At 30.4% G+C, this 72,089-nt stretch overlaps 3 protein-coding genes across 4 annotated transcripts; 1 reads left to right on the forward strand and 2 right to left on the reverse strand.

The window, feature by feature from the left end:
- Window positions 1-3,669: 3,669 nt before the first annotated feature.
- On the reverse strand, window positions 3,670-20,157 carry LOC135125356 (uncharacterized). The gene is made up of 6 exons (XM_064050878.1): window positions 17,941-20,157; window positions 17,765-17,896; window positions 11,782-11,977; window positions 4,427-4,871; window positions 4,068-4,366; window positions 3,670-4,014 (listed from the first exon to the last, which is right to left on the reverse strand). The coding sequence occupies exons 1-6, from the start codon at window positions 20,075-20,077 to the stop codon at window positions 3,819-3,821; spliced, it is 3,405 nt and encodes a 1,134-aa protein (XP_063906948.1). The 5' UTR covers window positions 20,078-20,157; the 3' UTR covers window positions 3,670-3,818.
- Window positions 20,158-20,199: 42 nt separating this feature from the next.
- LOC135125357 (serine/threonine-protein kinase 11-interacting protein) lies at window positions 20,200-31,052 on the forward strand. Its single transcript, XM_064050879.1, has 3 exons — window positions 20,200-20,303; window positions 20,352-21,019; window positions 29,798-31,052. Exons 2-3 carry the CDS (start codon window positions 20,357-20,359, stop codon window positions 30,944-30,946), a joined length of 1,812 nt encoding a protein of 603 aa, XP_063906949.1. The 5' UTR covers window positions 20,200-20,303; window positions 20,352-20,356; the 3' UTR covers window positions 30,947-31,052.
- An 83-nt stretch (window positions 31,053-31,135) lies between these two features.
- LOC135125360 (uncharacterized) lies at window positions 31,136-39,530 on the reverse strand. 2 transcript variants are annotated; one of them, XM_064050884.1, is made up of 5 exons: window positions 39,229-39,530; window positions 39,025-39,169; window positions 38,253-38,973; window positions 31,594-31,867; window positions 31,136-31,547 (listed from the first exon to the last, which is right to left on the reverse strand). In XM_064050884.1, the coding sequence occupies exons 2-5, from the start codon at window positions 39,108-39,110 to the stop codon at window positions 31,297-31,299; spliced, it is 1,332 nt and encodes a 443-aa protein (XP_063906954.1). In that variant the 5' UTR covers window positions 39,111-39,169; window positions 39,229-39,530; the 3' UTR covers window positions 31,136-31,296. The 2 variants fall into 2 exon arrangements, with proteins under 2 accessions (XP_063906954.1, XP_063906953.1); XM_064050883.1 differs by having other exon boundaries at window positions 39,025-39,529.
- Between the last annotated feature and the right edge of the window lie 32,559 nt (window positions 39,531-72,089).

The raw sequence follows: 72,089 nt of genomic DNA on the forward strand, positions 1-72,089 counted from the left end.
TTCAAAGTTGGATTGAAGTCGAGTCTATACCTAAATCTTGAAATTAATAAAACATTGCAAATTGTTTTGACAAAAGAAAAACATTATTAGTTTTTTAATCTTGTAATTTAAAAATTTCCGAGTTTTGGAAAAATTTAAAACCTGATATTTCTACTAACGGACCTTTAAAAAAATATTGCTGATATGGAAGGTTTTTATGTTTGTAATTTTCGCTTTTCAAAGAACTTTTGGTAAAATTCTGACTTTAATTTTACATTGATATTCTACAAGTTTACAAATTCGTTTCTTTTTTGATCTTTCAGGTTTTATATTTTTCAGTTTTTGGAATTTTACTGGTTCAATATTGCGATTTTACAATTTCTGCCTTTTATCAATTTTTCAATTTCACAACTTTTTGATGGTAATATTGAAGATTTTTTCAACTTCTCCATTTTTCAATTTTACAATTTGTTGATTTTGTAATGTAACCACTTCAATGTTTCAATTTTATATTTTCCGCACGTTATCAATTTTTTATTTTGTGATGTTTTATTTTTTGAATTTAATTTTTCAGTTTTTTGATTTTTTAATTTCTCAGTGTTTCGAAGACGCAACACTTTCTATTCTTTGGTTTTCAAAGATTTTTTGCCGCTCTTCATTTTTTTTTAATTTTTAATTTGTTAAATTTAAAATATTGGTGGGAATTTCTACTGAATCATTTTAAAGAAATCTAATAAGTCGTTTATATTCGAATTTTCAAAAAACTCTTTCCGATATTTCAAAGGTGGATTGAAGTCGAGTCTATACCTAAATCTTGAAATTAATAAAACATTGCAAATTGTTTTGACAAAAAAAAAACATTATTAGTTTTTTAATCTAGTAATTTAAAACTTTCCGATATTTCAAAGTTGGATTGAAGTCGAATCTATACCTAAATCTTGAATAATTTCAAGATTTAGGTATAGATTCGACTTCAATCCAACTTTTTTTATTAATATAAAACATTGCAAATTTTGACAAAAAAAAACATTATTGGTTTTTTAATCTTGTAATTTAAAAATTTCCGAGTTTTGGAAAAATTTAAAACCTGATATTTCTACTAACGGACCTTTAAAAAAATATTGCTGATATTGAAGGTTTTTATGTTTGTAATTTTCGATTTTCAAAGAACCTTTGGTAAAATTCGACTTTAATTTTACATTGATATTCTACAAGTTTACAAATTCGTTTCTTTTTTGATCTTTCAGGTTTTATATTTTTCAGTTTTTGGAATTTTACTGTTTCAAAATTGCGATTTTACAATTTCTGCCTTTTATCAATTTTTCAATTTCACAACTTTTTGATAGTAAAATTGAAGATTTTTTCAACTTCTCCATTTTTCGATTTTACAATTTTTTGATTTTGCAATGTAACCACTTCAATGTTTCAATTTTATATTTTCCGTACGTTATCAATTTTTTATTTTGTGATGTTTTATTTTTTGAATTTAATTTTTCAGTTTTTTGATTTTTTAATTTCTCAATGTTTCGAAGACGCAACAAGATTTTTAGCCGTTCTTCATTTTTTTTTATTTTTAATTTGTTAAATTTAAAATTTTGGTGGATATTTCTACTGAATCCTTTTAAAGAAATCTAATAAGTCGTTTATATTCGAATTTTCAAAAAACTCTTTCCGATATTTCAAAGTTGGATTGAAGTCGAGTCTAACCCTAAATCTTGAAATTAATAAAACATTGCAAATTGTTTTGACAAAAGAAAAACATTATTAGTTTTTTAATCTAGTAATTTAAAAATTTCCGAGTTTTGGAAAAATTTAAAACCTGATATTTCTACTAACGGACCTTTAAAAAAATATTGCTGATGTTGAAGGTTTTTATGTTTGTAATTTTCGCTTTTCAAAGAACCTTTGGTAAAATTCTGACTTTAATTTAACATTGACATTCTACAAGTTTACAAATTCGTTTCTTCTTTGATCTTTCAGGTTTTATATTTTTCAGTTTCTGGAATTTTACTGTTTCAATATTGCGATTTTACAATTTCTGCCTTTTATCAATTTTTCAATTTCACAACTTTTTATAGTAAAATTGAAAATTTTTTCAACTTCTCCATTTTTCGATTTTGCAATGTAACCACTTCAATGTTTCAATTTTATATTTTCCGCACGTTATCAATTTTTTATTTTGTGATGTTTTATTTTTTGAATTTAATTTTTCAGTTTTTTGATTTTTTAATTTCTCAATGTTTCGAAGACGCAACACTTTCTATTCATTGGTTTTCAAAGATTTTTAGCCGCTCTTCATTTTTTTTAATTTTTTAATTTGTTAAATTTAAAATTTTGGTGGGAATTGCTGCTGAATCCTTTTAAAGAAATCTAATAAGTCGTTTGTATTCGAATTTTCAAAAAACTCTTTCCGATATTTCAAAGTTGGATTGAAGTCGAGTCTAACCCTAAATCTTGAAATTAATAAAACATTGCAAATTGTTTTGACAAAAAAAAACATTATTAGTTTTTTAATCTTGTAATTTAAAAATTTCCGAGTTTTGGAAAAATTTAAAACCTGATATTTCTACTAACGGACCTTTAAAAAAAATATTGCTGATATTGAAGGTTTTTATATTTATAATTTTCGCTTTTCAAAGAACCTTTGGTAAAATTCTGGCTTTAATTTTAGATTGATATTCTACAAGTTTACAAATTCGTTTCTTTTTTGATCTTTCAGGTTTTATATTTTTCAGTTTTTGGAATTTTACTGTTTCAATATTGCGATTTTACAATTTCTGCCTTTTATCAATTTTTCAATTTCACAACTTTTTGATAGTAAAATTGAAGATTTTTTCAACTTCTCCATTTTTCAATTTTACAATTTGTTGATTTTGCAATGTAACCACTTCAATGTTTCAATTTTATATTTTCCGCACGTTATCAATGTTTTATTTTGTGATGTTTTATTTTTTGAATTTAATTTTTCAGTTTTTTGATTTTTTAATTTCTCAATGTTTCGAATCTCAATGTCCATTTTTCAATTTAACAAATTTTAGATTTAGTTTAGACTGAATTTATTGCCCAATAGTACAAAAAGTTGGCTGACAGAGTATATGACTTTTAGTTCATCAAACATGAAAGTTTTTCTCGAGGGTTTTAAAACTAGACTATTTTGGGCCAAGTTTTTCGACATAACCTCTAATATGTAACAGTTTAGCTACAGAAATGGAATTTTCATACAAGTATGAAAATGGGGGCTAATTCGCGCATACTAAAGAGAGGCAAATGCGTCTCTTCCTAGTCAAATCTGGCGAGTAATGTGTGAATATCACAAAATGGTGCTTTTTGATCCATTTTGTGAACATAACCTCACATTTAGGGGGGGTTATTTTTTTACAAGCTTTGATGGAAATTCACCAATAAGCCGTCCGAAAAAAGTATGAAGGGTGCCTCATAGTGACAAATTTAACAAATTCGGGCCAAATATTTCGACATAACCTCAACGTTTAGCTACAGAAATGGAATTTTCAAAGGGGGCTAATTCGGGCATAAAAAAGATGAAATTACGTCTCTTCCTAGTCAAATCTGGCGACTAATGTGTGAATATCACAAAATGGGGCTTTTTGATCCATTTTGTGGACATAACCTCACATTTAAGGGGGGTAGTGACGAAAAACCATTTGGTTAGAAGTGTTGACAGTCAAACAATTCGACGTTATATTTTTTATTAAAAATCAAGTGTATATTACAGTCGGGGAGTTTAAAATACTAACACAAAAACAACTAAAATATGACAGTTTGGGTTTTTCTTTAAATATTTATGTACATTACCAGTTGAAAATTTACTTACTTACACTCTAAAAAAATTTCTCCTTCACAAAGTCGGTAACGCAATTGTATGAAAGAACTTCTTCTTTCATTTGTCTCAAATGCGTGAGGTAAGTTTTGTGGACTTTACTTTTGGTGTTTTTGTAACGGAATGCTGGTATTTTATCCAAAATATAGTGCAACCAGAGGACGTTGGTGTATGGTTCAAAATGTTGCCACTCGTTTCTGTCAAAACCAAAAATCAGCAAATGCTTGTAAACTAGTCGTAAGACACTTACCCGTTACTTTTCTGCATCAACCTGTATATTTCAAACTGGTAGTCCCCTTTAGCTACAAAGAGGTCACTATCCAAACTTAAGTCATTAAAAATAACCACCTCATCAAATTCGATTCTTGAAAGGGTGAAATCAATGATCGCAATCTCCACCCCCGCCGTCTCCACTTCGATTTCGCACCCATCTAAGCGAAACCTCAACGTTTTGCTTTTATCGACGGTCGTTAGCAAAACGTTCCCCCAGTGGAGATCGCGATGTTCGAAGTGAAGCTCACTTTCGGCGACAGCCAAGGCACATGCAGTCTACAACGAAAATACAAAAATAAAATTGGTGTCACTTCCTACCAAACCAAGCCAACTCACTTGTTTGAACATGGCGTAAGCTTGCAACGCGTTGTTGAAAACGAAGCTCTCCAAATCACGGCCTCCGTTCGCCAGTTCGAGAACTATATACAGCTGGTCTGAAGAGAACATCTGGGGGCTGTCGTTCTCTGACCCTTTCGTTTCGTCGTAGAGCTGCCACAGGTCCACCAACCTGTCCGGGTAATTTCCCTGTGTGCACCGGACCTTCTGGACCTCGGAGAAACACGTTGTTGAGTTTTTCTTGTTACTCCTCAGGTTGCTCAGTTCCATTGCAATGACGATTTCTGAAAGTATTTCCTCGAATTTTTTCTGCCGTTCTCCGTTAACGATCAGGTCGCCCTCGATCGGGATGATTTTCATAACGGACGTGCCGCCGTCGGCGTTGCGGTAGAGGAAGACCTCCCCGTAGACGCCCTCGCCGATCTTGTGGCAGTTCTGAAGGGCGCTGAAAAATCGAAGAAAAAATGTTGCATGAATGTGCGGCTGCATTGTGACGCGTGGCCCCATCTACACGACAATAGCGCAAAATTGGCAAACATCCTGGTGTTTTCGCTTGTACAAATAAATATCCGACGAACGTGGAAAAATATTTGCATAAAACCTCGCTAGCAAACAAAGACGCTAATAACAAATCTAATAATAAACAAAATAAACACACCGATAACAGAGCTCAAGTGGATCAAAGTAAAAATTTTCAACCTCGGTGTGATAACCTCAGTTTCGCCATTAAAAAGATTTGCAATTAAGCACATTACAAAGGTGTTTGTTGATTTAAACGACGATAATTCGTGACACGTATGACCTTGTAAAATAACCACGATCGAACGCAATGAATCACCTCAATATAGAAAAAAAAATGCGCATTTTATTGTTTCATTGTTAACGAACCAAGAGTGCAAAGTTCGCATTTTTTTGTCAAGTGATAAAAGTACGACAATAAATGTTATTGTCGATTGTGGTCGTAAAAATAACGAATGTGGTACGTTCCGATGCTAAATTTAACCGGAAGTAGGTTCTTTATATAAACGCGGAACCGAGAAATCCTTGGCACGGAATTTTTATTTAATTTTGTACGTTACAAATATTTTAAATTTGAAGCGGATGCGATAGAGCTGATTTAATTTGTTTTTATTTTCACTTTTTCGTTAAACAGAAATTAGTTTACAAGGCAACACAGTTGTGAGCGTTAAAATGCCAAAGTTGTTTTATAGGCAAATTTCGTGTTACTGTATTTAAAGATTTATTCCTAGAAAGTGGTACTTTTCCACAAATCTTACGATAAAATATATCGAATGTGTACTAATTCGGAGTGACGTAATAACCACAAGTTTGACGTAAAATGGTTAAATTGTACCAAGTTTCTTTTCACTTTTAAATCTAGATTACGGTTTTTTGTTCTCAGCAAGGCTTTCAGAATCGAAACAATCACTGCAAGGTAAGAATTTTAAAATTTGCAAAGCTGAAGAATTTCGAAAATCGGAATTTTGCGAGATTGAGAAAAAAAAAGGTGAGTACTTCTAGTAAATGTTCTTAAAATTAGTTTTTCAAAGACGCAACACTTTCTATTCTTTGGTTTTTCAAAGATTTTTAGCCGCTCTGTTAATTTTTCAATTTTACATTTGTCAACTTTTCGGTTTTTAAATTTTATGTTTTCTGCACGTTATCAATTTTTTATTTTGTGATGTTTTATTTTTTGAATTTAATCTTTCAGTTTTTTGATTTCTTAATTCTCGAATTTTGAGTTTGCCAAAGTTTAGATTTGTTTATTTTTCAATTTTTTCATTTCGCAATTTTTGTAATTTTCAATTTTACAAATTTTAGATTTAGTTTAGATTGAATTTATTGCACAATAGTGCAAATGGTTAGCTGACAGTGTATGCTGATGACCATTTTTTTTCAGTATTACAACTTTTACATTTTTGTTATTTTTTCAATTTAACATTTTTTTTATTTTTCCCTTAATTTCATTAAATTCCCTAATTTTTTTATTTCTCAATTATTCGAATTTTCAATTTGACAATTTTAGACCTGATAATTTTTCAATTTTACAAGTTTTTGACTGTAAAATTGAAGATTTTTGACAAAAATTCAAGTATTTCAACGCTTTGAATTTTAAATTTGACAAATTTTAGAATTAGGTTTTTGGATTTAGATAGAATTTATGGCATAATTTTCTGATTTCTCAATTTTTTGAATTTTCCATTGGACAAATTTTAGATTTAGATAGAATTTATTGCCCAATAGTACAAAAGGTTTTTCGATTTTACAGTTTTTTGATTTTCAATGTTTCGAATCTCAATTAGACAAATTTTCGATTTAGGTTAATTTAATGCACAATAATACACACTCGACTAACCTGAAATTTTTCAAATTTTTGGCTTTTCAGTTTTACAATTTTTTAAATTTCACCACTTACTACATTGATTGTTCAGTTAGAATTTAAAATTTTTCAATTGTAGGAAGTCATTTCAATATTTCGATTTTTCAATTTTCAACTCCTCATTTTTCAATTTCGTTTTAACAATGTCGGCATTTTTACCAATTTTTGGACTTCTCAATTATCCGATTTTTCTTTTTTCAATTTTTTGACTTCTCAATTTTTGAATTTTCAATTTGATAAATTTTAGATTTAGATAGAATTTATTGCACAATAGTATAAAAGGTTAGCCTGACGGCGTTTAATGATAAAAACTCGACTAACCTGATTTGTAAATTTTCAAACTTTTTGGTTTTTTACAATATTTACATTTTTGTTCATTTTTCAATTTCACCATTTCTACAATTTTGAATTTTTCGAGTTGTAATTTTTGAATTTTACAATTTTTTCCCTTATTTTAAAATTTTCAATTTCTTTATTTTTCAATGTAACGATTTCAATATTTCGATTTTACAATTTCTGCATTTTTTTGATTTTTCAATTTTTCTTTTCCTCAGTTTTTCAATTTTACAACTTTACACTTTCTGATTTGTCAGTTAGAATTTAAAATTTATCAATTCAACAGTTCAATTTCTGCATTTTTTTCAACTTTTCGATTTTTCAATGTAACAACTTCGATGTTTAGATTTTATAATTTCTGTACATAAATTTTTTATTTCTCAATTTTTGAGGTTTTCAAGTTTACAACTTTACATTTTTCAAAATTTTCAATTTTTCGGTTTTTCGATTTTTCAATTTTACGATTTTTGCATTTTTCAATATTTCGATTTTATAATTTTTCTATTTCTCAATTATGGGATATTTCAAATTTTCCAGTTTCACGATTTTTGTCTTTTTTTAAATATCGATTTTTCAATTTTCAGACACTTCGATTTTTTTTTAGTTTTCTAGTTGTTGGATTTTTAATTTTTCTATTGGATTTTACAATTTTTCAACTTCTCAATTATCCATTTTTTCGATTTTCGGTAGGATTTAAAAATTTATTATTTTTCAATGTTTTGATTTTTCATTTTTCTTATTCAGTTTACATTTTTCCAAATTTTGAAAATCTGAATATACAAAAATTAAAAAGTCAATATTCTGATTTTTTCAATTTTTCGATTTTTTTCAATTTTAGATTTTTCAGTGATCCGATTTTATAATTTTTTGTTTAAATTTTTGACAGAAACTAAAAAATGAAAAAAAAAAACACAAGTTGAAAAATGTAAAAATTTTAAATTGGAGTTTGAACAATCCAACAAAAAAAAACTGAAATATCCAAATATTGAAAAATTCAAAAGTCAAAAAAATTAAAACTTTATATCTGAAAACTGGAAAAATTGAAAGATTGAGACGCTGAAATAGAAATTGAAAATGAAAAAAAAAAAACCGAAAATTTTTTTAAACTGAAGAAAGGAAAAATTCAGGAAAATCTAAGACCTGAACAAACAAAAATTAAAAAATCAAAAAAGTCACAAGTTGAAAAATGCAAAAATTGAAATTGAAGATTCGTAAGACTGTAAATCGAAACATTAAAAAACCCTTAAAATTTAAAGATTCAAAAATTGAAAAATGTAAAAATAGCAAAAAAAATTGAAAAATCGGAATAAATGAAAATTAAAAAACCAAAAAAGTCAAAAGTTGAAATAAATGAAGAAGTTTAAAGAACCTTAAATTCGAACAAGTGAAAAACCTAAAATTGAAGAAATGAAAAATTAAAAAATCGAATAATTCAAAACTTGAAAAATCAAAAAATTGAAACTTCGAAAATTGAAGAAATAAAAAATTAGAACATCAAAAATTCAAAAAAATTCTAAAATCCGAATAAACGAAAATTAAAAAATCAAATAAGTCAAAAGTTGAGAAGTGGAAAGGTCAAAAAATTGAAAAAATGAAAAATTAGCACATCTAAAATTCAAAGGTTGAAAAATGAAAAAACTGAGGAAAATCTAAAACCTGAATAAACAGAAATTAAAAAATCAAGAGTCAAAAGTTAAAAATGAAAAAATTGAGAAATTTTAACCTGAAATCTCTGAAAATGGAAGAAATGAAAAATTAATAAATCGAAAAATTCCAAACTTGAAAAATTCAAACTTGAAACTTCGAAATTTAAAGATTTTCAAAAAAAAACTGGAAAAAATGAAACTGAGAATCCGAAAAATTGTAAACGCAATAAGTAAAGAAATAAAAAGCCTACAATCGAAAAAAATATAAATTTAAATCCTAAAACTCGGAAAATAGAAGAAACAAGAAAAATCTGAACATTGAAGACATGAAAAAGTACAAAAAGAAAAAACTGATAACTTAAAAACTCGAAAACTTGAAAAATTGAAGAAACAAAAATTAGAACAAAGTCAAAATAAAATTTAAATTGAAGATTTGAAAGATTGTAAATCGAAAAATTAAAGCACCAAAAAATTTAAAGATTGAAAAATGTATAAATACAAAAAAAAAAAAACAAAAATATTAAGAATTTATATCTGAAAGTTCGAAAAATTGAATAAATGAAAAATTCAACATTAATTCAAAGGGCGAAAAATCGGAAAATCGAGAAATTTTAACCCGAAATCTCTAAAAATTGAAAATCCTCATTATTATTATTATTATCTAACAATAGAAAAAAAAAAAAAAACTCGGAAAATTGAAGAAACAAAAAATTGAAAGTTCGAAAAATGAAAAATTTGAAGATTAAAGAAATAAAAATGTCAAAAGTTGAAAAATGAAAACATTGAAATTGAAGATTCTTAAGATCGTTAATCGAAAAATTAAAGAACCAAAAAATAAAAAAAATGACAAATTTAATTTCAAATCTGAAAACTCGAAAAATCGAAGAAACGCAACAAGGGAAGTTCGAAAAATTGAAGAAATGAAAAATTAAAAAATTCAAAGCATGAAAAATCGAAAAATTAAAAAACCAAAAAATTTAAAGATTCAAAAATTGAAATATGTAATACAAAAAAAATGTTAAAATACAATAAATGAAATATTTAAATCTGAAAATTTGAAAAATCGAAGAAACGAAAAATGGGAAGTATCGAAAAATTGAAGAAATGAAAAATTCAATAATTCAAATAATGAAAAATCGGAAAATCGAGAAATTTTAACCCCAAATCTCTAAAAATTGAAGAAATGAAAAAGTAAAAAATATAAATCTGAACTCTTGAAAAATTGAAGAAACAAAAAACTGAAAGATCGAAAAAATGAGAAATTTGGAGATTGAGGAAATCAAAAATTAGAACATCGAAAAAGTCAAAAGAAAATTTAAATTGAAGATTCGAAAGATTGTAAATCGAAAAATTAAAGCACCAAAAAATTTAAAGATTGAAAAATGTATAAATTCAAAAAAAAACAAGAATATTAAGAATTTATATCTGAAAGTTCGAAAAATTGAATAAATGAAAAATTCAACATTAATTCAAAGGGCGAAAAATCGGAAAATCGAGAAATTTTAACCCGAAATCTCTAAAAATTGAAGAGATGAAAATTGAAAATCCTCATTATTAGTATTATTATTATTATTGTTATCTAACAATAGAAAAAACTAAAACTCGGAAAATTGAAGAAACAAAAAATTGAAAGATCGAAAAAATGAAAAATTTGAAGATTCGTAAGATCGTTAATCGAAAAATTAAAGAACCAAAAAATAGAAAAAAAATGACAAATTTAATTTTAAATCTGAAAACGCGAAAAATCGAAGAAACGAAAAAAGGGAAGTTCGAGAAATTGAAGAAATGAAAAATTAAAAGATTCAAAAATTGAAAAATGTAATACAAAAAAAATGTTAAAATACAAAAAAATTAAATATTTAAATCTGCAAATTCGAAAAATTGAAGAAACGGAAAAGTAAAAAATCATAAAATTCAAAACTTAAAAAACCGAAAAATTGAAACTTGAATATACTCATTATTATTTTTACTATTATTATTATCTAACAATAGAAAAATAAAAATTTTAAACTGAAAACTCGGAAAATTGAAGAAACCACAGAAAGAACTGATAAGCTGAAAAATCGAAAAATTTAAATCTGAAATCTTGAAAAATTGAAACAAAAAACTGAAAGATCGACGAAATGAAAAATTTGAAGATTGAAGAAATAAAAAAATTCAAAACATTCAAAAGAAATTCTAAAATCTGAAAATGTTCAATTTTTTCTTTCTTAAATTTTTTTTTGCAATTTTTCTAGTTTTTAAATATCAATCATTTCAAGTATGTAGTAATGATTGTTAAAATTTTTCACTTTTTCAATTTTACGATTTTAGAATTTTTTCAACTTCTCGTTTTTACAACTTTCCAATTTTTTAATTTTCCAATTTTTCATTTCTTTTGTTTCTTGAATTTTTATGACCTGCAATTTTTCGAGTTTTTATTTTATTTTTTCAATTTATAGATTTTGCAATTTCTCTATTGAAATTGAATACATATTAAAAATTTAAAAAATCGGAAAATCGGATAATTGGAAATTCAAAAATCGCAAAATTGAAGAATTTAATTCGGTCTTTTCAAGGACCTTTAGTTAAATTTCTAGTATAAAAAAAATCTGTAGCCCCAAATATACGACCAGTTCTTGGAAAGTTCCAGCACAACATCTTCGACATTTGATAGTTGGCCACGACACGTACGTCAAAACAGCTGACATAAACGTCATGACCAACCAAAGCAGAAATAAAAAAAAACACCCGATATAAATCCCCAAAATTCTTAATTTCCTCAAGGTGTTGGCTAGTTTTAAGAAATCCCAAACTTTCGTCGAGCTCCAACGCTAAATCCGTTCACACTAACCGTTATCCTTACGTTAGATTCCTCGTAAACGTCATAAAATTTCCCACGTTTTTTATAACTATGATGTTTACCTCCCGGAAACCCCGTCACCCACTTACGTCACTCCCCTAACCTCAAACCCCAATTGCGCAACTTCTCCCAACCCACCCCCAACACTCACCTCGTAGGATAGCATTCCTCGAACCCCAAAATCTCCCGTTGTCCGCATCTCCGTAGCACCAGTTCCTTCGCAGTAACCTCGAAATGATCTCCTTCGACAATCGCCTTCCTCGCATTCAACGAAAGCTTCCGCAGGCTCTGAACGCTCCCAGCCAAGTCTTCGACGAAGTCACCTTCTTCTTGTTGTTGCACATAACCTACGGTTTCGAACTTCGTAATGCACATGCAATCGCTTTCGATTCGACGCAACGTATTCGCAACGTAAAACATACAAAGACTAGTGTCCACGGTGATGTTACACGCACAATTGAACCAAAACAAAACGCGGAAAACAATAAAAATACGAGCTCGTCGCGTAGGAGGACGCCGTCGATTTCGCCGCGTACTTTTTCCACAAAATGGAGAAAGCTGGTGACGACGTTGGTTACGAGGGGTCACGTGCGGGAGAGGCGAGCGGCGATTGGACGGAGTGGGGAGGACGGGTCATAGAGCTAGAAACGCGGATGACGGGTGATGAGTCAGGGGGAAACGGATAAGAGATAAGGCGATAGGGTGAAGGTTGATGGGTGACTCAGTGGTTGCAACATGGTTTAAAATAGGATTTGGATTTAGAATGTGGGCGGAGACGACGGAAGAACGGCTGTGGAAAGGGTGCTTTGGGTGGTGGTTAACGTTTGTTATGTCTGTGGTGACAATGAGGTTAGGGTTTTAGTCGGAAGAAAAATGGTTGAAGGTTATCACAAAAACCCGACGTTTCGATTTTACAAGTTCAGCATTTTTTAAATTTTTTCATTTTTCAAAATATGAGTTTCTTAATTCCCTAATTTTTGGAATTTTTAATTTGGCAATTTTCAGATTGTTGATTTTTCAGTTAGAAATTTAAAATTTTTCATTTCTTAATTCAACGATTTTAATTTTTCGTTTTTTTGACTTTTAGGTTTTTCAATTTTTGATGTTTCAATTTGTCCATTCTTCAAAGTTTTCGTTTCGGGTTTTTATTTTCTTCATTTTTACAATCTTTCGGTTTTTTAATGTTCTGATTTTGTTTTTTTTCTAAAAATTGAAATATAGAAAAATAGAAAAATTTGAAAACTGAAGAAATGAAAAATTACATCAAAAATTCAAAAGTTCAAAAATCAAAATTAGAAGAAAATATAAAATCTGAATAAACAAAAATTAAAAAAGTCAAAAGTCAAAAGTTGTAAAAAAGTCAATATTCTGATTTTTTCAATTTTTCGATTTTTTTCAATTTTAGATTTTTCAGTGATCCGATTTTATAATTTTTTGTTTTAATTTTTGACAGAAACTAAAAAATGCAAAAATTAACAAGTTGAAAAATGTAAAAATTTTGAATTGGAAGTTCGAATAATCCAACACAAAAAACTGAAATATCCAAATATTGAAAAATTCAAAAGTTGAAAAAAATTAAAACTTTACATCTGAAAACTGGAAAAATTGAAATGAAAAAATTCAGAACTTGAGAATTAAAAAAAAACCGAAAAATTGTTTAAACTGAAGAAAGGAAAAATTGAGGAAGATCTAAAACCTGAACAAACAAAAATTAAAAAATCAAAAGTCAAAAGTTGAAAAATGCAAAAATTGAAATTGAAGATTCGTAAGGCTGTAAATCGAAAAATTAAAAAACCCTTAAAATTTAAAGATTCAAAAATTGAAAAATCGGAATAAATGAAGATTAAAAAATCAAAAAAGCCAAAAGTTGAAATAAATGAAGAAATTTAAAGAACCTTAAATTCGAAAAAGTGAAAAATCTAGAAATTGAAGAATTGAAAAATTAAAAAATCGAATAACTCAAAACTTGAAAAATCGAAAAATTGAAACTTCGAAAATTGAAGAAACAAAGAACTCAAAGATCGAAAAATATGAAAAATTTGAAGATTGAAGAAATAAAAAATTAGAACATCAAAAATTCAAAAAACTTCTAAAATCTGAATAAACGAAAATTAAAAAATTAAATAAGTTGAGAAGTGGATAGGTCAAAAAATTGAAAAAATGAAAAATTAGAACATCAAAAATTCAAAGGGTGAAAAATAAAAAAATTGAGGAAAATTTAAACCTGAATAAACAGAAATTAAAAAATCAAAAAAGTCAAAAGTTAAAAAATGAAAAAATTGAGAAATTTTAACCTGAAATCTCTGAAAATGGAAGAAACAAAAAACTAAAATATCGAAAAAGTGAAAAATCTAAAAACTGTAGAAATGAAAAATTAATAAATCGAAAAATTCAAACTTGAAACTTCGAAATTTAAAGATTCTCAAAAAAAAACTGGAAAAAATTAAATTGAGAATCCGAAAAATTGTAAACGCAATAATTAAAGAAGTAAAAAGCTTACAATTATTGAAAAAAATAAAAATTTTAATCCGAAAACTCGGAAAATGGAAGAAACAAGAAAAATCTGAAGATTGAAGAAATGAAAAACTACAAAATCAAAAAACTGATAACTTAAAAAATCGAAAATTTGAAAAATATAAATCTGAACTCTTGAAAAATTGAAGAAACAAAAAACTGAAAGATCGAAAAAATGAGAAATTTGGAGGTTGAAGAAATCAAAAATTAGAACATCGAAAAAGTCAAAAGAAAATTTGAATTGAAGATTCGAAAGATTGTAAATCGAAAAATTAAAGCACCAAAAAATTTAAAGATTTAAAAATGTATAAATACAAAAAAAAAAAAATATTAAGAATTTATATCTGAAAGTTCGAAAAATTGAATAAATGAAAAATTCAACATTAATTCAAAGGACGAAAAATCGGAAAATCGAGAAATTTTAAAAATCGAAGAAATGAAAATTGAAACTCCTCATTATTATTATTATTATTATCTAACAATAGAAAAAAATAAAACTCGGAAAATTGAAGAAACAAAAAATTGAAAGTTCGAAAAAATGAAAAAATTGAAATTGAAGATTCGTAAGATCGTTAATCGAAAAATTAAAGAACCAAAAAATAGAAAAAATGACAAATTTAATTTTAAATCTGAAAACTCGAAAAATCGAAGAAACGCAAAAAGGGAAGTTCGAGAAATTGAAGAAATGAAAAATTAAAAAATTCAAAGCATGAAAAATCGAAAAATAAAAAAATTTAAAGATTCAAAAATTGAAAAATGTAATACAAAAAAAAAAATGTTAAAATACAAAAAAATGAAATATTTAAATCTGAAAATTCGAAAAATTGAAGAAATGAAAAATGGAAAGATCGAAAAATTGAAGAATTGAAATATTCAATTCAAAAGATGAAAAATTGAACAATTGAGAAATTTTAACCTGAAATCTCTATAAATTTAAGAATCAAAAAACTCAAAAATTAAAAAAGTGAAAAATCTAAAAATTGAAGAAATTAAAAATAAAAAAAATCCAAATATTCAAAACTTGAAAAATCGAGAAATGGTAAATTGAATGTATAAACGGAAATTTAAATCTGAAAACTTGGAAAATTGAAGAAACAAGAGAAATGAAAAACTACAAAATCGAAAAAGTGAAAAATTTAAACCCGAAATCTTGAAAAATCTGAAAATTTTCAATTTTTCTTTATTTAAATTTTTGATTTGTAAGTTTTCTGGTTTTCATTTCAAATATGTAATAATTGTTAAATTTTTCACTTTTTCAATTTTACGATTTTAGAATTTTTCTATTCTTCATTTACTGGACTTTTTTAATTTTACGACTTTTTGATTTTTTATTATTTTCAATTTTTCATTTCTTTAAATTGGCGATTTGCAATTTTTCATTTCGGTTTTTATATTCTTTATTTTTGCAATTAAAATTGTTTCAATTTTTCGTTTCAGTTTTCGATTTTACAACTCTTGAAAAATAGAAAAAAAAAAAAACGACAAATTTAAATCTGAAAACTCGAAAAATTGAAGAAACGAAAAATGGAAAGTTCGAAAAATTGAAGAAATGAAAAATTAAAAAATTCAAAAGATGAAAAATCGAACAATTGGGACATTTTAACCTGAAATCTCTATAAATTTAAGAATCAAAAAACTCAAATATTAAAAAAGTGAAAAATCTAAAATCGAAGAAATTAAAAATAAAAAAAATCCAAATATTCAAAACTTGAAAAATCGAGAACTTGTAAATTAAAGATCCTCAAAAATCTGAAGAAACTAAAATTAAAAAATCAACCAGTTTTAAAGTTGAAAATTGGAAAAAATGAAATTGAAAATCCGAAAAATTGTAAACGGAAATTTAAATCTGAAAACTTGGAAAATTGAAGAAACAATAGAAATGAAAAACTACAAAATCGAAAAAATGAAAAATTTAAACCCGAAATCTTGAAAAATCTGAAAATTTTCAATTTTTCTGTTCTTAAATTTTTGATTTACAAGTTTTCTGGTTTTCATTTCAAATATGTAATAATTGTTAAATTTTTCACTTTTTCAATTTTTTTTACGATTTTAGAATTTTTCCATTCTTCAATTACTGGATTTTTTAATTTTACGACTTTTCGATTTTTCATTATTTAAAATTTTTTGATTCTTCAATTTTTCATTTCTTTGAATTGGCGATTTGCAATTTTTTCATTTCGATTTTTATATTCTTTATTTTTGCAATTAAAATTTTTTTATTTTCTTTAATTTTACAATTTTTCATATTTCAATTTTTATTTTTTTTCAGTTTTTCGATTTTCCAACTCTTGAAAAATAGAAAAAAAAACACAAATTTAAATCTGAAAAGTCGAAAAATTGAAGAAACGAAAAATGGAAGAAATGAAAAATTAAAAAATTCAAAAGATTAGAAATCGAACAATTGGGACATTTTAACCTGAAATGTCTATAAATTTAAGAATAAAAAACTCAAATATTAAAAAAGTTAAAAATCTAAAAATTGAAGAAATTAAAAATAAAAAAAATCCAAATATTCAAAACTTGAAAAATCGAGAAATTGTAAATTGAAGATCCTCAAAAATCTGAAGAAACTAAAATTAAAAAATCAGACAGTTTTAAAGTTGAAAATTGGAAAAAATGAAACTGAAAATCCGAAAAATTATAAACGGAAATTTAATCTCGGAAAATTGAAGAAACAAGAGAAATGAAAAACTACAAAATCGAAAAACTGAAAATTTTAAACTTGAAATCTTGAAAAACCTGAAAATTTTCAATTTTTCTTTTCTTAAATTTTTGATTTGGAATTTTAGAATTTTTCCATTCTTCAATTACTGGATTTTTTTTAATTTTACGACTTTTCGATTTATTATTTTAAATTTTTTGGTTCTTCAATTTTCAATTCTTTAAATTTGTGATTTGCAATTTTTCATTTCGGTTTTTATATTCTTTATTTTTACAATTAAAATTGTTTCAATCTTTCGTTTCAGTTTTTTATTTTCTTTAATTTTACAATTTTTCATTTTTCAAATTTTCGATTTTTCAATGTTCTAATTTTATAATTTGCCTTTTTTTCAATGCGACATTTTTCAATTTTTGGGTTTTCCAATGTTTCGATTCGATTCGTTTTTTCTTCTTTCCAATTTTTTTATTCATTAGTTATAAGTTTCTCGATTTTTAGTTTTAATATTTTTATAAAATAGAAAAATTGAGAAACTTCAAAATCGAAAAATGAAATATGTATTGTAAAATCGAAAAATGAAAATTGCAAAATTGGAAGTCTAGAAATTGAAATATTGAGAAAATTAAAATTGAAAGAACGAAAACTTATGAACCCGAAAACATTGAAACATTGCAACATTGTAAAACCGAAAATTCAAAAATCAAATACGAAAAAATATAAAAATGAAGAATTAAAATCAAGAACTTGAAAAATTGAGGGAACAAAAAATGAAAAAATTAAAAATTATAAAATTTGGAAATCGAGAAATTTAAAAAACTAAAGACTGAAAACTCAGCACGGATTCATAGACCACAAGTACAGGAGTATCTTATTTCATTGAATTAAAAAAAAAATATTAAACCTACTAAAACCGCGCCAAATTCAAATTCCCTTGCGAATACGTCACCTAAACCCTACTCACTCAAATGGCTCCTGGCGTAGCTCTCCAACAGCGACCTCCCAATCGACTTCCTTCCCACGGGAACAATCTGCGACTTCCGCGAACTATCCAAATTCAATTTCTCTTTAAACATACACTTGAAGCAGACACAATCTGAAACCCAAGTTGATTAAAGAACAACCCACAAAAACCCATACCTTCAGGGCACCCCACATTGACGTCAACCAACACCGAACTCCTGCGAAGCAACGAAAGCGACCTCCGATAGGACTTCCCCGGCTTCAATTTCAACGACTTCGTCGGTTTTTTAAACTGCGTTGGTTTGATTGGGTCTTCCGAAGATTCAATAATATCTGACAGATCTAAATGGGGCTCGAGAATAGAACACTGGGGTGGTTTGGTGGATGGGGGCGTATTTGTGTAAGAGTGGTCGTGATGTACAACCTCGACTGACTTATTTAAATCCGTTAGCGGTTTTTTATTGAAACCTAAAGTAATGTCGCTAAGGATGACGATTTTAGAGTCACTTTTGCTTGAAAGGGTCGAGGTTGAAGGCCTCGGGGGCGAAATTAAAAAGTCCAGACTTCGATTGTTGTGAGAATTCGAGTTCGTTTCCGGTTTAATTTCACCCTTATTGTCGTCAGTTTGGTCTTTTAGGTAGTAACTCTGCATGAACTTGTCAAAGTCGTCCAGATCTACCGTTATCACACTATTTTTCTTTGGGAGACAGATTTCCTTGTCTTTCAGTTCTTCTATTTGTACTCTACTACTCGACGAGCTAAAGTCGAACGACTCCGAGTGACTATACGACATTTCTTTTTCCGACAAAATGTCGTCCGTGACGTCAACACACTTTTTCATCTTCGACTTTCTACTATTGGCAGCCTGCGTTTTCTTTGCGGCGACGGAAGCCGTAGGTCGCCGACTCGTCACGAACGACTGACGTTTCTCCCTCGTTCTCAGTCCTTTTCTCCTCACACTTTTTCTCTTAAAGTCGACTTTAGTAAACCGGGTTGATCGACGTCTGGTGCGACTTTTCGCTTCTTTGGGTGAATTTATCGAGGGTTTAGGCAACCGTTGTCTTCGTTTAGTGTAATCATGGTTGTAACTAACGAACGAGTTGTGGCACTCCTGGGAGTACTCACCGGAGTTTGACTGTTCCTCTGGGGTGAACCCCCTCAAGACATTGTCCCGACTATAATCTAAAACGGTCTGCGAAAATTCGTCTGAAAGCTCCTTACCAGTCCTCTGTTCGTCACAAGTGAAGCCCTGAAAGTCCGCTGGACCCTCTTTTTCCGGAATACAATTCTCCACACAAACTTTTACTTCGCACTTTAGTTTCCAATCTTTGTCTTTCGGACTGTCCAATGGTAGTTTGCGGGGACGCCCTCGGGGTCGTTTAACTTTAACCCCTTGCCCCTCCAACGGAAAATTCTTGTCCCATTTCCGGATTTGGTCGAACGATTTTTCAATTAATTCGGACGAACTGGATGAGTCCGATTTGGCTACGGGTGACACCGGGTTGGATACGCTTTTTGGGTTGCTCACGATCGGCGAAATGCAGTCTTCCACGATTTTCGACCGCCGGGTGTTCACGTAAGGGGTGCTGGAGTGCACGAACGCCCGCTCCCTAAACGTGTCACTAAAAATGGGGTCCTGGTTGTTGTTCATGACTTGGTCTTCGGTGATCCTCGGGAGCTTAATGTAACTGAGAGTGGAGAAGTTGTGTTTGCTTTCTTTCTCGATTGACAGACTCTTGGTGACAGGTTTATCCAAAGTTGAGCTTTTTTCACTATTTTCGTTACTATTAGCCTCCTCGGTGCTCTTTTTGCGCCTGCGCGTCATTATAGAGCTCCGGTAACTCCTACTGGTGCTTTTCGATAAGTTGGATTTAAGACTACTACACACTAAAACATTCTTCCTGACTGGTTTATCCACAGTTGAGCTTTCTTCACTATCCACTTCGGTGACCAAAGCGGTGGTTTTTTTGCGCCTGCGGGTCATTATAGGGCTCCGGTACGTCACTGAGGTGTCGCTATTCGACGAATTGAATTTGAGAATATTACACACTATTTTTACTTCATTGTAAACTTTTCCTTTGACAAGTCTATCAAACGTGTCGTTCGTTTCCACCTTGAGCGAGTCGTCGGTGAGCTGAGTGGGGCCCTGTGGAGGCAACTCCTTCAGTTCGATTTTGGCTTTCTTCCGACTCTTGAATCTCTTGGTCAAATTTTCCACGAACAAAGCGTTGACTGCGTCGACGGAGTTCACACTCGTGTTCATTCGGACTCGGGTCTTTTTCATGTACGTTTTCATCGGTTGATGTGATGGCATTTTGAAGATTTTACAATTTTACCTAAAAACAAATTCTTGAATTATTTTTTTTTGACAGCCACGCTCACCAATGCTGCCAATCGTGTCTAGGGACTTTGGTTATGCGCACAGTGCGAAATGTCACCTTGGTGACTTTCGCGTCGTCAAGTTTATATGTCAACATTGTCAACAATAATATAGGTTATTAGTGATAAGAATGCCCTCAGGAGTGGCGAAACGACTGACGGTGAGCCCCTTTAACCCTATTGTTCGAATTTCACGTGCCCCCTTTCAGCCACCATGGAGACCACCCACATCTGTCAACTAGCCTCACAGCTTCGGATCTCTCAGCACAAACCCAGCGTTCTCACACTGTCCACGGACACCCTGTCCTCTCTCCTCTCCTCCTTCACCCTAATCGAAGAACAATCGACGTCGTTCCAAGTCAAGCAGCCCCACAACTTCAAAGCCGAACTCCTAAGAGACTTACAGTACCTCAGCAACTACATCCAGCAAGCTAAAACGTTCAAACTTTACTGGAGCCCGTGCGAAGACCCCTATCTCGATCTGACGAAGTTCAAAAATGTGCTCTCGATTGAGTTTTGTAAGGTTGATGTGAATTGTGTAAGGGGGTTGCAGGCGCTGCGGCCCCAATTGAGAAAAATCGTGTGCCAAAAAACCTGCAACTGTTTAGCGGACGTGTTGAGTAATTGTGGGGGCGACCAGAGTCACGCGTATTGTTGGAATGAGCTCAAGGAGGCTAGTTTTATTAACAATGGGATTGTGGAGGTGGATCAAAGTCTGGAATGCGCCCCCTGGCTGCACACGTTGGACTTGAGTCATAACGAGATTACAAACATCGAAGCTTTGAGTTGTTTACACAACTTGAAATATCTTAATTTGTCGTATAATAAGTTGGAGGGGGTGCCGCCTTTGAAGGGACAGATTTGTAGCCGTTTGCAGGTGAGAAATATGTTTATTTTTGGTTTCTTGCGTTTTATCATTAAAATTAATTTGTTTATCTCTTCCCAAAAAATGAGATGAAGTAATTTCAAAATTTTGCCCAAGAAATCCTCTCTGAATTTTTCGAAAAATCTGGAACTTTCTAGCAGAATTTTTCGTTTTTCCATTTTCTTTGATTTCCCAATTTTTCAATTTCTCCATTTTTTATTTTTTCGTTTCCTAAATTTTTCAAGTTCGTCATTTTTATTTTTCATTTTCCAGTTTTCTAATTTTCATTTTCTCGATTTTATAATTTTTCGTTTCTTCAGTTCTTCCAGTTCTTGATTTTCAGTTTTTAGATTTTTCAGTTTTCATTTTATACTTTTTCGATTTTTCATTTTTGATTTTTCAATTTTACAATTTTGAAGTTGAGAAATCGAAAAACTAAAAAAAGAAACACAAAAATTTATGAATTGTAACATTGAAAAATTGTAAAAATAAGGAAAATAAAAAACCGAAACGAAAAATTGAAAAATTATGAACTGAAAATTCTAAAATTGGAAAAACGAACAACTAAAACCGAGAGTTTGAAAATCGAAATCTTCCGGGAAGTCAAAAAATCGAAAATTGAAAAATAGAAAATTCGATAAATGAAAAATCCAAAATTTGGAAATTGAGATTTCGAGAATATCGAAAAATTCAAGAATCGAAATAGAGAAAAAGCGAAATCTAAAGTCAAAAATTGAAAAGTTGAAAAATCTAAAATCTAAATATTGAAAATTGAAAAAAATGATAATTCAAAATGAAAAAATTTTGAATATCGAAAATCCAAAAAATGGAAAAATCAAAAATTTTCCAAATGTCGAATTTTTGATTTTTCCATTTTTTTGATCAACCAAAAAGTAGACAAATCGGAAAACCGAGAAATCGAAACATCAAACGATCGGGACATCGAAAAGTCAAAAAATTGACGTGTTGAAAAATCGAAAACTGAACTAAAATTGAGAGTTTGAAAATCGAAAAAATTGAATAACATCTTCCGGGAAGTCAATAAATCAAAAATTGAAATAAATGAAAAAGAACAATTGAAATGTAAAAAAAATGAAAAACCGAAAAACTGAGGAATGGAAAAATTGAAAATTCGAATACCGAAAAAACCAAAAGAAAAAAAATTGGATAGCTCTAAAAACTGAAGAATGAAAAAAGTGAAAAATTGGAAATTTTGAGAAATCGAAAAATCCAAAATTCGAAAAAACGAAAATCCGAGAAATCGCAAAAAGATTTCGAGAATATCTAAAAATTCAAGAATCGAAATAGCGAAAAAGCGAAATATAAAGTCGAAAAATCTAAAATCTAAATATTGGAAATTGAAAAAAATTATAATTCAAAATAACAAAATTTTGAATATCAAAAAATGGAAAAATCAAAAATTTTCCAAATGTCGAATTTTTGGTTTTTCCATATTTTGTAAAATCGAAAAACTAAAACCAAAAACTAGAATTAAAATATCAAAAAATTCCAAAAATTGAGAATTGAAAAATTGAGAAATCGATAGGGAAACAAATTGAAAATTCGAATATCGAAAAATCGAAAATTCACTGAATTAAATATTCGAAAAAACGAAAATCCGAGAAATCGAAAAATCAAAAATTTGAAAATGGAAATTTTGAAAAATCCAAGAATCCAAATAAGAAAAAAACGAAATATAAAGGCCAGAAATGGAAAAATCCAAACATCGAAATATAAAAAAATATATCGACAGTCGAAAAATCGAAAATCCTAACATCGAAACTTTGAAAAATGGAGAAATTGAAAAATGCATAATTCAAAATAAAAACTTTTGAGAATCGAGAAACCAAAAACTGAAATGTTGAAAAATTGAAAAATCCAAAATTCGAAAAATTGACAATTGAAAAATCGAAAAGCAAATAAATTGAAAATTCGAATTTCGAAAAATCGAAAATTTGATGAATCAAATATTCGAAAAAACGAAAATCCGAGAAATCGAAAACCGAAAAATTCCAAAATTTGAAAAATTGAGAAATCGAAAAATTAAAAATTTGAAAATCGAGATTTCGAAAAACATCTAAATATAAAAAAATATATCGAAAGTCGAAAAATCGAAAATCCTAACATCGAAACGTTGAAAAATGGAGAAATTGACAAATGCATAATTCAAAATAAAAAACTTTTGAGGATCGAAAAAGTGTAAAATTCAAAAAATGAAAAAATCAAAAATTTTCGAAATTCCAAATTCTTGACTTTTCAATTTTTTTTTTTAAATCGTAAAACCAAAAAGTCAAAATAAAAATATCCAAACATTGGAAAATTCAAAGAATTCCAAAAACTGAAGTGTTGAAAAATTGAAAAATCCAAAATTCGAAGAATTGAATCAAATATTCGAACAAACGAAAATCCGAGAAATCGAAAACCGAAGTTCCAAAAATTGAAAAATTGAGAAATCGAAAAGGAGACAAATTGGAAATTCGAAAATACGAACATCCGAGAAATCGAAAAATTAAAAATTTGAAACTCGAGAATCAAAATTCTAAAATTGAAATGTTGAAAAATGGTGAAATTGAATGATTTATAATTTAAATTAAAAAAAAAAATGTATTTCGACAAATAGAAAAGTCAAACAATGGAAAAATAAAAAATCTTCGAAATTTCGAACTTTTGATTTTCCCATTTTTTTGAAAAATCAAAAAACTAAAACGTGGAACAAGAATTGTCATTTGATAATTCCAAATAAAAAAAGTTTGATTATCGAAAATCCAAAAATGTAAAAATAAAATTTTTCGAAATTTCAAACTTTTGATTTTTCCATTTTTTTGACCAACCAAAAAGTAGACAAATCGGAAAACCGAGAAATCGAAACATCAAACGATCGGGACATTGAAAAGTCAAAAAATCGACAGACCAAAAAATTTTAAATTAAAACATCGAAAAATTGAAAAATCCAAAAATTGAAGTGTTGAAAAATCGAAAACTGAACTAAAACCGAGAGTTTGAAAATCGAAAAAATTTAATAACATCTTCCGGGAAGTCAAAAAATCGAAAATTGAAAAATAGAAAATTCGATAAATGAAAAAGAACAATTGAAATGTAAAAAAATGAAAAACCGAAAAACTGAGGAATGGCAAAATTGAAAATTCGAATACCGAAAAAACCAAAATTAAAAAAATCGGAAAGCTCTAAAAATTGAAGAATGAAAAAAGTAAAAAATTGGAAATTTTGAGAAATCGAAAAATCCAAAATTCGAAAAAACGAAAATCCGAGAAACCGCAAAAAGATTTCGAGAATATCTAAAAATTCAAGAATCGAAATAGAGAAAAAGCGAAATATAAAGTCGAAAAATCTAAAATCTAAATATTGGAAATTGAAAAAAATTATAATTCAAAATAACAAAATTTTGAATATCAAAAAATGGAAAAATCAAAAATTTTCCAAATGTCGAATTTTTGGTTTCTCCATATTTTGTAAAATCGAAAAACTAAAACCAAAAACCAGAATTAAAATATCAAAAAATTCCAAAAATTGAGAATTGAAAAATTGAGAAATCGATAGGGAAACAAATTGAAAATTCGAATATCGAAAAATCAAAAATTTGAAAATGGAAATTTCGAAAAATCCAAGAATCCAAATAAGAAAAAAACGAAATATAAAGGCCAGAAATGGAAAAATCCTAACATCGAAACGTTGAAAAATGGAGAAATTGAAAAATGCATAATTCAAAATAAAAACTTTTGAGAATCGAAAAACCAAAAAGTCAAAATAAAACTATCCAACATTGGAAAATTCAAAGAATTCCAAAAACTGAAGTGTTGAAAAATTGAAAAATCCAAAATTCGAATTTCGAAAAATCGAAAATTTGATGAATCAAATGTTCGAAAAAACGAAAATCCGAGAAATCGATAACCGAAAAATTCCAAAATTTGAAAAATTGAGAAATCGAAAAATTAAAAATTTGAAAATCGAGATTTCGAAAAATCCAAAAATCGAGACTTCGATAAATCCAAAAATCGAAATATAAAAAACCAAATATAAAGTGGGAAGAAAATCCAAGAATTGAAAAATAAAAAATCAAAATTCTAAAATTGAAATGTTGAAAAATGGTGAAATTGAATGATTTATAATCTAAAATAAAAAAAAAATGTATTTCGACAAATAGAAAAGTTAAACAATGGAAAAATAAAAAATCTTTGAAATTTCGAACTTTTGATTCTCCCATTTTTTTGAAAAATCAAAAAACTAAAACGTGGAACAAGAATTGTTATTTGATAATTCCAAATAAAAAAATTTTGATTATCGAAAATCCAAAAATTAAAAATAAAATTTTTCGAAATTTCAAACTTTTGATTTTTCGATTTTTTTGACCAACCAAAAAATCTAAAATTAAAACATCGAAAAATTGAAAAATCGAAAACTGAACTAAAACCGAGAGTTTGAAAATCGAAAAAATTGAATAACATCTTCCGGGAAGTCAAAAAATCGAAAATTGAAAAATAGAAAATTCGATAAATGAAAAAGAACAATTGAAATGTAAAAAAATGAAAAACCGAAAAACTGAGGAATGGAAAAATTGAAAATTCGAATACCGAAAAAACCAAAAGTAAAAAAATTGGAAAGCTCTAAAAACTGAAGAATGAAAAAAGTGAAAAATTGGAAATTTTGAGAAATCGAAAAATCCAAAATTCGAAAAAACGAAAATCCGCGAAATCGCAAAAAGATTTCGAGAATATCTAAAAATTCAAGAATCGAAATAGAGAAAAAGCGAAATATAAAGTCGAAAAATCTAAAATCTAAATATTGGAAATTGAAAAAAATAATTCAAAATAACAAAATTTTGAATATCAAAAAATAGAAAAATCAAAAATTTTCCAAATGTCGAATTTTTGGTTTTTCCATATTTTGTAAAATCGAAAAACTAAAACCAAAAACTAGAATTAAAATATCAAAAAATTGAAAAATTCCAAAAATTGAGAATAAAAAAATTGAGAAATCGATAGGGAAACAAATTGAAAATTCGAAAATCGAAAAATCAAAAATTTGAAAATGGAAATTTCGAAAAATCCAAACATCGAAATATAATAAAATATATCGAAAGTCGAAAAATCCAAACACCTTACATCGAAACGTTGAAAAATGGAGAAATTGAAAAATGCATAATTCAAAATAAAAACTTTTGAGGATTGAAAAAGTGAAAATTCAAAAAATGAAAAAATGAAAAATTTTCGAAATTCCAAATTCTTGACTTTGCAATTTTTTTTGAAAAATCGAAAAACCAAAAAGTCAAAATAAAAATATCCAAACATTGGAAAATTCAAAGAATTCCAAAAACTGAAGTGTTGAAAAATTGAAAAATCCAAAATTCGAAAAATTGACAATTGAAAAATCGAAAAGCAAATAAATTGAAAAATCGAAAATTTGATGAATCAAATATACGAAAATCCGAGAAATCGAAAACCGAAAAATTCCAAAAATTGAAAAATTGAGAAATCGAAAGGGAGACAAATTGGAAATTTGAAAATCGAGATTTCGAAAAATCCAAAAATGGAGACTTCGAAAAATCCAAAAATCGAAATATAAAAAACCAAATATAAAGTCGGAAGATAAAAAATTCTAAAATTGAAAAGTCGGAAAATGGAAAAATCCAAGAATTAAAAAATAAAAAAATCAAAATTCTAAAACTGAAATGTTGAAAAATGGTGAAATTGAATGATTTATAATTTAAAATAAAAAAATTGTATTTCGACAAATAGAAAAGTCAAACTTAAATAAATAATTTCGAATTTTTGATTTTCCCATTTTTTTGAAAAATCAAAAAACTAAAAAGTGGAACAAGAATTATTATTTGATAATTCCAAATAAAAAAATTTTGTTTATCGAAAATCCAAAAATGTAAAAATAAAAATTTTTCGAAATTTCAAACTTGATTTTTCAATATTTTGACCAACCAAAAAGTAGACAAATCGGAAAACCGAGAAATCGAAACATCAAACGATCGGGACATTGAAAAGTAAAAAAATCGACAGACCGAAAAATCTAAAATTAAAACATCCGAAAATCAAAAAATTGAAGTGTTGAGAAGTTGAAAAATCGAAAATTTGAGAAATGGAAAATTCAGAAAATCAAAAAATGTCAAATTTAAAGAAACGAAAAATTGGAAAAAACAGGAAATCGAAAAGCATGGAAATAGCTCAAATTTGAAAAATTTAAAAACCGAAAAGATGAATTAAAAAAATGTAAAATTTAAAAAACGAAAATTTGTAGAAATGAAAAATTAAAGAATCGCAAAATTGAAGAAATAAATAATAATAATCATCTTTATTTTCGGAGGGTTCCTTTTACAATATTATTTTCATAACAGGATGAGCAATAAGAAGGCTGAAACAGTCATAAATTTGAAAAAATAAAGAAAATAAAAAACTGAAATGGAAAATGGAGGCACGAAAAATTGCAAACTCGTGAAATTTCAAACCGAAAAATTAAACGAAAAAATATAAAAATTAAAATATCCCAAATTTAGAGATCGAAAAACGGAAAAAACAAAAGATTATAAAATCGAAACAATAAAAAAAATCGAAAAATTGTAAAAATAAAGAAAATAAAAAACCGAAACGAAAAATTGAAAAATTATGAAACTGAAAATTCTAAAATTGAAAAAACGAACAACTAAAACCGAGAGTTTGAAAATCGAAAAAATTGAATAACATCTTCCGGTAAGTCAAAAAATCGAAAATTGAAAAATAGAAAATTCGATAAATAAAAAATCCAAAATTCGAAAAAACGAAAATCCGAGAAATCGCAAAACCGAAAAATCCAAAATTTGAAAATTGAGATTGGAGAATATCGAAAAAATCAAGAATCTAAATAGAGAAAAAGCGAAATATTTGACTTAATTGAAAAGTCGAAAAATCTAAATATTGAAAATTGAAAAAAAATGACCATTCAAAATAAAAAAATTTTGAATGTCGAAAATCCAAAAAAATGGAAAAATCCAAAATTTTCCAAATGTCGAATTTAAATTTTCCAAATGTCGAATTTTTGGTTTTTCCATTTTTTTGTAAAATCGAAAAACTAAAACCAAAAACTAGAATTAAAATATCAAAAAATTGAAAAATTCAAAAAATTCCAAAAATTGAGAATTTAAAAATTGAGAAATCGATAAGGAAACAAATTGAAAATTCACTGAATCAAATCGAAAAAACGAAAATTCGAGAAATCGAAAAATCAAAAACTTGAAAATGGAAATTTCGAAATATCCAAGAATCGGAATAAGAAAAAAACGAAACACAAAGGCGAGAAATGGAAAAATCCAAACATCGAAACGTTGAAAAATGGAGAAATTGAAAAATGTATAATTCAAAATAAAAACTTTTGAGCATCGAAAAAATGAAAATTCAAAAAATGGAAAAATAAAAAATTTTCAAAATTCCAAATTTTTGACTTTTCAATTTTTTTTTTTAAATCGAAAAACCAAAAAGTAAAAATAAAAATATCCAAACATTGGAAAATTCAAAGAATTCCAAAAACTGAAGTGTTGAAAAATTGAAAAATCCAAAATTCGAAAAATTGAATCAAATATTCGAAAAAACGAAAATCCGAGAAATCGAAAACCGAAAAATTCCAAAAATTGAAAAATGGAGAAATCGAAAAGGAGACAAATTGGAAACTCGAAAACACGAACATCCGAGAAATCGAAAAATTAAAAATTTTAAAATCGAGACTTCGAAAAATCCAAAAATCGAAATATAAAAAACCAAATATAAAGTCGGAAAATAAAAAATTCTAAAATTGAAAAGTCGGAAAATGGAAAAATCCAAGAATTGAAAAATAAAAAATCAAAATTCTAAAATTGAAATGTTGAAAAATGGTGAAATTGAATGATTTATAATTTAAAATAAAAAAAATGTATTTCGACAAATAGAAAAGTCAAACAATGGAAAAATAAAAAATCTTTGAAATTTCGAACTTTTGATTCTCCCATTTTTTTGAAAAATCAAAAAACTAAAACGTGGAACAAGAATTGTTATTTGATAATTCCAAATAAAAAAATGTTGATTATCGAAAATCCAAAAATGGAAAAATAAAAATTTTTCGAAATTTCAAAAAAGTAGACAAATCGGAAAACCGAGAAATCGAAACATCAAACGATCGGGACATCGAAAAATCCAAAAATTCCAAAAGTTGAAGTGTTTAAAAGTTGAAAAATCGAAAATTTGACAAATGGAAAATTCAGAAAATCATAAAATGTCAAATTTAAAGAAACGAAAAATTGGAAAAAAACAGGAAATCGAAAAACATGGAAATAGTTCAAATTTGAAAAACTTAAAAACCGAAAAATTTGAAGAAATGAAAAATTAAAGAATCGAAAAATTGAAAAAATAAATAATAATCTTTGTTTTCGGCGGGTTCCTTTTACAATATTATTTCATAATAGGATGAGCAATAAGAAGCCTGAAATAGTAAAAAATTTGAAAAAATAAAGAAAATAAAAAACTGAAATGGAAAATGGAGGCACGAAAAATTGCAAACTCGTGAAATTTCAAACCGAAAAATTAAACGAAAAAATATAAAAATTAAAATATCCAAAAGTTAGAAATCGAAAAACTGAAAAATGAAAAGGTGAAAACTTGAAACAAAAAAATTTTCACAGAAACGGGAATTGTTGGGCTAGACTTCGGCGCGAGGGAAGTTCTGTCAAAATAACCTGTGACAGTTGAAGCTTGACAGTTGACATAAGACAAACCTAACACCAACCTTACCAAAAAAATCCCTAATTTTTCGATTTTTCAGAACCTCATCCTCAAGAACAACTTCATCGAGGACCTAGCAGGCCTGCGCACCCTCACCAATTTATGGGTGCTGGACCTCAGCAACAACTGCCTCGTCGAGCACAAATCCCTCCTCACTCTCTCCCACTTAGCCACCCTCCAGTGGCTCAACCTCCAAAACAACCCCCTGAGCTGGCACCCAAACCACCGCAACAGAACCGCCAGCTACCTCCACACCAACACCGCTTCCACCCACTTCGTGCTCAACAACGCCGCCTTGACCAAAAGCGAGAAGCACCTGGCGGGGTCCTACCACCCCCACCAGGCCAGAGGGGGCACCTTCGCCACCGACTCCGTCAACCTCGCGAGCGACAAGGTGCGCCGGGTGCGGCACGTGGTGATCGAGGAGGAGAACGCCGTGAGGGAGAGCCGCGACGAGCGGCTCCCAACGGGTCAGAGGCAGTACTTGGAGACGAAGAGGCAAATCGAGGACCTCCACGAGAAGTTCGGGGAGTCGTGGCTGAACTCCCAGAGCGGCTTACTAGACGTGCTGGGGTTGGAAGGCATCGCCGTGGGGTTGTCCACCAGCCCGTACGAAGCCGACTTTACCATCTACTCCGGGGATTTCACCTCGCACAAGGACGAAGTGGAGAAAGCTGAAGAGGTGGAGGTCGACGACGAGAATATCAACGAAGAGTATAATGAAGTGGACACTCCGGATGTTAGCATGGAGGAGCCGGACGTGGAGGAGGAGAGTATTTATCTGGCGACTGTCAAAAATGAGACTGAGCCGGTGCTTCTGGTCGTGGGGCAAACGCATCTCTCGGAGAGGGAGTGCTCGACGAGCAACGAAAGGGATAAGTGGCACGTGGACAGCATCCTCAGCTGCGAGATCATCGACGAGGGGGTGACGGTCCAGATGGATTTTGAGACGATGAGGAAGGATAGGAAGCAGAGAATTTACGTTTTCGAGGACGAAATCGAGGCTTTCGTGGCCAGAGTCAAAAATAAAATTAATTCAAGGACCCCCAAGAAGGAGGACGACGTGAAGTACCAATGTATGAAGTGCTCCACGGTGTTTGCCAAACTGAAGAACGGCTCGATTTTGGAGGAAGAGGCGGTTGTGAAGTGCCCAAACTGTGATAGTACACTGGTGGTAGAATACTCATAATTTCAAATATTTTTGTTTTTTTTTTTAAGAACATACGATATACATTGTTTATCATTCTTAAGCCTGATATGTATATAATTTAAGAATAAACTATTTCGTAACGCTTCCAGGTTCAAAAACACGAACACACCCTGTATAACAGACCCGATAATGTCGAAATGAGGTTAACCCGTCCTAACCTCACTTCCGTTTTCGAAAAATCCTTTTATTTAATTGTATTGATTGTTACAAATTTCACATATTAATAAACATCATTAAACAAATTAGGATCGGTTATAACAAATCTATTTTAGATCCTATATATATATGGAACAGTGACTTTTGATATCTTCAGTCCCCCAAACCCCCCCTCACTCACTCCCCTCGTTAAAATCCGTCGACGTCTCCGTATTAAAATCCGTGATAATAAACCAACTAGGCACTTGCCACAGCTGAGCCACTTTGGCCTCCATACTCCTCTCCTCCTCCTTCAAGTGACTTAAGTCACTCTTCAACTTAGCGTGTCGCTTGCTTAGTGCGTTCAGCTGCTGGCAGAGGGCGTTGTGAGTCATCGACGTGTCCTGGAGACGTCTCTGTAGACTTTTGATTTCATTTTCGCGCTCTATAAAATCACGATTACCAACTGAAATCGAAAGGGGTAGACTTACTAGAGACGGCGCTCACCAAACCGACCACGCAGTCGGCGACGGATGGGGTTTTTTCGTCCTTTGGGTTGGCAACGTGGGGCATGGCGTCCAGGCTGGACTCGTCCAAGGAGGTGCTCAAAATCCCGCTGTCGGAAGCCGAGTGGTCTAGTTCTTTTTTCATGTCACCGGCTACGGATTGGGTGTGTTGGCGGCCCTGCAAGTGCTCGCGCTTGTTGTGGAGGTTGTGGAACCACTGGTCGCACGTGCGGCAATAAAGTTCTTCGTTATCTTCCTCCTTAGGGTCAAATTAGTTAGATAAAATAGTGGAAGGTTATTTGGGTAGAACTTCCCCCATCCGTGAAGTAATAAATATCGCTTTTTTGGAAAATTATAAAATTGAATATTGGGATTTTTGTTTTTACCTGTACAGTAAAAACCAAAAGATGGAAAAACGGAAAATCGAATAATTGAGAGTTTGAAAGTCGAAAAATTAGACTAAAATCTTGCGGAAAGTCAAAAGATTGAAAATTGAAAAATTGAAAAGCAAAAAAACTGAAAAGCCTAAAATTGAGCAATGTAAAAGTTGGAAACCGAAAAGTTAAAAAATTGAAAAGTCTAAAAACTGAAAAATAGAAGAAGTGATAAATCAAAAATTCCAAAAATCGAAAATTAAAAAAATGGAAAAATTGAAAAATCAAGAAATCAAAATTAAAAAAAATTGAAAATCGAAAAACTGAAAAATAAAAGAAAACGAGAAATCGAAAGTTTTAAAATTAAAAAATTACAAAACAATTAAAAGTCGAAACATCAAAAAATCGGAAAATCGAAAAACCGAGAATTCGAAAAATTGAAACATGGAACAATTGAAAAATATCAAAAGTCGAAAATCTGAACAATCGAGAAATTGAAATAACCCAAAATCGAAAATTTGATGAAATTGAAAAATCGATAAATCAAAAAATTAAAATATAAAAAAGTTGAAGATGAGAAAACTTGAAAACTCGGGAAATCGAAAAATCAAAAAATCAAATCGAAAAATTAAAGAATTGAAAATCTGAAAATTGAAAAATCGAGAAGTGGCGAAACCAAAACAACGAGAAATAGAAAATCGAAATATCGAAAATTCCAAAAATGTAAAATGAAAAAAAAGGGATACCGAAAAATCTAAAATTTAAGAAAAAATAAAAGATCGAGAAACTGAAAAAACGTAAAAGTGAAACGTAGAAATATTGGGAAATCAAAAAATTGAAAAATCGAAACAAAAAATTGGAAAATCGAAAATCTGAAAAGCCTAAAAATCGAAACATTGAACAACTGGAAAACTAAAACATCGAGAAATCAAAATATCAAAACATGGGGAAATTGAAAGGTCAAGTAGTCGAAAAATCGAAAAATCAAACAAACGAGAAATCGAAACATCTAAAATTTAAGAAATCAAAAAATTAAAATATAAAAAAATTGAAGAGAAAACTTGAAAAATCAGAAAATCGAAAAATCAAAAAATCAGAACGAAAAATTAAAGAATCGAAAATCTGAAAATCGAAAAATCGAGAAGTCGACGAACCAAAACATCGAAAATTCTAAAGATGCAAAATCAAAAAACGAGAAATCGAAAAATGTAAAATTTAAAAAACTAAAAAATCGACAAATTGAAAAACCCCACAAGTAAAACATAAAAAATTGGGAAATCAAAAAATTGAAAAATCGAAACATCAAAAAATTGGAAAATCTAAAATCTGAAGAAGTGAAAAATCGAACATTCGAAAAATCGGGAATTGAAAAATTGGAAAATCGAGAAATCGGAAAGGAAACAAATCGAAAACTCGAAAATATAAAAATCGAAAATACGAAAAATCAAAAATTTGTAAATCGAGATTTAGAAAAATCGAAAAATTCATGAATCGAAATCTAGAAAAAAACGAAAATTCTAAAATCGAAAGGCCAAAAAAATGGAAAAATTGAAAAATGGGAAAACCGGGAAATCGAAAAGCTGAGAAATCATTACACCGAAAAATTGAAAAAAATCCAGAAATGAAAAATTTCCCAAAATTGAAGTGTTGAAAAGTTGAGAAATCGAAAATTTTAAACATTGGAAAACCGAGGTTGAGAAATGGAAAAATGGAATATTAAAAAACGAAAAATTGATAAATTGAAAAATAAAAAAAGGGGAAATCCAAAGTTCTAAAGTTTAAAAAATTACAGGATCGAAAAATTGAATCGAGATATTGAAAAATACCAACACTGAAATATTAAAAAATTGGGAAATCCAAAAAATGAAAAATCTAAACATTAAAAATTGGAAAATCGAAAAACCGAGAAATTTAAAAATTGATACAGACCAATTGAAAAATAGAAACATCGAGAAATCAAAATATCAAAAAATCGAAGAATTGAAATTTGAAAAATTGATGAAACTGAAATATCAGAAAAATGAAAAGTCGATAAATCGAAAAATCTAAAATTTAAGAAATCAAAAAATTAAAATGTAAAAAAAATTGAAGAAGACAAAACTTGAAAAATCGAGAAATCGAAAATTCAAAAAATTAGATCGAAAAATTAAAGAATTGAAAATCTGAAAATCGAAAAATCAAAAGTCGAGAAACTGAAACATCGAGAAATAGGAAATCAAAATAACGAAAATTCGAAAAATGTAAAAAAAGGCAACCGAAAAATTCGAAATTAAGAAAAATTAAAAATCGAAAAATTAAAAAACCCCAAAACTGCAACATTGAAAAAGTCAAAAATCAAAAAAATTAAAAATCGAGAAATAAGAAATCAAAATATTGAAAATTCGAAATACGTAAAATAAAAAAAAGGGAAACGGAAAAATCTAAAATTAAAAAAAAACAAACGAGAAATTGAAAAAAGCTAAAACTGAAACGTAGAAAAATTGGGAAATCAAAATATTAAAAAATTTAAACATCAAAAAATCGAAAAGCCGAAAAGCCTAAAAATCGAAACATTGAACAACTGGGAAATTGAAACATTGAGAAATAAAAAATCAAAAGATGGAGAAATTGAAAAGTCGAAAAATTGAAAAATCGAGAAATCAAAATAATCCAAAATCCGAAAATGGAAAAATTGATAAAACTGGAAAACCGAAAAATTAAATAATCGAAAAATGGAAAAATTCAAAGAACGAAAAATTGAAAAATCGATAAATCGTTATACGATTTTCTGATTTCTTTAAAGTTAAAAATGTATGATTAAAAAATTAAAAATGTAATTTTTGCACTTTTTCGATTTTTATTTAACCTTTGGGTTTTTGAATTTTTCGTTTCTTCAATGTTTCAAGTTCTTGATTTTGAGTTTTCAATTTTGATTTCTCACTTTCACAATTTTGCAATTTTTCCATTTTTTTATTCGAAAAGTTGAAAAATCGAAAAATTCTAAATCGAAGAACGAAGAAACGAAAAATGAAAAACTAAAAATCGGGAATCATCAAAATTCAAAAAAGTTAATGAATCGAAAAATTGGAAAATCCAAATGTTGTAAAACCGAAAAATTATAGAATCGAAAAACTGTAACACAGAGATCGAAAAATTGAAAAATTAAAAATCGAAAAATTGAAAAATCCAATAAATGAAAAAGTTTTAAAATCCAATAACTGAAAAATGCAAACAATTTAAAAATTATATTTATTAAATATGTAAAATGAAAACTAGAAAAATTGCAAATCAAAAATTGAAGAAACGAAAAATTGAAAAATCGAGAAACTGAAAAATTTTAAATTTAAAACCGAAAAATTGCAAATCGAAAAACTGACAAATCCAAAAATTGAAAACTTTCGCAAAAAAATATAAAATCAAAACAACAGAAACGAAAAACTGAAAAATTAAAAACTGAACATCAAAGAGTTGGAAAATCGAAAAAAATTGTTTTTTTTTTCGTTTTTTCTTTTTCTTTCGTTTTTTGATTTTTCCATTTTTCAATGTTTCAGTTTTATAATTTTTCGTTCTTCCAACTTTAATTTTTTCAATTTCTCGATTTCCAAAATTTTCAGTTTTTCTATCTGCAATTTTTCAATTTTTAATTTTTCGATTATTCAATTTTTCGTTTCCACAATTTTTCAAGTTCTTGATTCTTAGTTTTCATTTTCCCGATTTTTAAATTTTTATTTTCCCGATTCTTTAATTTTCATTTTTCCGAATTTATATGACAATTTTTCATTTTTTCAGTTCTTTTATTTATTCAGTATTTTATAATTTAACGATTATTCAATTTTTCAAATTTTCAATCTTAGATACTTTTCAGTTCCACGCAAAAAATCAGAAATCGAGAAATCGAAAAATCTAAGAAATCAAAAAATTAAAATGTGCAAAAATTCAAGAGAAAACTTAAAAAATCGGGAAATCGAAAATTAAAAAAATCAAATCGAAAAATTAAAGAATTGGAAAATCTGAAAATCGAAAAATGGAGAAGTCGAGAAACCAAAACATCGAGAAATAGGAAATTAAAATATCAAAATTTCGAAAAATGTAAAAAAACCTAAAATCCAAGATTTAAAAAAATCCAGACATTGAAAAAACCCAAAAGTGAAACAGAAAAATTGGGAAATCAAAAAATTGAAAAATCGAAAAAACAAAGCTTAAAAATCGAAACATGGAACAATTCAAAAATAGAAAAATCGAGAAATCGAAAATTCAGAAAATTAGATCGAAAAATTAAAGAATTGAAAATCTGAAAATCGAAAAATCAAGAAGTCGAGAAACTGAAACATCGAGAAATAGGAAATCGAAATAACGAAAATTCGAAAAATGTAAAAAAAGGCAACGGAAAAATTCGAAATTAAAAAAATTTAAAATCGAAAAATTAAAAAACCCCAAAACTGCAACATTGAAAAAGTCAAAAATCAAAAAAATTAAAAATCGGGAAATCGAAAAGTCGACAAATCAAAACGAAAAATTAAAGAACTGAAAATCGAAAAATCGAGAAATAAGAAATGAAAATATTGAAAATTCGAAATATGTAAAATAAAAAAAAACGGAAACGGAAAAATCTAAAATTAAAAAAAAAAACGAGAAATTGAAAAAAGCCAAAAGTGAAACGTGGACAAATTGGAAAATCAAAATATTAAAAAATTGAAATATCAAAAAATCGGAAAATCGAAAAGCCTAAAAATCGAAACATGGAACAATTGGGAAATTGAAACATTGAGAAATAAAAATATCAAAAGATGGAGAAATTGAAATGTCGAAAAATTGAAAAATCGAGACATCAAAATAATCCAAAATCCGAAATTGATAAAACTGGAAAACCGAAAAATTAAATAATCGAAAAATGAAAAAATTCAAAGAACGAAAAATTGAAAAATCGATACAATCGAAAAATCAAAAAAATCAGAAGTCGAGAAATCGAAACATCGAGAAATAGGAAATCAAAATATCGAAATTTCGAAAAATGTAAAAAAAAAACTAAAATCCAAGATTTAAAAAAAAAAAACAGAAATTGAAAAAACCCAAAAGTGAAACAGAAAAAGTGGGAAATCGAAAAATTGAAAAATCGAAAAACCGAAGAGCTTAAAAATCGAAACACGGAACAATTCAAAAATAGAAAAATCGAGAAATCGAAAATTCAGAAAATTAGATCGAAAAATTGAAACATGGAACAATTGGGAAATTGAAACATTGAGAAATAAAAATATCAAAAGATGGAGAAATTGAAAAGTCGAAAAATAATCCAAAATCCGAAAATGGAAAAATTGATAAAACTGGAAAACCGAAAAATTTAAAAATCGAAAAATGGAAAAATTCAAAGAACGAAAAATTGAAAAATCGATAAATCGAAAAATCAGAAGTCGAGAAATCGAAAAATCTAAGAAATCAAATAATTAAAATGTGCAAAAATTGAAGAGAAAACTTAAAAAATCGGGAAATTGAAAATTAAAAAAATCAAATCGAAAAATTAAAGAATTGGAAAATCTGAAAATCGAAAAATCGAGAAGTCGAGAAACCAAAACAGAGAAAAATGTAAAAAAACCTAAAATCGAAAATTTAAAAAAAATCCAGACATTGAAAAAACCCAAAAGTGAAACAGAAAAATTGGGAAATCAAAACATTGAAAAATCGAAAAACCGAAGAGCTTAAAAATCGAAACATGGAACAATTGAAAGATTGAAATATCGAGAAATCAAAATATCAAAAGATAGAGAAATTGAAAAGTCGAGAAGTCAAAAAACTTAAAAATCGAGAAATCGAAATAAACCAAAAGCGACAAACTGATAACACTGGAAAAAAAAATAAAAATCGAAAAATTGAAGTATCGAAAAATGGAAAAATTCGAAAAACGAAACATTGAAAAATCGAAAAATAAAAAATCCAAAATTTAGGGAATCTAAAAATTTTAAAATTAGAAAACTAAAAACTGACAAGTCCCAAAACTGAAATATCGAAAAATTGAGAATTCTAAAAATCGGGAAAACGAAAAATTGGTAAAATTTTGATTTTTTCCAAAAACCTCGATGTCTAGGATAAAAACTCAACGCGGATTCATAAACCACAAGTATAGGAATACCTTACTTATAAAATTTATTCATCCTATTCTTGGTGGGGATGATTGGCCAAATTTTGCTTATCGTTTTACCATCTACACGATATTCCTAATGCGGACAGACGACAGACAGACGGAAACGGGGACTTACTTTTTCATACTCTACGGGTCATGAAACCTCGCTTACTTACATCTATTTCATCAGTGGCATCCATGTCGCTCTCCGACAACACATTATTCTGCAACCTATCCCTCCTCTTTTTGGCCAAATACGCCCTATAAGCATCCGACTGCCTATACTGCTTCAGCTCCTCCCTATACCTCCTCTTATCCTCCTCCGCCTTCGCCAAATACGGCCTCTTCTCCTCCAAACTCAAATTCGACCATTTATTCCCCACGATCTTCGTAATCTCATGAAACACCAAATTGCTATCCTTAAACAGCTTGCGCTGCTCGTTCAAGTACAGATTGTACCCGGTGGCCGGCGCCTTCGGGGGCAGATTTTTCAGCTCAGGCTTGCGCTTCCGCCCCTTCGGCCACCCCCCGCGTCTCTTGGGGGGCTTGTGCACGTCGCTGATCGCCGGCGCCACGATCTCGCTTTTAACCGGATCCGGGGGCTTCCCATTGGAAATCTTCGTCGGCAAAATCGTAATAAACTTGGACTCTTTGCTCGTGGAAGGGGTCGTGGAGGTCAGGGTGATGTAGCTCGAGACGCTCGAGGCCGACGTGAAACTCACGTCGCTGCACTCGCTCGAAAAACCATCACTGTCAAAATTAACCGAGGTCTTGAAAGTTTTATTGGGCACTGCGATGTTCTGCTGGGAGATGAGCTCCGAGGCGACGTTTTTGAGGTCTTCTTCGGAGAGGTTTAAATCGGAGGAGAGTGCGTCGGTGAGGGACATACACACAAGTCTGGAAAAAGTGAGGTTAGGTTTGCGTGAGAAAGTGCGACGAAAATGATACCCTTTGCTCGTTTCGACGAGGATTCCGTTTTGGAGGAGACTGTACGCCTCGTCGACGGTTTCACAGCCTAAAATGTTCTCTTCCATGCTTGACTTTTGAGGTTATGTTGACTTTTTTTGGGGGGTTGGTGGGCCTGCCACTTAGTCTAGTTTTTGGTTTGGGGGGTGATTACTGGTCGATAACGTGGTGCAAAAGTCGGATTACCTTGGTTGGGTGGTTTTGGGGCTCCAACATTCAAAATGGTTGATTTCGAGGGGGCGCGCGGTGGCGGTTTTAGTACATTTTGGGGCACCGGGGGCTGCGTGGGTGCACTGAGGGCGCAAGGACGGCTCGGAAGGGGCCACTTTTTGAAAATTATTGCAATTTTGCTATAAACCACAACAACTTGTTAACTGGTGCTGCCATGTTCGTGGGTGTGGCAAGCGTGGGAACTGCAGTGGCGCCACTTTTGAATCGCGATTCAAGTGTCACTGCGTGTATTATTGGTTGCCTATCTTCGATAAACAAAATTTCGCGTTTTAAGCGTTTTGTGTCGTTTATTATTTTATTTAGTTTGTTTTTTGTGACCTCACATATATATTTCGTGTTTTCTCGTTGTTTGCTTCCATTGTACTACCGTACGCACCAAGTGACAGTCCACACAAATAAACCTGACGTACGTGGGCTGAAGAGTGGGTTGTGATTACCCAGAAAGAACCGTGCTGCACGTCTTATGTTAATAACCACCACGGCCAACAAGGAAGAACCTGGCAGGGGTCACGTGCCGCAAAAAACCGTTTCCTAGTGTAAACCGCCTGCCACGATTTAGGGAATTTCGTTTCAAAGCGAAAGCCGCCATCACACGGTACAATTTTTTTTCTGTGATGAATTAATTGCTCATCCGTAAATAAATTCCGACCGCTGGTGTCTTTGAGTGCAGTGTCGATGCAGCGGTTTTTTCACAAACCGTGTGCATTCTGCAGCTCTTTGTCAATTTGTGCTACCGCTTGAGCGTAAGATTGGCACCCTTTGATGACTGGTTTCGGTTGCATCGACGATTCGTTCGGTCGGTTTGGTGTGCTTTCGAGTGCAGGTAACATCAGTTTAGTAAAAATTCGCGGGAGCGTGGACCACCCGCGGATAATAAAAATCCCTAAGCGCTCACGCAGATGCAGGGCGGCCATTTTTCACTATTACAACTTCCAGTGAACTACCGTTTACCGTGATCACGAATTATTTAAACAAGACTTGAACAATGAAAGATCCTGAGATAGGAATCTCGGAGGGCATTATCTGCGAGATCTCATCTCGCGCAGACGTCACAATAAATAATCAACTACTACACATATTAAACATCGTCGGTTTACTAGACTCGTGTCATTTACTACCAACACAAGAGAAAAAAATTCGCATTCTGCAGGCACGTAATGTAAACATGTATTCTGATTTAATTCAGTGTAAGACAAGCAGTGCGTGTTCTCATTAAGTCAGCACAAACCGCAAGAAGCTGTCTGGATCGTAACATCTCATTCGGACGCTTGCTTTTGGGTGATAAGAACACTTCCGGCCACCAAACTAACGGACCGTTAGCACTTTTGCGAAATTAATTGCTTGTCATGGGAAGTAGCGCTCTCAAAAGTTTTAAATAAATCACGCTTTCAATTAAATACTGCGTGTACGAGTCCCTCCCACTGGTAGTAGAAAACATTTTTACAACATAAATCACCCGATGGGACGTTTGAGCACCGCTGTCGATTTTTAGTAAGTCCGTGCAAGCCGGAGAGGGGAGTCGCCACAAGAAATACACCACATAATTCCACTACATTACAAAATCATCACTACAATTTAAAAAATCTTTCGACTAATGCAGCGATTCCCCTCTTCTCACCCAACCCGGACCTACCCACCCCAAAACCCTCCAAACTTTCCCATTTTCCCACACCTCCCGCTCAGTGGGTGGCTAATCGTCATACCTTATCTCTCTCGTTCCTCTTAGGTTGAAACGCCGATGATGATATCTCCCAAATAAATCAATTCGCATTCTCGGCTTGTTCGTTACCGTAAAGCACGCGCTGCACTAAACTAGATTCGTCGTCTAGAAGCGACGAATGCACGTAATGTGCAAGCGTCCTTATTGCACTTTTGCCAGACATTACGCGAGACTTATACGTGCCATATTTACTAAGAGGTTCCGAGACGTCTGATAGCTAAGACGTGTCGACATCAACGTGATATCTTAAAGAAAAGTAAATTAAAGCGGACGGGCGAGAGCACAAAGGCGATGCTTGCAGGGAAATGGGGGCCAGCTTTTGTTGTGGGCAGTGGCGGCGAAGGGCGGAGGCCCACCCACCCACCCATCCCTCTTTGTTCGACGCTGAAATGCTCTTAAGTCGAGCAGAAAATGGATATTGTCCACAATAACTTCGAGCGATTAATTATAATAACCGTAGTGGCAATTTGCTTTAACTATCAAGGCATTTATTGATAGTTAAATGATAAAAAGTAGCACTTGTAGCTATACTATTTGACACTATAAAACAAAATACAGCCAAATATAGATTTTCTAGACTTTGTTTGCATTAACTATCACTAGTTAGTTTTTTCACCGTTTAGAACAATCGTTAGTTATAAGTGTAGAAATAATAATGATATTGACTAAAAGGGGCACCAAGTTAAAAAGCGAAGTTTAACTATCAAAAGTAACAGCACTGGTAATTTATTGTAACTATTAAGGCAGTTGTTATTGATAGTTAATTGAAAAAAATAGCACTTGTAGTTATGATATTTCTGGATTATAACACAGTTCTACGCTCAAATATAGACTGTCCAGACTTTTCCCGCATTAACTATCACTAGTTAGTTTTTTCGCCATTTATAACAACCGTTAGTTATAAGTGTAGAGATGATAATAATAATGAAAAATGAAGTAACAAGTTTGAAAAATTTTTAAATTTACAATTTTTCACTTTTACAACTTTTTTTTATTTCCTCTATTTTTTATATACAGTAATGTTCGGTTATAACGAACCTCATGGGACTGGGAAAAGTAGTTCGTTATATCCGAAGTTCGTTATAAATGATCTCAAAAAAATCAATACATACTTTCATAAACTGAACTACGTATTTCAGGATGCAACATTTAAAAGTATTACAAAAATATAAACATGTAAAGATAATAATACAGTAGTACATATAAGAAAAAAGACTTGATTAATAAAAAGTTGATTAAAAATACAAGTTGTTACTTAAAATAATCTCAAATTTTACGTTGCTTCTTGTGAGAAAGATTAATTTAAGAGGGTTTTGGGATCGTTCCCTCTTTTTCTTCTTCTTCTTCGTTATCATCATCGTCTTCAGTCTCATCTTCTGTTTGAATGTTGCATTGAACTAATTCTACAACAGCAGCATCATCCAAAATTTCAGACTTCACTAAAATATCGTCAAAATAGACGTATTCTTCGAAGTCGATATCAAATTCATAGTCAGAATGCTTTCTCAGCCATTCAACCAATAGTAGTTCGTCTTCTGGGGTGGGATTTTGTTTCTATAACGATAAAATATCGGTACCGATAAAATGTGGTCGTCTTTTTCTTTCGCATCTGAAATTTATATTTTCGTCCTTGTCATTTATCGCTTCGTATCGTATCGTATTGTATCGGTAGAAACAAAATCTCACCCCTGGTTCAAATTTTTCCTCACACTGGAGAAACAGCAATTGTTTGTTCTGATACTTTTTGCCATGCCATACTGATAAAATTGACGGGATCTAATAGATTCACACAAAAGTGTTCATGACTATTGTCGAGATAAAGCTGACTGGTGAAAAAGTTCGTTATAAACGATTTTTTTTTCTTAAATATTAAAAATTTGGTTCGTTTTATCCGAAAGTTCGCTATAAGCGAGTTCGTTATAATCGGAAAAAAATAACACGTATCTTATGGTACTTCAGTTCGTACTTTGCAAGTTGGTTCGTTATATCAGGAAGTTCGCTTTAACCAGGTTCGCTATAAGTGATCATTACTGTATTTTCAGTTTTTAAATTTAATATTTTCAATTTTTCGATTTTTCAACTTTAAAATTTTTTATTTTAAGTTACATACTCTGTTTTATGATTTTTAATTTTTCCCATTTTTGCGAATTCTAGATATGTATTTTAAGTTTTCGTTATTTTAAGTTTTGGATTTTTTATTTTTCCGATTTCCCAATTTTTCACTTTTGAAGTTTTTCGATTTTTCAATTTTTCGATTTTTCAGTTTCTGAATTACTCAGTATCTTAATTTTCGCTTCTTTAAATTTTGCAATATTTCGATTTTTCAATTTTCCGAATTTAAAATTTTTCACTTTTTAGATATTTTAATTTTTCGATTGTTTAAGTTTTCAATTTTTTCATTTTTGAACTTTTGAATTTTCCAATTCGTAGTTTTTTCAATTTTAAACTTTTGCCATTTTCCGATTTTCCAGTTTGAAATTTTCGGATTTTTCAGTTTTGATTTTTTAACTTTTAATTCTTCAGTTCATTTTTTGAATTTTTCCGTTTTATAATTTTTCGATTTTTCAGTTTCTTGATTTCTCAAATTTTGTTTCTTTTTAATATTTCAATTTTTCGATTTTTTAATTTGTCATTATTTCAATTCACCGATTTTTCATTTTCCCGATTTGTCAATTTTTTATTTTTTAAAATATTTCAATTTTTAGATTTTTAACTTTTGAATTTTCCAATTTTGAAAATTTTCGATTTTTCAATTTTTCGATTTTTCAGTTTCTGAGTTACTCAGTTTCTTAATTTTCGTTTCTTTAAATTTTGCAATATTTCGATTTTTCAATTTTCTGAATTTAAAATTTTTCGCTTTTTAGATATTTTAATTTTTCGATTGTTTAAGTTTTCAATTTTTTCATTTTTGAACTTTTGAATTTTCCTATTCGCAGTTTTTTCAATTTTAAACTTTTGCCATTTTCCGATTTTCCAGTTTGAAATTTTCCGATTTTTCAGTTTTTGATTTTTTAACTTTTAATTCTTCAGTTAATTTTTTTAATTTTTTCATTTTATAATTTTTCGATTTTTCAGTTTCTTGATTTCTCAAATTTTGTTTCTTTTTAATATTTCAATTTTTCGATTTTTTAATTTGTCATTATTTCAATTCACCGATTTTTCATTTTCCCGATTTGTCAATTTTTTATTTTTTAAAATATTTCAATTTTTGGATTTTTAACTTTTGAATTTTCCAATTTTGAAAATTTTCGATTTTTCAATTTTTTGATTTTTCAGTTTCTGAATTACTCAGTTTCTTAATTTTCGTTTCTTTAAATTTTGCAATATTTCGATTTTTCAATTTTTCGAATTTAAAATTTTTCGCTTTTTAGATATTTTAATTTTTCGATTGTTTAAGTTTTCAATTTTTTCATTTTTGAACTTTTGAATTTTCCAAATCGCAGTTTTTTCAATTTTAAACTTTTGCCATTTTCCGATTTTCCAGTTTGAAATTTTCCGATTTTTCAGTTTTTGATTTTTTAACTTTTAATTCTTCAGTTCTTCATTTTTTTAATTTTTCCATTTTATAATTTTCCGATTTTTCAGTTTCTTGATCTCTCAAATTTTGTTTCTTTTTAATATTTCAATTTTTCGATTTTTCGATTTTTTAATTTGTCATTATTTCAATTCACCGATTTTTCATTTTCCCGATTTGTCAATTTTTTATTTTTTAAAATATTTCAATTGTTAGATTTTTAACTTTTGAATTTTCCAATTCTGAAAATTTTCGATTTTTCAATTTTTAGATTTTTCAGTTTCTGAATTACTCAGTTTCTTTTTTTCGTTTCTTTAAATTTTGCAATATTTCGATTTTTCAATTTTCCGAATTTAAAATTTTTCGCTTTTTAGATATTTTAATTTTTCGATTGTTTAAGTTTTCAATTTTTTCATTTTTGAACTTTTGAATTTTCCTATTCGCAGTTTTTTTAATTTTAAACTTTTGCCATTTTCCGATTTTCCAGTTTGAAATTTTCCGATTTTTCAGTTTTTGATTTTTTAACTTTTAATTCTTCAGTTCATTTCTTTAATTTTTCCATTTTATAATTTTTTGATTTTTCAGTTTCTTGATTTCTCAAATTTTGTTTCTTTTTAATATTTCAATTTTTCGATTTTTAGATTTTTTAATTTGTCATTATTTCAATTCACCGATTTTTCATTTTCTCGATTTGTCAATTTTTTATTTTTTAAAATAGTTCAATTTTTAGATTTTTAACTTTTGAATTTTCCAATTTTGAAAATTTTCGATTTTTCAATTTTTCGATTTTTCAGTTTCTGAATTACTCAGTTTCTTAATTTTCGTTTCTTTAAATTTTGCAATATTTCGATTTTTCAATTTTCCGAATTTAAAATTTTTCGCTTTTTAGATATTTTAATTTTTCGATTGTTTAAGTTTTCAATTTTTTCATTTTTGAACTTTTGAATTTTCCTATTCGCAGTTTTTTCAATTTTAAACTTTTGCCATTTTCCGATTTTCCAATTTGAAATTTTCCGATTTTTCAGTTTTTGATTTTTTAACTTTTAATTCTTCAGTTAATTTTTTTAATTTTTCCATTTTATAATTTTTCGATTTTTCAGTCAGTTTCTCGATTTCTCAAATTTTGTTTCTTTTTAATATTTCAATTTTTCGATTTTTAGATATTTTAATTTGTCATTATTTCAATTTACCGATTTTTCATTTTCCCGATTTGTCAATTTTTTATTTTTTAAAATATTTCAATTTTTAGATTTTTAACTTTTGAATTTTCCAATTTTGAAAATTTTCGATTTTTCAATTTTTCGATTTTTCAGTTTCTGAATTACTCAGTTTCTTAATTTTCGTTTCTTTAAATTTTGCAATATTTCGATTTTTCAATTTTCCGAATTTAAAATTTTTCGCTTTTTAGATATTTTAACTTTTCGATTGTTTAAGTTTTCAATTTTTTCATTTTTGAACTTTTGAATTTTCCAATTCGCAGTTTTTTCAATTTTTAACTTTTGCCATTTTCCGATTTTCCAGTTCGAAATTTTCCGATTTTTCAGTTTTTGATTTTTTAACTTTTAATTCTTCAGTTCATTTCTTTAATTTTTCCATTTTATAATTTTTTGATTTTTCAGTTTCTTGATTTCTCAAATTTTGTTTCTTTTTAATATTTCAATTTTTCGATTTTTAGATTTTTTAATTTGTCATTATTTCAATTCACCGATTTTTCATTTTCCCGATTTGTCAATTTTTTATTTTTTAAAATAGTTCAATTTTTAGATTTTTAACTTTTGAATTTTCCAATTTTGAAAATTTTTTATTTTTCAATTTTTCGATTTTTCAGTTTCTGAATTACTCAGTTTCTTAATTTTCGTTTCTTTAAATTTTGCAATATTTCGATTTTTCAATTTTCCGAATTTAAAATTTTTCGCTTTTTAGATATTTTAATTTTTCGGTTGTTTAAGTTTTCAATTTTTTCATTTTTGAACTTTTGAATTTTCCTATTCGCAGTTTTTTCAATTTTAAACTTTTGCCATTTTCCGATTTTCCAGTTTGAAATTTTCCGATTTTTCAGTTTTTGATTTTTTAACTTTTAATTCTTCAGTTCATTTCTTTAATTTTTCCATTTTATAATTTTTTGATTTTTCAGTTTCTTGATTTCTCAAATTTTGTTTCTTTTTAATATTTCAATTTTTCGATTTTTAGATATTTTAATTTGTCATTATTTCAATTTACCGATTTTTCATTTTCCCGATTTGTCAATTTTTTATTTTTTAAAATATTTCAATTTTTAGATTTTTAACTTTTGAATTTTCTAATTTTGAAAATTTTCGATTTTTCAATTTTTTGATTTTTCAGTTTCTGAATTACTCAGTTTCTTAATTTTCGTTTCTTTAAATTTTGCAATATTTCGATTTTTCAATTTTCCGAATTTAAAATTTTTCGCTTTTTAGATATTTTAATTTTTCGATTATTTAACTTTTCAATTTTTTCATTTTTGAACTTTTGAATTTTCCTATTCGCAATTTTTTCAATTTTAAACTTTTGCCATTTTCCGATTTTCCAGTTTGAAATTTTCCGATTTTTCAGTTTTCGATTTTTTAACTTTTAATTCTTCAGTTCTTCATTTTTTTAATTTTTCCATTTTATAATTTTTCGATTTTTCAGTCAGTTTCTTGATTTCTCAAATTTTGTTTCTTTTTAATATTTCAATTTTTCGATTTTTAGATATTTTAATTTGTCATTATTTCAATTCACCGATTTTTCATTTTCCCGATTTGTCAATTTTTTATTTTTTAAAATATTTCAATTTATAGATTTTTAACTTTTGAATTTTCCAATTTTGAAAATTTTCGATTTTCCAATTACTCTGAATTACTCAGTTTCTTAATTTTCGTTTCTTTAAATTTTGTAATATTTCCATTTTTCAATTTTCCGAATTTAAAATTTTTCGCTTTTTAGATATTTTAATTTTTCGATTGTTTAAGTTTTCAATTTTTTCATTTTTGAACTTTTGAATTTTCCAATTCGCAGTTTTTTCAATTTTAAACTTTTGCCATTTTCCGATTTTCCAGTTTGAAATTTTTCGATTTTTCAGTTTTTGATTTTTTAGCTTTTAATTCTTCAGTTCATTTCTTTAATTTTTCCATATTATAATTTTTTGATTTTTCAGTTTCTTGATTTCTCAAATTTTGTTTCTTTTTAATATTTCAATTTTTCGATTTTTAGATTTTTTAATTTGTCATTATTTCAATTCACCGATTTTTCATATTCCCGATTTGTCAATTTTTCATTTTTTAAAATATTTCAATTTTTAGATTTTTAACTTTTGAATTTTCCAATTCCAGTTTTTTTAATTTCACAATTTTTAATTTTGACTTTTGATTTTTCAGTCTCTATATTACTCAATTTCTCAATTTTCATTTCTTTAAATTTATCAAATTTCCTAATTTACACTTTTTCAATTTTTAGATAATTTAATTTTTCATTGTTTCAATTTTTCGATCTTTCATTTTTTTAAGTTTTTGAATTTCTAGATTTTTAAACTTTTGAATTTTCCAATTCTCAGTTTCATTTTTATTTGAAGTTTCTTTATTTTACGATTTTGTAATGTTTCCATTTTTCAATTTTCCGAATTTACGATTTTTAGATTTTTTGATTTCAATTTTTCGTTATTTGAGTTTTTCGTTTTCCTCAGTTCTCAATGTCTCATTTTTTAAACTGTTTAAAAAAATATATAGACTTTGGTTGCATTAACTATCATTAGTTAGTTGTTTTGCCATTTATAGAGAAAAATCGTTAACTATAAATGTAGAAATGACAATAATAATAATTATGACAAAAAGAAGCAACAAGTTAATAATCAAAATTTAACTATCAAAAATAAACGCAGTAATTTGCTATAACCATCAAGATAGTTATTGATAGTTAATTAATAAAAATAGCACTTGTGGTTATGATACTTGCTATACGACAATAACACAATTCGACGCAGAAATGTAGACTCTCTCATTTTTAGCAATCTATATTACAAGTGTACAGATAATAATAATAATAATGACAAAAAGGAGTAACGAGCTAAACAGCGAAGTTCAACTATCAAAAGTAACCGCATTAGTAATTTGCTATAACTATTAAGGCAGTTATTTATAGTTAATTGACAAATTATAGACTTTGCCTTCGTTTGCGCTCACTACAACCAGTTAGTTTATTCTTCAATTTGTAACAATCGTCATGATAAGGGAAGTTCAACTATCAAAAATAACCGCATTAATAATTTGCTGTAACTATCAAGACAGTTATCTATAGTTAATTGACAAAAAATAGCATATGTAGCTATAAAACTTGTGGACTGTAACACAATTCTAAACTCAAATATAGACTTTCTAGACTTTGCTTGTATTAACTATCAGTAGTTAGTTTTTCCGCCATTTTTAACAATTTTTAGTCATAAATGTAGAGATGATAATAATAGTAATAATAACGAAAAGGAGTAACAAGTTAAAAAGCGAAGTACAACTATCAAAATTAACCGCATTAGTAATTTGCTATAACTATCAAGAGAGTTATAACAATTGACAAAAAATAGCACGTGGTTATAATACTTGTGGACTATAACATAGATCTACGCCCAAATATAGACTTTCTACTGTGTGTTTACATTAACTATCACTAGTTAGTTTTTTCGCCGTTTATAACAATCATTAGTTATAAGTATAGAGATAATGTCAAAAAAGGAATAACAAGTTAAAAGGCAAAGTTTAACTATCAAACATAACGGCATTTGTAAATTGCTATAATTATCAAGACAGTTATTGATAGTTAGCTGATAAAAGCAGCAGTTGTAGCTATGACACCTGTGGACTACAATACAATTCTACACTTAAATAAATACTTTCTAGACTTTGCTTGCATTAACTATCACTAGTTAGTTTTTTGCCGTTCATAAGAATCGTTGATTACAAGTCTAAAGAAGATAATAATAATGACAAAAGGGAATAACAAGTTAAAAAGCGAAGTTTAACTATCAAAAGTAACAGCATTGGTAATTTGCTATAACTATCAAGACAGTTATTGAGAGTTAGTTGATAAAAATAGCATTTTTAGCTATGATACTTTTGGACCATGACAATTCTCCGCCCAAATATAAACTTTGTAGACGTTGTTTGCATTAACTATCACTAGTTGGTTATAAGTGTAGAGATCATAATAATAACGACAAAAAGGAGTAACAAGTTAAAAAACGTAGTTTAACTATAAAAAATAATCGGATTGGTAATTTGCTATAACTATCAAAACAGTTATTGATAGTTAATTGACAAATTATAGACTTTGCCTTCGTTTGCGCTACAACTAGTTAGTTTGTTTCTCCATTTGTAACAATCGTCATGATAACGGAAAATAGCAATTATGGTTAGATTGACTACTAACTAAGCGAAATTTTAACTATCAAAAAACAATTATAGTTACAATAGAACTAGCTATTCCACGTAACACGCACTCTTTTTACGGCGCACCGAAAAGCAATTGATAGTTAATAGCTAAACTCCAGCTCCCGGCTTTCCGGCGTTTCCGTTTCCCGTCGGATGGGATCCCGATCCCGATTTTCCCGCAGACAAACGATGACAAAAGCCCGGGTGAACGTCCTGGGGCAGGATTCGAACTGCGAGCTGTCGAGCCGCCGTCTACCAGGTTACGAGTTTAAGGACCTGGCGTCGGGACGCCCGTTGCACTGCGGCCTGATGCGTCTTACCTCGGAGGTCACCTGAGGTCACTCGTCAGACGCACGCCATGGCCTAAGGGTTGGGGCTGGGGGTGGGCGGCGAGGGCTGTCTGGCATCGACGACTCGAGGGGCATTCAATCGGGATTTTCTATTAAGGAGGCGGCGGCGGCGAAACTGGCGGTTTTTCAAGGTGGCTGGAGGTGGTGTTAAATGCTCAATTGAAAATGTGATGGTTCAAATTTTACACTTTGATGTTATGGATTCAGGTTTAGAAATAGTTCAGTATAGTTAATTTTAAACACCCTGTATAGTTAACTTGTTCAAATGTGTACGGGATCGTCCTGTATATTTAAATTTTTCAAGTGCTTGTATTTACTGGAGTATATATTTTAAGGCGAACTTTCCAGAAACGTACGTGTTTTTTCCACCACAGAAAAGTATATTATTTACAAATATTCCTGATATTTTTCCCACCAAGGTATGTTTACGTATTACAAGTGCGTGTATTCTATGATAAACTTTCCAGAAACGCAAGTGTTTTTCCACCACAGAAAAAGTTATGCAAACTTGGCACATAATTAGAGAGTTTGGATTTTCTCTATTTTTTAATGCATCAAAGAGTTTATTTTCGGACATCCTGTATATTTTCATATTTCGCATGTTCGTATTATTTAATCACATATGTGCTTTTTCCGCCAAGGAAAAAAATAGTTAATATTGTTTCTTATATTTTTCGTAGATCGAAGTATAGACAGAACGCGAAAACTCCAGTGCTAGACATTCTAAACACCCTGTATGTTTAGGTATGACAGGTGTGTGTGTTTCGTGGAGTTTATTATATTTTTTGATAAAATTTCCAGAAAAGTAAGTGGTTTTCCCACCACAGAAAAAATTATATTGCATGGAAATTTTGCAGATATTTAAAGAGTTTGGATTTTCTCTATTGTTAAATGCATCAAAGAGTTTATTTTCGGACATCCTGTATATTTTTATATTTCGCATGTTCGTATTATTTAATCACATGTGTGCTTTTTCCGCCAAGGAAAAAATATTTAATATTGTTTCTTATATTTTTCGTAGATCGAAGTATAGACAGAACGCGAAAACTCCAGTGCTAACCATTCTAAACACCCTGTATGTTTAGGTATGACAGGTGTGTGTGTTTCGTGGAGTTTATTATATTATTTGATAAAATTTCCAGAAAAGTAAGTTGTTTATTGCATCAAAGAATTTATTTTCGGACATTCTGTATATTTTTATATTTCGCATGTTCGTATTATTTAATGAACATTTTCTATGATTAAATTTCCAGATTTATGGTACTGAGCCTAAATCTACATTTTTCCTACTTCATCAGTTTTTAAAATTCTAATCACACACGTGCGTTTTCCACCAAGGAAAAAATATTGAATTTTGTTTCTCATATTTTTCGTAAATTGAAGTATAGACAGAATGCGAAAACTCCAGTGCTAGAAATTCTAAACACCCTGTATGTTTAGGTATGTATGTCGTGAAGTTTATACTCTTTGATAATAATATTTTCAGAAAAGCAAGTGTTTTTTCCACCACAGAAAAAATTATATTAAATGGAAATTTTGACCATATTTAGAGAGTTCGTTTGTTCTCTATTTTATATAGCATCAAAAATTTTATTTTCGGACACCTGTATATTTAGGTATTTCAAGTGCCTACACTTTAAATAAATGTACATTTTCTGTGATAAATTTTCCAAACTGAACCTAAATCTACATTTTTACTACTATTACCATTTTTAAATTTTTTAACCACACAAGTGTTTTTTCCACCACAGAAAAAGATATTTTGTTTCTTATATTTTTCGCAGATCAAAGTATAAACAGAATGCACAAACACCGTTGCTAGTAATTCTAAACACCCTGTATGTGGAGCTATTACAAGCGCAAATATTTAGTGAAATTGATATTCTGTGATAAATTTTCCAGAAATGTAGGCGTGTTTTCCACCACAGAAAAAATTATGGTGCATGCAAATTTTGCACATATTGACAGAGTTTGGTTGTTCTCTACTTTTTCTCGCATCAGAGATTGCATTTTCGGACACTCTGTATATTGAGATATTTCGTATCCTTATATTATTTAATGAACATTTTCTGTGATAAATTTTCCAGATTTATTACACTGAGCCTAAAATCTATATTTTGACTGTTGTTATAATTTTTAAATATTCCGACACCACTAGTGTTTTTTCCACCAAGGAAAACCACTTTTTATTATGTTTCTTATATTTTTTTAGACAGGGTAGCTATAGATAGAGCGCAAAAACACTACTTCTGAATATTCGAAACATCCTGTATATTTAGGTATTACAAGTGCGTGTATTTATTGAAGTTTACATTGTGTGATAAACTTTCCAGAAACGTATTTGTCTTTTCCACCACAGCAAACGTACACAATTAAACAGTTTGAACGTTTTCTATTTTACCTCAAATCTAAAACTTTTATTTTCGGACAGTCTGTATATTTAGGTACTTGAATGCCTACAATTTTAAATAAATGGACATTTGCTGCGATAATTTTTCCAGATTTATTACATTGAGCCTAAAATCTATATTTTGACTGTTATAATTTTTCAACATTCCGACAACACTAGTGTTTTTTCCACCACAGAAAAAAATATTTTGTTTTGTTTCTTATATTTTTCGCAGATCAAAGTATAAACAGAATTCACAAGCAGCGTTGCTAGATATTCTAAACACCCTGTATGTTGAGCTATTACAAGTGCAAATATTTAGCGAAATTGATATTCTGTGATAAATTTTCCAGAAATGTAGGCGTGTTTTCCACCACATAAAAAAATTATGCTGCATGCAAATTTTGCAGATATTGAGAGAGTTTGGTTGTTCTCTACTTTTTCTCGCATCAGATATTGCATTTTCGGACACCCTGTATATTGAGATATTTCGTATCCTTATATTATTTAATGAACATTTCCTGTGATGAATTTTCCAGATTTATTACGCTGGGCCTAAAATCTATATTTTGACTGTTGTTATAATTTTTAAATATTCCGACCCCACTAGTGTTTTTTCCACCAAGGAAAACCATTTTTTATTATGTTTCTTATATTTTTTTAGACAGGAGTAGCTATAGATAGAGCGCAAAAACACTACTTCTGAATATTCGAAACATCCTGTATATTTAGGAGTGCGTGTATTTATTGAAGTTTACATTGTGTGAAACAGAAAAAAATGATGCTGCATGCAAATTTTGCACATATCGAGAGAGTTTGGTTGTTCTCTACTTTTTCTCGCATCAGAGATTGCATTTTCGAACACTATGTATATTGAGATATTTCGTATGCTTATATTATTTAATGAACATTTTCTGTGATAAATTGTGTTTCTTGTATAGTATAAACTTTCTAGACGAGCACGTGTATTTTCCACCACAGAAAAACTATTTTCTTGCATTTTGCGTATCTTTTGGATCATCCAGAAAATAATACTCAGTTTCTGGTACATAGTCCAGAAACGCACGCATCTTTTCCACCACGGCCCAAACTTCGCTTTCGTCGTTCTCTCCGGAATGCCGATTTGCCGCCACTCTCAACCGCTCGCGGAATAACCTTTCCAGAGACGCCCGATCTTTTCCACCACGGCCCACCGTGCTCTTCAAACATGTCCAGGACGCTATTAACATGTTAACCATCCCAGTACGAGAATAAATAAGCACCTATTTACCGCCAGATAGCAGGAACGCAGTACCGATCCTCCGTAAACGCTATCATTAACTCATCCATTTAGCCTTAGAAAGATATTTAACACTTATATGGTCTTTAATCCACGGTAATAAAGGTCTTGTACTCATTAAAACCATGATCTGGGTGGTATTTGAGAAAATTACACCGTTCGAAATAACGTGTTTATTACCGTATGCGCAAAAATTCCGGATCGGAGAGAGGAACAAAGGTAATGATTTTCGCAGCTTTGAGCCCATTTCTATTATTCATGACCCGGGCTGGCCGCCTTTGAGAATAATGCATGACGCGAGATTGCTTTGCGGGACACTCGGTATACGACGGACGAACGCCCTGTATGCGAATACATTAGACGGGAGATAGAAGGCGCACTCGATGATAAGAGACAATTGCGAGTCTGGCGAGGTCACGAAGTTGTGTGGGACTTCGGGGGCGGCGGGGGGCGGTTTGACCGAATGTGGCCCGACCAACATCGATAATTGCGTCTCACGAACTAGACGTTGCACCAGGAACATTAACGGCGTTATCTAGAGAACAAAAGCCGGATGGGAGAGAGAGAGACGGAGAATGGCGTCTTAAGTGACGCAGTGGTGCAAAAAAGGACAGAATTTCGACAATTATTATTATTTTACAGTCACTACTCCGATCTATCTGTGCTAAGCCAGGGCTCCGACTAACACGATCAGACTGTTCGTTTAAATGCCAAATTTCAACTACTTGTTGTGATACGATAAATTATTATAACAATAATTCCGGGCTCGAAATCCCCTCCGGACCCGTAATCCTCGCCTCATCCCGCACCCAAGTGGAACCAAATAATTAATGGATATCGTCTGGCCGTTCGCGAAGAAGGAGCAGAGGAAGAGGAAGAAGGGAAGCTAGCAGACGGGTGTATCGATCCGGTGGTCCGGACCTACTCCACTCTGCCCCACTGCACTGCCCGGATCGATTCCGGTATTAGCCACAGCAGTACGCACAACCGGAACAGCAGCAGGAGCAGCAGGAACAGCATCTCGACGCGCCTGCAGCGACGCGATGCGTCGTGACGCCGAAGACGCCGCGGCGTCGTGTTTAGGAAATGCACGCCGGCATAGTGCGCGCCGACGTATCCATTTTCTTTGTCTCGCCGCTTTCTCGACGGGGTCGGGGGCGGCGGCGGGGCTTGTTCAGGGCCGCGATCTGCGGCGTTTTGGCGGTTTTTAGTTTCTGACTTTCGGGGTTTAATTCTTATTAAATCTGTTCCTTGGATTAGCGTTATTTTAAACGAAATGAAGCTTCTAAAAGTCAAGGTTTGCTTTCGTTCTAGTCAATTTGAAGTCAGTTTAAAAGTAGCCATATAGAATTGGAATATGATAAAAATTCAATAGAAGATAGACTTTTTCGCTTAATCATTGTTATTTTTAATACATACAGCTTTTTTCAACAACGCGATCCTTAAAAACATGTTTCACACGATAAATCTTATAGAGAAATAAGGGTTTTGAAAATAAATTTTTTGCCACCCTCCCATTCACGAAGAATAAAAAAAATATATATTTTTTAATACACGTAGTTTTTTTTTATAACAAGTAACATAAAACATGTTTAAAATGGTAAATTTTTATAGAGAAATATGGATTTTGTAATTAAGCTCCTCCCTCTGATTCACGACGAATAAAAAAAATCATCACATTTGAGACAGGGTGGGTGGGTGGGGCTTATATTTTGTTTTTTTTTTTAATATAGGTGGTCTTCTTTTCATAACAAGAAACTTAAAACATGTTAACAATTGTAAATGTTTGTAGGGAAATATGGATTTTGCAATTATGCTCCGCCCCTCGGTTTGACAACGAATGAAAAATTCATCACAACCGAGATCGGGGCGGGTGGGTGGGGCGTAATCTATGCATTTTTTTTAAATATAGTTTTCTTTCAACAATAGAACACTTAAAATATCAAATGGTGAATTTAAGATTAAAAGTATGCCCAAGAATTTGTATTTTTAGCATTTGTAACATGTGGTATACGTAACTTTATGCTAGATCATCATAATCGAGTTCTTCTTCTTCATAAACAAAAACCACTATATATTTACCATCTATGGAAAATTCTACGGAAAGTTGACCAATTTTCGATGGATTACCCCTAGTTTAACCTAAATGAAAGTTGAAGTTCGACCTCCAAAGATTTAGAAACTAATGAAAATCCCATAGAAGACAAAATTTTTTCGGAAAAATTCGTCATTTTTACAATGTCATTAGCGACCTTATTAAGGAACTAAAGCTTTTCTGAAAACCTAGCTTTGTCTATTTTATTGTAGTTTATACGAAAGTCCTTTACAAAAACAGCGATAGATTTACCATCTATGGAAAATTCTATAGAAGGTAGACTTTTTTCGGTGGATAAACGCTACTTTAAAATAAATGTAAATTTTTCCGAAATCGAATTTCTTTAGTTCATTTGAAGTCCCACCTCAAAAGATTTGGAAACTGAAAAAAAATCTATAGAAGACATTTTTTTTTTGAAAATATTCGTCATCTTTACAATGTCATTTTACTGATGTTATTAACGAACTTCAACTTCTTTGAAAAGCTAGCTTTGTCCATTTGGTTCCAGTTTATACGATAACCCTTTACAAAAACTGCTATAAATTTACCATTTATGGAAAATCTTATGGAATTCAGATCTTTTTTCCTTCAATTAACGCTACTTTAAACGAATGAAAATTGTCTGAGATTGAATTCCTTTGGTTCATTTGAAATCCTAGCCCAAAAGATTTATAACCTGAAAAAATTCCCCAGAAGACAATTTTTTTTCGGAAAATTTGTTACTTTTAGAATGTTACTCCGAGATAGGGCGATGAGCGGGGCTTCTATTTGTCTTTTTTTTTTAATATACGTAGTGTTTGTTCCATAACAAGTAACTTAAAACACGTTTAAAATGGTAAATTCTGTAGAGAAATATGGATGTTGCAATTAAGCTCCTCCCCCTAATTAACGACGAATAAAAAAATCGTTACAATTGAGACTGGGTGGGTGGGTGGGGCTTATATTTTGCCTTTTTTAAGATACGTAGTCTTTTTTTCATAACAAGAAACTTAAAACATGTTTACAATTGTCCCACTTCAAAAGGTTTAGAATCTGATAAGAATTCTATAGAAGACACATTTTTTTTCGGAAAAATTCGTCATTTTTACAATGTCATTAGCGAACTAAAGTTTTTGTGAAAACCTAGCTTTGTCTATTTTATTCTAGTTTATACGAAAGTCCTTTATAAAAACTGCTATAGATTTACCATCTATGGAAAATTCTATGGAAGGTAGACTTTTTTCGGTGGATAAACGCTACTTTAAACTAAATGGAAAATTTTCAAAATCGAATTTCTTTAGTTCATTTGAAGTCCCACCTCAAAAGATTTGGAAACTGAAAAAAAATCTGTAGAAGACATTTTTTTTTTTTGAAAATATTCGTCATCTTTACAATGTCATTTTACTGATGTTATTAACGAACCTCAACTTCTCTGAAAAGCTAGCTATGTCCATTTGGTTCCAGTTTATACGATAACCATTTACAAAAAACTGCTATAAATTTACCATCTATGGAAAATTCTATGGGATTCAGATCTTTTTTCCTTGAATTAACGCTACTTTAAACGAATGAAAATTTTTTGAGATTGAATTCCTTTGGTTCATTTGAAATCCTAGCCCAAAAAATTTATAACCTGAAAAAAATCCACAGAAGACATTTTTTTTTTTGGAAAAATTGTTACTTTTACAATGAATTGAATGGTTAATTTTTATGGAGAAATATGGATTTTGCGATTAAGCTCCTCCCCCTAATTCACGACGAATAAAAAAATTGTTACAATTGAGACTGGGTGGGTGGGTGGGGCTTATATTTTGCCTTTTTTAAGATACCTAATCTTCTTTTCATAACAAGAAACTTAAAACATGTTTATAGTTGTAAATTTTTGTAGGGAAACATGGATTTTGCAATTACGCTCCGCCCCTCGGTTTGACAACGAATGAAAAATTCATCATAACCGACATGGGGGGGCGGGCTTAATGTATGGCTTTTTTTTCTTAATATAGTTTTCTTCCTACAATAGAACACTTAAAATATCAAATGGTCAGTTTGAGATTAAAATTATGGCAAACATTTTGTATTTTGATCATTTTATTTCATTTGTAGCCTCGGGAACGCTAGATTGGTCCACTTGGATCTAGTTTATATGCAAGCTCTTTACAGAAACTACAATGAATTGAAGCCGCCCCAGCTCAAAAAATTTGTAACATGAAAAAATTCTATGGAAGAAAAATTTTTTTCGGAAAAAATCGTGATTTTTACAGTGTCATTACTGACCTTAAAACGAACTAAAACTTTAGTGAAAAGTTATCTTTGTCCATTTGGTTCCAGTTTATACGATAACCCTTTACAAAAACTGCTATAGATTTACCATCTATGGAAAATTCTATGGAATTCAGATTTTTTTTCCTTGAATTGAAGCTACTTTAAAAAAATTAAAATTTCCTGAGATTGAATTCCCTTAGTTCATTTGAAATCCTAGCTCAAAAGATTTATAACCTGAAAAAATTTTTTTTCGGAAAAATTGCTACTTTTAGAATGTTACTCCGAGATGGGGTGATGAGCGGGGCTTCTATTTGTCTTTTTTTTAATATACGTAGTCTTTGTTCCATAACAAGTAACTTAAAACACGTTTAAAATAGTAAATTCTGTAGAGAAATATGAATTTTGCAATTAAGCTCCTCCCCCTGATTCACGACGAATAAAAAAATCGTCACAATTGAGACAGGGTAGGTGGGTGGGGCTTATATTTTGCCTTTTTTAAAATACGTAGTCTTCTTTTCATAACAAGAAACTTAAAACATGTTCACAATTGTCCCACTTCAAAAGGTTTAGAACCTGATAAAAAATCTATAGAAGACATTTTTGTTTTGAAAATATTCGTCATCTTTACAATGGCATTTTACTGATGTTATTAACGAACTTCAACTTCTCTGAAAAGCTAGCTTTGTCCATTTGGTTCCAGTTTATACGATAACCCTTTATAAAAACTGCTATAAATTTACCATCTATGGAAAATTCTATGGAATTCAGATTTTTTTCCTTGAATTAACGCTACTTTAAACGAATGAAAATTTTCTGAGATTGAATTCCTTTGGTTCATTTGAAATCCTAGCCCAAAAGATTTATAACCTGAAAAAAATCCACAGAAGACATTTTTTTTTCGAAAAATTTGTTACTTTTAGAATGTTACTCCGAGATAGGACGATGAGCGGGGCTTCTATTTGTCTTTTTTTTTAATATACGTAGTCTTTGTTCCATAACAAGTAACTTAAAACACGTTTAAAATGGTAAATTCTGTAGAGAAATATGGATTTTGCAATTAAGCTCCGCCCCCTGATTAACGACGAATAAAAAAATCGTTACAATTGAGACTGGGTGGGTGGGTGGGGCTTATATTTTGCCTTTTTTCAGATACGTAGTCTTCTTTTCATAACAAGAAACCTAAAACATGTTTATAGTTGTAAATTTTTGCACAGATATATGGATTTTGCAATTACGCTCCGCCCCTCGGCTTGACAACGAATGAAAAATTGATCATAACCGACATGGGAGGGGGCTTAATATATGGATTTTTTTTTTCTTAATATAGTTTTCTTCCTGCAATAGAACACTTAAAACATCAAATGGTGAATTTGAGATTAAAATTATGGCCATCATTTTGTATTTTTACCATTTTATTTCATTTGTAGCATCTGGAAGGCTAAATTGGTCCATTTGGATCTAGTTTATATGAAAGTTCTTTACAAAAACTACAATAAATTGAAGCCGCCCCAGTTCAAAAAATTTGTAACATGAAAAAAATCTATAGAAAAAACATTTTTTCGGAAAAAATCGTGATTTATACAGTGTCATTACTGACCTTATTAACCAACTAAAACTTTAGTGAAAAGCTAACTTTGTACATTTGGTTCCAATTTATACGATAACCCATTACACAAACTGCCACAGATTTACCATCTAGGAAAATTCTATGGAAGGTAGACTTTTTTCGGTGGATAAACGCTACTTTAGTAAATGGAAATTTTTCCGAAATCGAATTTCTTTAGAACATTTGAAGTCCCACCTCAAAAGATTTGGAAACTGAAAAAAATTCTATAAAAAAAAAATTTTTTTCGGAAAAAAACGTGATTTTTACAGTGTCATTACTGAGCTTATTAATGAACTAAAACTTTAGTGAAAAGCTAACTTTGTCCATTTGGTTCCAATTTATACGATAACCCTTTACAAAAACTGCCACAGATTTACCATCTATGGAAAATTCTATGGAAAGTTGACCAATTTTCGATGGATTACCGTTAGTTTAACCTAAATGAAAATTTAAGTTCCACTTAAAAAGATTTAGAAACTAATGAAAATCCCATAGAAAACAATTTTTTTTTGGAAAAATTCGTCATTTTTACAATATCATTACTGATCTTATTAACAAACTTGAACTTCTTTGAAAAGCTAGCTTTGTCCATTTGGTTCTAGTTTGTACGAAAACCCTTTACAAAAACTGCTATAGATTTACCATCTATGGAAAATTCTATGGAACGTAGACTTTTTTTGGTGGATAAACGCCACTTTAAACTAAATGGAAATTTTTGCGAAATCGAATTTCTTTAGTTCATTTGAAGTCCCACCTCAAAAGATTTGGAAACTGAAAAACATTCTATAGAAGAAAACATTTTTTCGGAAAAAATCGTGATTTTTACTGTGTCATTACTGACCTCATTAACGAACTAAAACTTTAGTGAAAAGCTAACTTTGTCCATTTGGTTCTAGTTTATACGATAACCCTTTGCAAAAACTGCTATAAATTTACCATCTATGGAAAATTCTATGGAATTCAGATCTTTTCTCCTTGAAGAAATTTTTTTTCGGAAAATTTGTTACTTTTACAATGTTACTCTGAGATAGGGCGATGGGCTTCTATTTTTCAATTTTTTAACATACGTAGTCTTTGTTCCATAACAAGTAACTTAAACATGTTTAAAATGGTAAATTTTTGCAGAGAAATATGGATTTTGCAATTAAGCTCCTCCCCTGATTCACGACGAATAAAAAAATCGTTACAATTGAGACTGGGTGGGTGGGTGGGGCTTATATTTTGCCTTTTTTAAGATACGTAATCTTCTTTTCATAGCAAGAAACTTAAGACATGTTTATAGTTGTAAATTTTTGTAGGGAGACATGGATTTTGCAATTACGCTCCGCCCCTCAGTTTGACAACGAATGAAAATTCATCATAACCGAAATGGGGGGGGGGGGCTTAATCTATGTTTTTTTTCTTGATATAGTTTTCTTCCTACAATAGGACACTTAAAATATCAAATGGTGAATTTGAGATTAAAATTATACCCAACATTTTGTATTTTTACGATTTTATTTCATTTGTAGCATCTGGAAAGCTAGATTGGTCCATTTGGATCCAGTTTATATAAAAGTTCTTTACAAAAACCACAACAAATTGAAGTCTCCCCAGCTCAAAAAATTTGTAACATGAAAAAATTCTATAGAAAAAAAAAATTTTTTCGGAAAAAATCGTGATTTTTACATTGTGATTATTGACCTTATTAACGAACTAAAACTTTAGTGAAAAGCTAACTGTGTCCATTTGGTTCCAGTTTATACGATAACCCTTTAAAAAAACTGCTACAGATTTACCATCTATGGAAAATTCTATGGAAATATTTTTTTCGTGAATTAACGCTACTTTAAGAAAATGAAAATTTTCTGAGACTGAATTCCTTTAGTTCATTTGAAATCCTAGCTCAAAACATTTGTAACCTCAAAAAATTCCACAGAAGGCAATTTTTTTTTCGGAAAAATTGTTACTTTTAGAATGTTACTCTGAGATAGGGCGATGGGCGGGGGGGCTTCTATTTGTCTTTTTTTTAACATACGTAATCTTTGTTCCATAACAAGTAACTTAAACATGTTTACAATGGCAAATTTTAGTAGAGAGATTTTGCAATTAAACTCTTCCCCCTGATTCACGACGAATAAAAAAATCGTTACAATTGAGACTGGGTGGGTGGGTGGGTGGGGCTTATATTTTGCGTTTTTTTAAGATACGTAATCTTCTTTTCATAACAAGAAACTTAAAGCATGTTAAACTACAATAAATTGAAGCCGCCCCAGTTCAAAAAATTTGTAACATGAAAAAAATCTATAGAAAAAACATTTTTTCGGAAAAAATCGTGATTTATACAGTGTCATTACTGACCTTATTAACCAACTAAAACTTTAGTGAAAAGCTAACTTTGTACATTTGGTTCCAATTTATACGATAACCCATTACAAAAACTGCCACAGATTTACCATCTATGGAAAATTCTATTTTTTTTTTTCATTGAATTAACGCTATTGCAATTAAGCTCCTCCCCCTGATTCACGACGAATAAAAAAATCGTTACAATTGAGACTGGGTGGGTGGGTGGGGCTTATATTTTGCTTTTTTTTACGATACGTAGTCTTCTTTTCATAACAAGAAACATAAAACATGTTTACAATTGTCCCATCTCAAAAGATTTAGAACCTGATAAAAATTCTATAGAAGACAATTTTTTTGGAAAATTTCGTCATTTTTTCAGTGTTGTTACTTCGCCCCTTGGTCTGAAAATGAATGAAAAATTGATTACAACTGAGATTAGGGCGGGTGGGTGTTAACATTTTTCGGTTCAACAATTGTTCGTTTTTCAATGTCACGATTTTTGATTCATTTTTACAATAATCGTTTACCTTATCCATTTCACGGTCACTCGATTCTTCAATTTTTCCATGTTTCAATTGAAATTTAATTTCCAAAATTCAAAAAAATTGTAAAAATAAAAAATCGTGGCACGTCCAAATTTAAAAAATATTAGAACATGTATGTGAAAATTTGAAATCCTCATTACATCTTTGAACCTCACTTCTACAAAATCCTCGAATCACCGTCTTGCTCTTTAGAACCAATTAAGCGTCCGTTCGTCTCTAATTTTTGATCGTACCCCCAACTGACTAATCGCAAACAGTCAAACATTTATCACTCCGCCGGCGTTTAATTTAATCCAAATCACAACAAATGGAGCAAATGCCTCCAGTTTGTACACGGTTAAATCCGTCTAATTGCCACTGATTGCAGCAGCTTTATCCGAGTGACAGTGCATCGCAACGACAAAACATCCAGATAGATTTCATTGTAGCCGGAATTTCACGAGTCGTTTGCTTTCAAGCGATTCCACTGATTATTTAATTGCTAGAGATTCGTACGATTAGACGAACCGCTTTTTTTCTCTTACACAAACAACCAAAGCGAGAGATGGCGCTGTCAATTTAGTTTTGTTGGAGAGGGTGACAGATGGCGCTGAATCCTCCCCCCACCACTCCACCTTCGACTCATGATTGCGCATTTTTCTGTCAGTCTTCCTCTGGAAACTTAATCCCCATCCCCCGCCCGTCTTTTAACCTCCAGACGGAATAATTTCCATCGATCCCGTCCATCCCAAGTCTGTCACTGCCTGCATAGATGCAGCCGCCCCCACCCGAAATCGTTTAGGGCAGTGCGCCGCCACTCATCTCCACGTGCGCCCTCGCCGCCCCCGTCGCACTGCCGTCGATGTAGGTCACTCGTGACGACCCAATTTTCCTAAATACGGTCGGTCTGGAGAAACAAAGACACTTTGTTCGAGGGGGTTTTTCGCCAAAGCGACCACGACGAAACGAAATTGCCGGTCGGGAAATTATGACGATGTTTCGTGAGATAGAAGAGATCTTCTAATAAAGACACAATCATGTGTCGTTCGTGAGCTCGTTCGGAAAGACTTATAAATGAGCAAGGGGTTTGATCTGGATCAGAATAAGAAGGCAATAAAGAGGGCCATTATTGGGGGTCGGGGTTGGAGAGGGGGTGGGGCTGTGACGACAAGTCGGAAGAACGAGGAACGAAACAGATCTGAGACAATCATCACCTCATTATTCCCACACCACACATTAATAATAATAAGTACACCAGATCCAGCTTCCGTTATTTACGACTGTCGTTTTTGCCTATAGGTGTATATCGTGGCCCCCTCCGCTTAATGGCGGCGCATTTTTCCCGGTCCCAATAATGTGTATAATAATAATTCGATGTAATGAGAGCGGATTGCGTTTAGGGACACGGCCGGATGGCCAACCATGCGTGAAGAAAAGTCTTGGTGCGGTCACGCGCCTGCAAGATCGCGTCACGACCATGCAGTCGCTCGAATTTCGCACGCTGCTGCATTCTGCACGCCAAACACTTTTTTTTTTCGGCCGAGCTGGAGGAAGAGGGAAAAAAGAGGCACGGAATTTATGGACGCTGCCGGTCGGTGCTGTGCCGGCTCTTGCACTCATTTTGGGCTTGGGTCGAGGGAGAGAGATGTCGTGAGATTTGGGATATCGATCAGTCATTAGGGACGGGGTTGGGGGTGTGAAGCGGGAGGGGTTTGTTTGGAAACTGACAAATTTGGTTTGAGGAAATTTTGCACTGCACTTGTGGTATACGAATCCGTGTTCAGTTTCGACTCCAGACGTCCAGATTTTTGGAAAAAGATCAAAATTGTACAACAACCAATTAACTTTCAAACTGCAAAGCCGAATGCTCTGAAATCTTGCAAAGATTTTAAGGTTATTGTAATCATGGTAAATCGTTAGTCAAAATCACAATTTTTCGTTTTTACTTCCCGAGCGTAAGCAAAGGAAGTATTGTAATCGAGTCCGTCGGCCGACTCTCTACTTTTACGTTTTCTCGATCTTTCATGACCCCTAGAAGACGAAGAAATAGGTCTCCCATTTCCGTCTGTCTGTCCGTCTGTCCGTCTGTCCGTCTGTCCGTCTGTCCGTCTGTCCGTCTGTCCGTCCGTCTGTCCGTCTGTTGTCACGGATTTTTATTAGACAGATAATCTCCGAAAGTACTCAACCGATTGTTGTGAAATTTTGTACTTATATTAAGAATATCACGTAGATGGTAAAACGCTAACCAAAATTTGTCGAATCATCCCCACCACTAAAGCGATGACGTCACTTCAAAATTGTACATAGTAAATGGGTTTTCAATTGTATAAAATAACATAGTCCTACACATGTAGTTTACAACTCTGAATCGACTTTTCACCCGAAACGTCCAGATTTTTGAAAAAAAAATCAAAATTATAAAACAACATTTTGAAATTTAATTTTTAATCTGCTCACCAGAATGCTTTGAAATGTTGCAGATGTTTTAAGGCTATAAAGAGCATCATAAATCTTTAGTCAAAAAATATTTGCTTATCCCCTCCAAAAACTTGATGACGTCAGCTCAAAAGTTTGTGGAATAAATCATATCTAAAATGTACAAAATATGATGAGTCTGTACTTGTGAACTATCACTCCATTAATATTTTTTGGATTTGCATATACAGGGTGACTCAAAAAAATTAATGAATGCGTAAATATATTTTATTGATTTAATCAGGAACTACAAAACCGAATGCTCTGAAATCTTGCAGATGTTTTAAGGTCATAAAGAGCATAATAAATGTTTAGTCAAAATATATTTGCTTATCCCCTCCAAAAACTTGATGACGTCAGCTCGAAAGTTTGCCGAATAAATCATATCTAAAATGTACAAAATATGATGAGCCTGTACTTGTCATTTATCACTCCATTCATATTTTTTGGATTTGCATATACAGAGTGACTCAAAAAAATTAATGAATGCGTAAATTTATTTTATTGATTTAATCAGGAACTACAAAACCGAATGCTTTGAAATCTTGCAGATGTTTTAAGGTTATAAAGAGCATAATAAATTTTTAGTCAAAATATATTTGGTTATCTTCTACAAAAAACTGATGACGTCAGCTCAAAAGTTTTCCGAATAAATCGTATCTAAAATGTACAAAATATGATGAGTCTGTACTTGTGATTTATCATTCCATTCATATTTTTGGATTTGCATATGCAGGGTGACTCAAAAAAATTAATGAAAGCGTGAATTTATTTTATCGATTTAATCAGAAATTACAAAACCGAATGCTTTGAAATCTTGGGAATATTTTAAAGTTATTATAAGCATGGTAAACTTTTGTTCAAAATGTATTTGTTCATCCCTCCTAAAAAAATTGATGACGTCACCCTTAAATTTTGCTGAATAAATCCTATCTAAAATGCAAAAAATATGATGAGTTTGTACTTGTGATTTATCATTCCATTCATATTTTTTAGATTTTCTTAAGAGGTGGTTCAAAAGAATTAATGAAGTCAATTTATTTTATTGATTAAATTAAAGGCAACACTTATTATTAGTATTACACCCCAACCAACCCAATTTGGTAGACACAAAATTTGTTAAAGGAAAAACTCGGTTGAAACATAAGGGTAGCACGCTTATTTACATCGACTTTAACATTACAGACCTGCATTTGTTTTATGCGTTCACTTGATTCCGCGAATGTGAAATAGACATGTTTATAATCAACCAATTGTGAATTTCACCGTCAAGAATTAAAATAAAACCCAATGTTTTATATAATAAGCGGAAGTCGAAGCAATAAAACCGACGGTCGTTTTGTTTACAGTTTCTCTGTTTGGCTCTCACGTATGCTGTTACGCCTGTCATCTTAAATTAAGAATGTTTATACATACACGATTTTCAGTTGCCTCTGATACGTAGGTATACGTGAGTAAATTGTTTCGTTATTTTATTGATTATTACAAATCAATATTCAAACGACCCAATTCATTTTCCCGAAAATTTGAGAATATAATAATTTTATTCTTAGTATTACACTACATCTATCCCAACTGATATACGTGTCCTTGCAAAAATGTTGATGACGTCATCGCAATTTTTTTTTAAATTCCCACTACAAAAATATAATGAGAAAAAAAACACAATAGGCATGCAGTCGTCAAGTTTCCGACAGCGAGGGAAGTACTGTCTAAACTCTTTAGACCAATTTTTTCAACTTGGTTTTTTCAGTTTTTCGATTTGCAATTTTTCAAGTTATGATTTGTCAATTTCGCGATTTTTCAATTTCCAGATTTTGTCATTTTTCGATCTGTCAACCGATTCTTCAATTTTTCCATTTTCAATTTTTAAGTTTCTCGATTTCAGTTTCCCATTTCCCGATTTTAAGTTCTTTGATGTTTTGGATGGTTTTTCAATTTCTTGATCTCCAAATTTTTCAAATTTTCGTTTCTTCAGTTTTTCTATTTGCACTTTTTTTATTATACAGTTTTTCGATTTTTACTTCCCGAGCGTAAGCAAAGGAAGTATTGTAATCGAGTCCGTCGGCCGACTCTCTACTTTTACGTTTTCTCGATCTTTCATGACCCCTAGAAGACGAAGAAATAGGTCTCCCATTTCCGTCTGTCTGTCCGTCTGTCCGTCTGTCCGTCTGTCCGTCCGTCTGTCCGTCTGTCCGTCTGTCCGTCTGTCGGTCTGTTGTCACGGATTTTTATTAGACAGATAATCTCCGAAAGTACTCGACCGATTGTTGTGAAATTTTGTACTTATATTAAGAATATCATGTAGATGGTAAAACGCTAACCAAAATTTGTCGAATCATCCCCACCACTAAAGCGATGACGTCACTTCAAAATTGTACATAGTAAATGGGTTTTCAATTGTATAAAATAACATAGTCCTACACATGTAGTTTACAACTCTGAATCGACTTTTCACCCGAAACGTCCAGATTTTTGGAAAAAAAATCAAAATTATAAAACAACATTTTGAAATTTAATTTTTAATCTGCTAACCAGAATGCTTTGAAATGTTGCAGATGTTTTAAGGCTATAAAGAGCATCATAAATCTTTAGTCAAAAAATATTTGCTTATCCCCTCCAAAAACTTGATGACGTCAGCTCAAAAGTTTGTGGAATAAATCATATCTAAAATGTACAAAATATGATGAGTCTGTACTTGTGAACTATCACTCCATTAATATTTTTTGGATTTGCATATACAGGGTGACTCAAAAAAATTAATGAATGCGTAAATATATTTTATTGATTTAATCAGGAACTACAAAACCGAATGCTCTGACATCTTGGAGATGTTTTAAGGTTATAAAGAGCATAATAAATGTTTAGTCAAAATATATTTGCTTATCCCCTCCAAAAACTTGATGACGTCAGCTCGAAAGTTTGCCGAATAAATCATATCTAAAATGTACAAAATATGATGAGCCTGTACTTGTCATTTATCACTCCATTCATATTTTTTGGATTTGCATATACAGGGTGACTCAAAAAAATTAATGAATGCGTAAATTTATTTTATTGATTTAATCAGGAACTACAAAACCGAATGCTTTGAAATCTTGCAGATGTTTTAAGGTTATAAAGAGCATAATAAATTTTTAGTCAAAATATATTTGGTTATCTTCTACAAAAAACTGATGACGTCAGCTCAAAAGTTTTCCGAATAAATCGTATCTAAAATGTACAAAATATGATGAGTCTGTACTTGTGATTTATCATTCCATTCATATTTTTGGATTTGCATATGCAGGGTGACTCAAAAAAATTAATGAAGGCGTGAATTTATTTTATCGATTTAATCAGGAATTACAAAACCGAATGCTTTGAAATCTTGGGAATATTTTAAAGTTATTATAAGCATGGTAAACTTTTGTTCAAAATGTATTTGTTCATCCCTCCTAAAAAAATTGATGACGTCACCCTTAAATTTTGCTGAATAAATCCTATCTAAAATGCAAAAAATATGATGAGTTTGTACTTGTGATTTATCATTCCATTCATATTTTTTAGATTTTCTTAAGAGGTGGTTCAAAAAAATTAATGAAGTCAATTTATTTTATTGATTAAATTAAAGGCAACACTTATTATTAGTATTACACCCCAACCAACCCAATTTGGTAGACACAAAATTTGTTAAAGGAAAAACTCGGTTGAAACATAAGGGTAGCACGCTTATTTACATCGACTTTAACATTACAGACCTGCATTTGTTTTATGCGTTCACTTGATTCCGCGAATGTGAAATAGACATGTTTATAATCAACCAATTGTGAATTTCACCGTCAAGAATTAAAATAAAACCCAATGTTTTATATAATAAGCGGAAGTCGAAGCAATAAAACCGACGGTCGTTTTGTTTACAGTTTCTGTGTTTGGCTCTCACGTATGCTGTTACGCCTGTCATCTTAAATTAACAATGTTTATACATACACGATTTTCAGTTGCCTCTGATACGTAGGTATACGTGAGTAAATTGTTTCGTTATTTTATTGATTATTACAAATCAATATTCAAACGACCCAATTCATTTTCCCGAAAATTTGAGAATATAATAATTTTATTCTTAGTATTACACTACATCTATCCCAACTGATATACGTGTCCTTGCAAAAATGTTGATGACGTCATCGCAATTTTTTTTTAAATTCCCACTACAAAAATGTAATGAGAAAAAAAACACAATAGGCATGCAGTCGTCAAGTTTCCGACAGCGAGGGAAGTACTGTCTAAACTCTTTAGACCAATTTTTTATAATTGTGTTACAATTTTTTTTGATTTCCAAAGTTTTTCAATTTTAGTTTTTTCAGTTTTTCGATTCGCAATTTTTCTTCTATACAATTTTCCTACTTCTTATTTTTTCGATTTTTCAATTTTTAATTTTTTGATCTGTCGAATTTTTAGTGTTACAATTTTTGATTGCACAATTTTTCGGATTTTCAACTTTGATTTTTTCCATTTCTTCTTAACTTCCAAATTTTTCAAATTTTCGTTTCTTCAGTTTTTCGAATCGTAATTTTTCTTCTATACAATTTTCCTACTTCTTATTTTTTCGATTTTTCAATTTTTGACTTCTAATTTTCGCTAATTTTCAATTCCCCGATTTTTGAATTTTACGATTTTGTAATTTTTCAGTTTCATACGATTCTTCAATTTTTAAATTTCTCGATTTCTCAATTTTTAATTTTTTGATCTGTCGAATTTTTAGTGTTACAATTTTTGATTGTACAATTTTTCGGATTTTCAACTTTGATTTTTTCGATTTTTCGATCTCTTAACGTCCAAATTTTTCAAATTTTCGTTTCTTCAGGTTTTCGACTTGTAATTTTTCTATTATACAATTTTTCGATTCTTCGTCTTTTAAAGTTGTGATTTCTGAATTTCGCGATTTTTCAATTCCTCGATTTTTGAATTTTACGATTTTGTAATTTTTCAGTTTCTCCCAACCTATTCTTTAATTGTGCCATTTTCAGTTTTTAAATTCCTCAATTTTCAATTTTGGATTTCTCGATTTTAAATTCTTTGAGATTTCGATGTTTCAATTTTATATTATGGATTTGATATTACAGTTTTTCGTTTTTTCAACGTTCTGATTATTCAACTTTGATTTTTCAACGTTTAAAGGTTTCGATTTTTCAATTTTCGATTTCTCGGTTTATGTTTTGATTGTTCGATAGTTTAATGTTACATTTTTTGATTTTACGATTTCCCATTTTTTTCGATTTTCCGATTTCTCAAATTTTGATTTTTCATCGTTTAAATTTTTTAATTTCGCAATTTTGTGATTTTTCGGTTTCTGGTATTCGATTATTCAATTTTTCTATTTTCAATTTTTAAATTTCTCGAATTTCAATTTTCTCAATGTTACAATTCCTGATTTTACAATTTTTCGTTTTTTCAACTTTCTGATTTCTCAATTTTTCGATTTTTAATTTTTTTAATTCTCGATTTTCAATTTTCATTTTCTTGGTTTTCCATTTTCTGGTTTTCCGATGTATGTTTTAGTGTTCAGTTTTTGATTTTACAATTTTTTGAATTTCCGACTTTCGTTTTTTCAACTTCTTGTTGTCTCAAATTTTGATTTTTCAATTTTTTGATTTTATGATTTCTCGTTTTCTTCAATTTTCCGATTTCTCAAATTTTTATTTTTCAACGTTTATTTTTACTTCCCGAGCGTAAGCAAAGGAAGTATTGTAATCGAGTCCGTCGGCCGACACTCTACTTTTACGTTTTCTCGATCTTTCATGACCCCTAGAAGACGAAGAAATAGGTCTCCCATTTCCGTCTGTCTGTCCGTCTGTCCGTCTGTCCGTCCGTCCGTCTGTCCGTCTGTCCGTCTGTCCGTCTGTTGTCACGGATTTTTATTAGACAGATAATCTCCGAAAGTACTCGACCGATTGTTGTGAAATTTTGTACTTATATTAAGAATATCATGTAGATGGTAAAACGCTAACCAAAATTTGTCGAATCATCCCCACCACTAAAGCGATGACGTCACTTCAAAATTGTACATAGTAAATGGGTTTTCAATTGTATAAAATAACATAGTCCTACACATGTAGTTTACAACTCTGAATCGACTTTTCACCCGAAACGTCCAGATTTTTGGAAAAAAAATCAAAATTATAAAACAACATTTTGAAGTTTAATTTTTAATCTGCTAACCAGAATGCTTTGAAATGTTGCAGATGTTTTAAGGCTATAAAGAGCATCATAAATCTTTAGTCAAAAAATATTTGCTTATCCCCTCCAAAAACTTGATGACGTCAGCTCAAAAGTTTGTGGAATAAATCATATCTAAAATGTACAAAATATAATGAGTCTGTACTTGTGAACTATCACTCCATTAATATTTTTTGGATTTGCATATACAGGGTGACTCAAAAAAATTAATGAATGCGTAAATATATTTTATTGATTTAATCAGGAACTACAAAACCGAATGCTCTGAAATCTTGCAGATGTTTTAAGGTCATAAAGAGCATAATAAATGTTTAGTCAAAATATATTTGCTTATCCCCTCCAAAAACTTGATGACGTCAGCTCGAAAGTTTGCCGAATAAATCATATCTAAAATGTACAAAATATGATGAGCCTGTACTTGTCATTTATCACTCCATTCATATTTTTTGGATTTGCATATACAGAGTGACTCAAAAAAATTAATGAATGCGTAAATTTATTTTATTGATTTAATCAGGAACTACAAAACCGAATGCTTTGAAATCTTGCAGATGTTTTAAGGTTATAAAGAGCATAATAAATTTTTAGTCAAAATATATTTGGTTATCTTCTACAAAAAACTGATGACGTCAGCTCAAAAGTTTTCCGAATAAATCGCA

This window comes from Zophobas morio, unplaced genomic scaffold (assembly GCF_036711695.1).
Source record: "Zophobas morio isolate AGI-343-1 ecotype UQ-CSIRO unplaced genomic scaffold, CSIRO_AGI_Zmor_V1 ptg000008l, whole genome shotgun sequence".
Taxonomy (NCBI): Eukaryota; Metazoa; Arthropoda; class Insecta; order Coleoptera; family Tenebrionidae; genus Zophobas; species Zophobas morio.

What these genes read in the sequence shown, in the direction of transcription:
- LOC135125360 (XM_064050884.1), bottom strand. Translation starts at nt 39,110, where the DNA reads ATGGAAGAGAACATTTTAGGCTGTGAAACCGTCGACGAGGCGTACAGT. An exon ending in ATGCCACTGATGAAATAGAT is followed by an intron (nt 31,868 to 38,252) that starts GTAAGTAAGCGA and finishes TTTGACCCTAAG; the next exon opens with GAGGAAGATAACGAAGAACT. An exon ending in TTTGGTGAGCGCCGTCTCTA is followed by an intron (nt 31,548 to 31,593) that starts GTAAGTCTACCC and finishes GTGATTTTATAG; the next exon opens with AGCGCGAAAATGAAATCAAA.
- LOC135125357 (XM_064050879.1), top strand. Translation starts at nt 20,357, where the DNA reads ATGGAGACCACCCACATCTGTCAACTAGCCTCACAGCTTCGGATCTCT. An exon ending in AGATTTGTAGCCGTTTGCAG is followed by an intron (nt 21,020 to 29,797) that starts GTGAGAAATATG and finishes TCGATTTTTCAG; the next exon opens with AACCTCATCCTCAAGAACAA.
- LOC135125356 (XM_064050878.1), bottom strand. Translation starts at nt 20,077, where the DNA reads ATGCCATCACATCAACCGATGAAAACGTACATGAAAAAGACCCGAGTC. An exon ending in GAGGAATGCTATCCTACGAG is followed by an intron (nt 4,872 to 11,781) that starts GTGAGTGTTGGG and finishes TCGATTTTTCAG; the next exon opens with CGCCCTTCAGAACTGCCACA. An exon ending in CTTACGCCATGTTCAAACAA is followed by an intron (nt 4,367 to 4,426) that starts GTGAGTTGGCTT and finishes TTTTCGTTGTAG; the next exon opens with ACTGCATGTGCCTTGGCTGT.